Source organism: Trichomycterus rosablanca, chromosome 4 (assembly GCF_030014385.1).
Source record: "Trichomycterus rosablanca isolate fTriRos1 chromosome 4, fTriRos1.hap1, whole genome shotgun sequence".
NCBI lineage: Eukaryota > Metazoa > Chordata > Actinopteri > Siluriformes > Trichomycteridae > Trichomycterus > Trichomycterus rosablanca.
In genome coordinates this window covers 42,404,460-42,476,548 of record NC_085991.1, presented here as the reverse complement: position 1 = coordinate 42,476,548, position 72,089 = coordinate 42,404,460, and the positions used below count along the sequence as shown (strand labels likewise).

The 72,089-nt window shown below is 38.7% G+C and overlaps 2 protein-coding genes across 2 annotated transcripts in view; one reads left to right on the top strand and one right to left on the bottom strand.

Moving 5' to 3' along the window:
- The window catches only part of lrp10 (low density lipoprotein receptor-related protein 10), a 12,188-nt gene extending 5,872 nt beyond the window's left edge, over positions 1-6,316 (bottom strand). The window contains exons 1-5 of the mRNA XM_062993345.1: positions 6,253-6,316; positions 5,313-5,345; positions 4,684-4,819; positions 3,190-3,380; positions 2,575-3,056 (exon numbers count right to left, since the gene is read on the bottom strand). Coding sequence (XP_062849415.1) covers positions 2,575-3,056; positions 3,190-3,380; positions 4,684-4,819; positions 5,313-5,345; positions 6,253-6,301 — 891 coding nt within the window. The 5' untranslated portion in view covers positions 6,302-6,316. The remainder of the gene's footprint in view (positions 1-2,574; positions 3,057-3,189; positions 3,381-4,683; positions 4,820-5,312; positions 5,346-6,252) is intronic.
- Positions 6,317-24,364: 18,048 nt separating this feature from the next.
- Positions 24,365-63,431, top strand: mmp14a (matrix metallopeptidase 14a (membrane-inserted)). Its single transcript, XM_062993344.1, has 10 exons — positions 24,365-24,736; positions 48,087-48,235; positions 51,197-51,319; positions 53,004-53,311; positions 53,400-53,561; positions 55,833-55,972; positions 59,651-59,789; positions 60,747-60,897; positions 61,089-61,204; positions 61,745-63,431. The coding sequence occupies exons 1-10, from the start codon at positions 24,659-24,661 to the stop codon at positions 62,074-62,076; spliced, it is 1,698 nt and encodes a 565-aa protein (XP_062849414.1). The 5' UTR covers positions 24,365-24,658; the 3' UTR covers positions 62,077-63,431.
- Positions 63,432-72,089: the final 8,658 nt, after the last annotated feature.

Genomic DNA, 72,089 nt, shown 5'->3' with positions numbered 1-72,089 from the left:
GTAACGATAAACTCTACCCACGATACGATACGATACGATACGCGATACTGGGTTCACAATACGATTTTTTCCGATTTTTTTAAACAAAATTAAATTGAAGACAAGTTATGACAAAGTTTCCTTTTATTACTTCTATTTAAAATAAAATACTGGATTTGTGCTTATATTTAATTTATCTACATAATGATGTCATTTTTTGCTGAGGTAGGTACAAACTATGCATAATGATGCACAGTTCCCTTTTTGTGTAAAAAAAATATAGCGCCAGCGCCCTCTGCTGTTTAAAGTGAATATCGATTCATCTTAAATGAATAACCGATTCAAATCGTGGTACATGTGCACCGATTTTTAACTGTCTTCCGGTGCATCGTTACATCCCCAACATCTAAACCTAAAAGTAAACTCCAAAAGCTAAAAGTAAACTCCAAAAGCTAAAAGTAAACTTTAAATGTAAAACTAGCCTCTAAAACAGGGGTCCTCAAACTTTTTAACTTAAGGGCCGGATTACTGTTCTTCAGTGTTTCGGGGGGCCGGACCGCAGATGCAATAGTAAACACACCCCAAAAAAAGCTATTTACTATGTATACTGGATGTATTGTCTGCTGTGTATAACTGTAGTATAATTTTACTTCATAATGATAATGCAGACATTTTATTTATTTTAATCGTTTCCATTATCCCAACTCCTACAGTGTTTCCCCAAAAATCAGTGTGAACTGTGAGTCTGCTTTTGCCTGACGAGACAGTCAGCATCAGGTTACATATTTGTTACTGCCAGTCATAATAGGTAATAAGTGTTGATGAGTGAGTCTGAATCTAGTTGGAGATTTAAGGTGTTTAAACGTTCCAGGTCCTTGGATTCATACCAAACAGGACGTATACCAAACAAATTTTTCCCATTAGAAATAAAGGGAAAATGATTAATCCGTTCCCATGAAAAAAATCCTATTGTTATTGGCATATTACACGTTGATGGGGTTGTATAAAATAATGTATAAAACGGATAGTTCCGGTCCCAAAATCTGATCGGCTGAGCCGCGTTCGAAGCCGTTGTAAAATCACCGATATAAGCGCACCTGTCACCACCTCACATCATTCCATATTAATAAGCCACTGAAAAGAACAAGTACAAACTTGGTTGAACACTATTTTAAGTCATGTACTATACATGGAAATGTCCAGATTAATATAAACAGTAATCTTGATCATTAAGCGGGTGTTTCGTCCAAGAAATAGTGTATTAGTTTGCGAATGTTATGTTCGCCCTCATGTTGCTTAGCATTACAGCACACCGTTAACGCTCATGGCTTTGTCTCGCGAGAGGTAAACAAGGGTCGCGCGCGGTGTCGTGACTCATTTTGACCCGTACAAGTTCTAGCACGCAAGTCGTATTCCAAACAAAGGTCGTATACCAAGTAAAATTGTTCGCGTCCAAACAGGACAATAATTCCTGAATCTGCATGTAGTTAAGAGCATTAGTTTTAATGAAATCAACACAGGACACAACGATTTTCATAATGAAATTCCATTTAACTGCTGTGCAACACAGTGCAGGGGCTGCGGTCAGTCATCTCTCTATTGATACGCACAATCACTCCTCTCGCCGAACCCACCATGCTTGGAGCGCCACCCGTTGGATCGCTGCCGTATAATCTACGCAGACTACAGGTGGCCAATTTTTGTTTTTTCTGGGGGGTTTTTCCCCGCTATAATACTGTGAGTTTAAAGATGAACAGGGGCCAGACAACATGTATTGCTGCTGTGGTTAAAGGGGCCGGTCAGATGAAAGCATCGGGCCGTAGTTTGATGACCCCTGCTCTAAAACTATGCACGTCACATACACTATATGGCCAAAAGTCTTTGGACACTGTTAGATAAGCTAAGCAAATAACGCTAACCACAGAGCCATTATGATCTGGCTCTGTTCCTGTTTTTAACATCCTTTCCTATCTCACTTCCTCTAACTAAACGTTAAGTCTGTTCTAGAGATATCTGTATCTATATAAGCTCTTGTAATACTCAGAATGAATGAAGGCATCTCAAGCTCTGATTTTGTCTCCTGAATTTAGGCTGCACCTAACAGACACCTCACTATGAGCTTGTTTGACATCCCAATAAAATAAATTAATGGTATTAAAATAGAGTGACCTCTATGTCATCTGCTCAGCTATAACAATAGCCACTCCTCTGAGGAGGCTTCTTACAAGACTTTGAAGTATGTCTGTGGGAATGTGTGCCCGTTCTGTTAAAGTAGTATTAGCATGGCTGGGAACTGTTGGTCCATAAAGCCTGAATTAATGTTTCAGTTCATTCCAAAGCTGTTCAGTAGGGCTGAGGTCAGGGCTCTGAGCAGGCTACTGAGGTTTCTTTAAACCAAGCTTTTCTTCATATCTTTATAGAACCTGCCTTGTGCACAAAGACAATGTCATGCTGGAACAGGAAAGGTCCTTCCCTAAACTGTTGCTGCAAAGTCTGAAGCATTTATTTTTCTTTATATAGCTAATGTTAGCAATTGTTGTGGCTGAAGCACATTAATTCAATTAATTAACTATTTCCACCTCTGTGTCCACTTACAGTTTTAATGACTTTCCCAGCCCCAGTAGTCTGATCAGTGATGATTAAGGTGTCTCCAGATCCAATTTCCAACTGCTGCAGCTCTAGTTTAAGTGGCCGGGAGTCCTGTGGGTCGACCGTCCAAACACACTCCACTGGGGGTCCTGTCAGCACTGGGGGAACAAAAGTGCCATAAAAGGCCCGCAGATATCCTCCGCAGGGTCCTCCCTGGGAAACAATGGGTAACTCAGACTCCCTGTGAGGTGGACGGTCCGTCTGCCTGTCAAAAACTTCAGGTGTGCCGGCTGTGATTTCAATTGGGAAGGCTGAGGACCCCACATTGTTCAATTGAGGTTGAAGGCCGACGAAGTCACAGTCGTCCTCATCTGAGCCAAGTTCATCGCCATCCCCAAGACATTCCACTTGGCCATTACAGCGCCAGGAGTCAGGAAGACAGCGCTCACTGTAGCATTCAAACTCCCCTGGATAGCAGGGACCAGAGTCTGCACAAACAGACACAATGAGGCTTTAATGTTGCTGCATAACTGCATGTGCAAATTAGATTATTTCATTATAATATGGTTGAAAAAAGAATGCTGTTTGTAAAACACTATAATGGACTAATGTCTTCTCTACCTTTAATGTAGGACAGACTGAATCCTCCCACTGAATAGAAGTGTGGGACAAAATGGTGCGTCACTGTAATGTTTCCTCCATATAGCTCCATCGGTTTAGGCAGCTGGGATCCACAAAGTGACACAGGTCTGCCTGAGAGCGTTGCCACACTTACCCAGTTTCGACCACATCTAACAGAAAACTGAGAGAAACTATAAAAAAAAAAAGGACAGCAAAAAGAACAAAAGATTAAGGCTTAGAATAAACTTTACATACTCATTTCATGCAAACAGGGAGAATTCACCATATTTTCAAGGAACAGCAGTGCCTGAGTTTGCATCAGAAGGCACATGGCGTTACATGAACCTAGCTATTAGAGGAACATATATCAATACACCCTAATGTCGCTCCCAAGCCTGGATAAATAAAAGTGTCAGAAAGGGCATCAGGAATAAAAACTGTGCCAAGTCATTATGTTGGCAAACAATCCACTGTGGCGACCCCTAACTGGACTAGCCGAAAGGAATCACACGAAAGGTAAAGTTGAAGCAAACTAAGACACTAAGACTTTCATTCCTAGGTCCACAGGTTTTAATGGGGTTTAGTTTAAGAGATTGAAATGGCCATGGTAAAAGTTTGGCTCTGTGATCATCAAACCATTTCTGTGTGGATTTCAACATGTGTTTAAATTGTCTTGCAGGAAAATCTGACAATTCAGTTTATACTTGGGCTCATGGTCATAGCAGTACAAAAAGCCCACAGGCATCACAGATCTGCAACAGTGAGGGTAAGGTTATTTTCTGTTTAATCAATTTTCTCTTTAAACTAAGGCAACATTGAGTGTTTGTTGCACAAAGCTTTATTTTTGACTTCCGGAAGCATCTAGTAAGTTCCAGGTGCTTATGTGACCCCAATATATTACCATGGGGGTAATACACTTGTTTTGTGTAGCTTTTCCTTTTAAGCCGTAGCATTAATTATGAAGTTATATGTTATTTGTGTTGCATTCTCAAACTGTCTGTGTTAAGGAAGAAAACTAAAGAAAGTTTGGCCAATTAACCTCAAATGTATAACCCAGTGCAACAGGAAGACATGGACAATCAAGAGAACTATATAGAGTAAAATATACACTGAAACATACTTACAGTTACATTTTGTTCATATAAATTTTAACATATGTGGTTTAGTTACAAACAATATTTATCTGTTTTATCTGTTTTACTTCTTGAAATGAATTGACATCAATTTATGGTTGGTTATTTAACCACAAAAACATTCTTACATAACATTTAACCCATTCTTACCAAAAAAATACAAATACAAATCTAAAAACAATTTGAAACAATGATTTTCCAAAGTTCTTGCATCACATTACCTAAAACAAGTTAAGCTGTTAGTACTACTTTCCATTTTCATTATTTCTTCTTTAATATAATTCTGAAGACTGAATGTGCTGACACAACAACCTTTGGATATAAATCAATATACATGTATGAGCAAGTAAGAAGACTGTACCTGAGAATAACACGTTCCCCCACTGAGGACGTTATTATCCAGCTGCAGTTTAAAGGACCTGGAGGCCCATGGCGGGTGGAACTATGAATATTTCCTTGCCTTTCCTGAAGTATTTTTGGCGATTTGTAACAATTACCTGCATAACAGAACATAAGGGTATATTGTTTAACAACATAATAAAATGTTATAGCACACATGCCTTAACAACAACACAACCAAAACTTAACAGACTTACTATTCAAGATGCAGTACATGTTCAAAAGTATGTAGACACCTAATCACAACATAAGGTCCATAAAAAACATGGCTTGATGAGTTTGGTGTGGAAGATCTGACCTTAACCCCACTATAGAGCACTAACTCATAATCAGGTGTCCACATACGTTTGATCATATAGTGTACATAGCCGAAAAGGAAACATGCTGATGAAAGTTTCATACTAATTACTATGAAGTTAACAAGACAAGAATCAGTTAAATTATTAATTACAATTATATAGTCAGCTGAATACTCAGTCTTAACAGGCCTAAATGCACAGTTTATATACCACTATACTGCCCAACTCTACCAAGAACTGTATGCAATGTGTTCACTAAATAAAATTATGAAGATGAAATTAGGTCACTTACCAAAATTGGAAGCCAGCTCCACGCTGCAGTGAACTAGTAGTAAATAAAAATAACATCAACAAGTGTTAGAGCATATTTAAACATGTAATTTCAAAAATGTAAGTTAATCAAAAGGAAAAAATCAAAGTGCATGGGTGTCATAGCAGTCTATTAGTAGCCCATCGTTACTGAGACCAGGGTTCAAGTCTTAGTGGTGCTACCTGTCTGGTGGGCACTCTACAAACACAAATGGCCATGTCTGGTTACAACTCAAAAAACTCAAAGCTGGGACAGTATGGAAAATGCAATTTACAGTATAATACAGTAAATACAGTGTCACAGGCTAGTAGTGCCACACAGGCCATGGTGACTTGGTTCAATCCTTGGCTCCTCCAAGAGGCGCTTATTATGTTCTTTCTGTCTCTGAGTTTTGAACGCTCTAATTTTGATCCAGGTTAGGGAATGGTACTAAGAGCACACTGACAAGTGCATCTCTTAATAGCTAGGCTGTTTTAGGCATCCCTCCCCAGCCTCAGGCATTAGCCAATTATGTCTGTGCAGACGCCCAACTGTTCAATAGCACAACTGAGATTTAAGCCTCAACAGTAGTGGGCTAGCATACTTTACTGCTGCACAACCCGAGTTCCTAGTTAACACATACTGCAAGCAAATAAATGTGGCGTGCAAAATTTGCATACTGCACATGAAACATTTGTTGTACTTTCTCCTAATACATAGAACTGTGCACCAAAATGTGTAAACTAATGTCATGTTTAAGTATGCATCGTCTAAAGTGATGTGAATGTGATAACTTAAAATCAACAAAACAAGAAATTTAGCCGGGGGTTCCAGACTTGGAACTAAATTCTAGAGTGACAGATCTCAAAGCAGTGTTGTGGAGCTATACAGAAGTAAACACAATTTTTATTCATACGTATTTCGGAAAACTTTCAATTCTCACCTGTTAAAAACAAAAGAGTAAAGAGGTAAAAACGGTAGGAAGTACGCATGATGTTTTTTGTTTCCTTAGTTGTTTTTGTCCACAAAGATCTACAATGTTATTGTCTTGAGCAAATAAAACTCATCTCCATGGTAAAAACAATTTGTCAATAATATCCATTAGAACTCCAAAGCTGGTGTCCAAGTCATTGAAACTTTATTTGATTGTCCGATGAGCTTATCTGTAAAACAGAAACACAAAAATGTTGTCAAACCAGATTATCTGGTGTTAGCTAACATGTCTAACTAATTTTAACAGGAAATCAAACTTTAAATTTAACAACACAACAGAGAGATTAGGACAGTTTTATGACACTATATTAATTTACAATATTTAGTATTCACAAAGCAGAAACAAAACCATAAACTATGGCTACACAATAAATCCCATTATAACTGTGCTCACCCTAATTGACCCTTTGACCCTAATTGATTCAACAACCACCATCATACTGGTGAGCTAATCTATAGTAATCTAATTTTCTATAAATTATTAATGTGAATGATTCTGGTGCATTAAATCACAGGCTCTATTTATCTGAATTAACTGTCTACCTGTTTGCATAATGCAGCAGAATATTTATTTAAAAGTAATTGTTTAAATGTATCTGTGACTGTGTTTGACATTGAACTTGATCTGATGAATTATGTGTCATGAATGTAACCCAAGTGTGAAATTCTAAGAACTACATTAATATTTTTATAACTCTAACTATACTTTTATAGACGGTTTTTGGTGGGGATGTCTGATTTCAACTCAATATATCATTTAAGCTATTATCATGCACCCATCATGCTGTTTTTTTTTTTATTTCAAGTAGTTTAAGTGGCACTATAAAAAAGTACAAATACGTTAATAAATACATTATGTTTTATCTTTATTGTACACCCTGTAGTGACATCATTTGCACACTGTCATATTTCCCAGCCTTAAAAAACTGTATGGTGAAAAAAACATTAGGCCTGTCTATAATGTCAATAATGATTACATATTTGTTATTATATTATTTATTTATATTGCATTGTTTTTTAGATTGACACATACTACATAATCCATTTATCAGAGAATAAGTATAAAGAACGTGTTACTGAAATACACAGAGGTTACAAGTTAAACAGATTGGAACTCGGCAAATATTTTGGTGCATGATCAAAAACACAACACTGACATGTTGCACATGTATTACTGATAGAATTGCCCAAATGTTTTTCAATTTCATGACATAAATAAAAACACAAATGTGACAAGGCTATAAAGTGGGTGCCACATGGGTCATGGTGACTTTGGTCCAGAAGGTGGACTAGATGCTCTAAATTTATCCAGTTGTAAATAAGTCACTGTGCAAGTGTGTGTTGCCCTGTGAAAGACTGGTATCCCGGACAGGGTGCAATTAATTTGGAACTGGACCCACCGCACTGAACACGTTAATGAAAATGAAAGTAATATGCAGGCAAGTGACTGCATATTATGAGTCATGAATGTAACCCAAGTGTAAAATTCTAAGAAATAAATTAATATTGTTTATAACTCTATAGTTTTTGGTTGGGAGGTCTGATTTCAACTGTATTTATCATTTAAGCTATTATCATAAACCCATCATAATGCTGTTTTTTATCTAAGTAGTTTTTTAGTGGCACTGTTAAAAAAGTATAAATAAATGAATAAATACATTATGTTTTATCTTTATTGTACACCCTGTGCATGAAGTAGTGACATCAAATGCATACTGTCATATTTCCCAGCCTCAAAATCTGTATGGTGAAAAAAACATTAGGCCTGTCACAATTACAATATTTCTATAATGATTACATATTTGTTATTATATTATTTATTTATATTACATTGTTTTTAGATTGACACATACTACATAATCCATTTATCAGAGAATAAGTATGTATTACTGATAGAATTGCCCAAATCATCCCTGTGTATCAATTTCATGACATAAATAAAAACACAAATGTGACAAGGCTATAAAGTGGGTGCCACATGGGTCATTGTGACTTGGTGTATCCAGTTGTAAATAAGTCACAGTGTAAGTGTGTGTTGCCCTGTGATAGATTGGTAGCCCAGACAGGGTGTATTTAATTTGGAACTGGACCCACCGCACTGGACAGGAACGCAGTTGATGAAAATGAAAGTAATATGCAGGCAAGTGACTTTCATTAAAGAATGTTTTTGTAACAACCCAAACCAGCTTAAAAGGTTAACGTTGTAAAAAGCACTGAAAATGTGTTAGCCCAAATAAAAAGATCATCCAAAACTTTATCTGAAAATGCTTATTAATATTGATTGGTGCACATCTAGTGTTTAGGAAAAAACATATAGGTTGACAACAATGAAATAAAATATAAATGTGCATTACGTTGATTTAATCCATCAATAAACTGTTAATGGAGCTGAATTTTACACCTAAGTGTTTAGGATTTTGGGGGATTTGAAGATTTAAAAAAAGTCGCTTGTTCAAGCCCCACCACTGCCAAGTTGCTACTGTTGGGCCCTTGAGCAAGGCTCTTAACCCTCAATTGCTTAGACTGTATACTGTCACAGTACTGTAAGTTGCTTTGGATAAAAGTGTCTGCTAAAATGTAAATGATTGGCTGTGGTTAATCTCAAACCATCACAAATAGGGCAGTTGTAGCCAAGCGGTTAAGGTACTCGACTACTAATCGAAAGGACGTTGTTTCAAGCCCCACCACTGCCAGGTTGCTACTGTTGGGCCCTTGAGCAAGGCCCTTAACCCTTGATTGCCTACACAATACAGTCACAGTACTGTAAGTTGCTTTGGATTTTTTTTTAAAGCGTCTGCTAAATGCCTAAAATGTAAATGCAGCTTAAATAATTGTGACTGTGTTGAAATTTTAACAGAAATAATAAATAGAAGGCAGTAAAGCTAATAAAACCAGAAGTTTAAAGATTCCTGAACATATTCAGTCTCGTTTCCTTTCCCAGTCAGGGCGTCACTCCTGAGCTTCGTGTTTGGTTTCACTGAAAACATTAAAAGGACGGAAGTCCTCGACTTTTACATTTTGACTAATGTGAAATATTCTTATTTAATAAAAGTATCGCTACATATTATCTACAGCTGGAATTGTTTATTTGCCTGTATAAATGTTTCCGGTTTGGTGTAACACGGAGGAAGAGCAGCTGCTACAGGACTCGCCTGAGTTTTGTTAGTCAGAAAAGCTAATGCTAACAGACAAACGCTGACTTTTTCTTCAGTTTGAACTCCATTCTTTCTTTCTTTATCTGCCAATAAACCAACACTCGTGTATATTTCTTTTAGAAACATTGTTGACTGAAAGGTTTCATGTACGCTGTGTCATTTTCATACCTTTATTCGTCTTTTTGTTGACATTCGCTCTTCGTTACTTCCGTACAGAACCGAGAAACTATACAGTGTCCACCCACGACTCGGTGACGCAATCACGTTAATGACGCTCTGCGTTGGGAGTATGTAAAGTCAACCATTCACCAGGCGAGGCCGCTATTGTTCTGTCCTGCAGGAGCGCAGTTAGGCTGCTGAGGAGTACACTGATCAGCCATAACATTAAAACCACCTCCTTGTTTCTACACTCACTATTCATTTTATCAGCTCCACTTACCATATAGAAGCACTTTGTAGTTCTACAATTACTGACTGTAGTCCATCTGTTTCTCTGCATGCTTTGTTAACCCACTTTCATGCTTTTCTTCAATGGTCAGGACCCCCACAGGACCACTACACAGCAGGTATTATTTGGGTGGTGAATCATTCTCAGGTGAATCATTGTGCTGGTAGGAGTGGATAAGACACAGCACCGCTGCTGGAGTTTTTTAAACACCTCACTGTCCCTGTGGGCAGCGTCCTGTGACCACTGATGAAGGTCTAGAAGATGACCAACTCAAACAGCAGCAACAGATCGATAGAGCGATCGTCTCTGACTTTACATCTACAAGGTGGACCAACTAAGTAGGAGTGTCTAACAGAGTGGACAGTGAGTGTACACGATATTTAAAAACTCCAGCAGCACTGCTGTGTCTAATCCAATCATACCAGCACAACACACACTAACACACCACCACCATGTCAGTGTCACTGCAGTGCTGAGAATCATCCACCACCTAAATAATACCTGCTCTGTGGTGGTCCTGGGAGAGTCCTGACAATTGAAGAACAGGGTGAAAGAATGTTAAAAAGATATGTAGAGAAACAGATGGGCTACATTCAGTAATTGTTCAACTACAAAGTGCTTCTATATGGTAAGTGAAGCTGATAAAATGAACAGTGAGTGTAGAAACAAGGAGACCTTTTCCACATAAACGTCCAAATGAATCATTTAAAAAACACTGGGCTAAACAACGTTCCTCCTCAAAATACCTGGGTATTTTCTATGAAACTACAATGCAAGTCACACGGTCAAGATTGCCACTTCCATGCTTGACCATGAGGATCGTAAGCCTCGCCTTCCTGCACCAGACAAACCGCTGATCCACATGGCCAAACAGTTTTGATTTATCACTTCATAGAACTGTGTCCCAGAACTCTATCTATCCAGATTTCTTCTGGTGTATTCCACTCGACCCTTCCTGTTTTTGGTGGTGAAGAGTGTGTGCGTCATGAAGTCCGGCCATAATGTCATTGGTTGTTAAGTGATCATCTTGTGGTTGACTGAAAGTCAGAATGTCACAGTAACACAGTTTTTTTTTTCTTTCTTGTCCTGATGTTTGTTTTGTTTGTTTTATTAGGATTAAATCACTGAATTTCATGTTGTAACCCAACTTTAGGTCATACAGACTAGCAGTACATTTAAAGATCAGCAGTATGATGTAGGGCTTGAATAATTGTGAAAAGGTGTTATTAACCAAACCTCCTGCTACTCTAAAATACATCATTCATTTTCTTTGTTTATCTGCTGTTTTATTGAACTAATCAAGACTTAATTTAGACTTAGGTTAGAGTTTTAAACTCTTATTTTCTTTGGGGGTTAAATATTTCTGATTGCATCTGTATATTAATATATGCTGTCAAGTCACTTGCAACTTATAATGACAATATGGATAGTGTTTGTTCAGAACATCCTGTCTTTTGTTTGGGTCTTCAGGTTTCCTAATGGCTCATTTCTCTAAATGTTTCCATCCATCCTGTGGCTGGCCATACTCTCCAAATTCTCCAATTTCATTCCAACTGAGTTTAAAATCGAAACAAGATTTGTGATGAAACCACTATGAAACCATGGTTAAAACACACTAATATTTTAAATAGTGTATCCATACTTTAAAAGAGATTCTTGAATTTCTATAAAGCCCTTTGGTGTACCACTTTGGGTACATTTAATTCACGAACTTTACCTTTGGTCACAATCGCTGATTTCTTCAACTCAGTTGAGTGTCAGAGTGTTAAGTCTGCAATTACCCAAGTTTTTTAATTTTCATGAAAGATGATACCTTTGTGTTTTTTACAAACTTACAGTTGGTAAACTTACATTTAATATTTACAAATTAGTGTTTTTTTGTTTGTTTGTTTGTTTGTTTTTTGTTTTTTAATAAAAGGACTAAAGATTAATTGCCACACCACTATACAAATGTGTTGGGAGGCCATATTAGTTTTGAACAAGACACTTACCCTGTTATGTCCTTAACCTCCTTGTTCATGCCAACACGCTGAATCTTCGGAGTTGAGTTCTTCCCCACAGGCAGACACAATGATGTCATTGATCTGAAAATTTAAATACAACAAGACAAAGCAAGGCTGCTTCCTAACCAAGCCAGCTTATAGGACATTCAAGATTGCAGGTACACCTTCTGGGTGAGCAAAAATACTTCAAGTGCACATTCATACTATGAATCTTCTGTTTTCTATTTTTAAAGGTGTTCTATTGGATTTAGATCTGGTGACTGTTAAGGCCGTTAAAGTACACTGAACTTCTGTCATACTTTCAACCACATAGAGCAGCAGCCCCAACCTTTTTTTGCACCACGGACCGGTTTCATATAAGATATCATTTCACGGACCGGCAGGGGTGCGGGGATTTAAAATAGAATAACAATACTATTCACAAATGAACTTTTTTCGCTGCAAAAAGACACTGCTCCCACCTAGGGGTGATTGGAGACAATAACACCTGTGAAAAAAAGTAGTGTTTTCATTGCTGATGTAGCGATCTCTAATTATTTATTCTTTCTGTGCTCCCGGTAATAAATGACTCACGGACCGATCCGGTACCAGTCCGCGGCACAGTGGTTGGGGACCACTGATATAGAGTATATCTGAATAGAGAAAGGAGAGGCATTAAAACTTAAAGAAATCTGAAAGGTGTTATAATAATTTATAAAGAAGCATAAAGGCAATACTAAGGCCAAGGTGGGTGTACAGGTTTTTAGAAAAATTTTATATCACAGTGAGAATTTTTATTTGCTTTTATTATCGTAACATACACTGAAGAAGCATTTTTATTCTTTGTGACAATGTCAAAAGATGATTAAAATTTAAGATTCAGATAAAATTCAGATTATTAAAGTTTGTTTTAGTTAGTATGGCAACTTTTGTCTATACAAATTGTTTGTTATAGTCATTGTCTGTGAACAGCTGGTTCCTGTGAGAGATTACCCAACTATGTTTTTCAGAGAAAGGGGGAAACTTTAACCCCCTCTTTTTCCGCACGTGAGAAAGAAACAAGCAGCCTAGTCAGGAGTGACTCTTTTTTTAAACGAGTCTTATAAAGCTTCAAACGAATCGATTCTTAATCAGAAATGAATCGAATCTAAACTAAATCTATTTGCTTTTTGTCAGATGCAAAATACGTTTTCTACAATAGAAATAAAAAAGTATCAATTATTTCCTATGCAATAAAGTCAAATAAATAACTAAATAAGACATTAAAACATTTCACAGTGGTGTTCTAGCTAAGGTGGATCCAGCTCAGCTTTATGGCTACTGAAGACCTATCTTTTACTCATACTCAAGTTTTGCAGTTGCTCACTGTGTCAGTGTGGTTTTCTCAAGGTACAGTACACCCTTGAGTTACAAACGGTTTACCATACGAACATTTCGGATTACAAACCGAAATTCGCGGCACACAAACAAGTTGACTCCGAGCTTCTCAGACTCAGACTCAGACTCAGACTCAGCTTTATTGTCATTCAACCACGTACATGATAGAACGAAATACAGTTTCCCAGGTCTCTCTCTATATATGTACAGTGAGCGAACATTCGGACAGCGGACGGTGTTTTTTCTGTATTTTCTTTATATTTCGTAAAATTCTTTATTAAAATGGCCAAAAAGAAGCTGCAGAGAAAGCGTTGTTGTGTTGTATAATTACTCCTGCCAGTAGGTGTCACTGTGTATCAGACAGAGGGGACAGTGAGTGAGGGATAAGAAGGAACTCGGAGTAAAGTAGTCTTTCGTGCAATTACACCTACAAAATACAACACTATTAAAATAAAGAAGGAAATAATAGAGAAATATGAGAGTTATGGTTGTTTCTGGTAGATACATTTTATAAAAAAAGAAGGAAATGTATTATGGTGTATGGTACAGCACACGTACTGAAATGTGATGTGTGTTGTTTATGTACAGTACAGTACTACTGTGTATTGTTGTTTATTGTTGTTTATTACAGGAATGTCTATTCTATAATTTAAAAATTAAGGGAAAATATACTTGTATTTACATTATTTTGACTTAAGAACAACCCTTCAGAACCAATTAAATTCGTAAGTCAAGGGTCTACTGTATTCCAGTTACCTACCACCTCACAAAACACACAGAAGTTTGCTTGACTACTGTGAATGAGTAAATGACTAAATATGTGGTGCCCTGCAAATGACTGGCCCTCAGTCCAGTGTGCATTTACACATACACACAATCTCTCTGGTTGGTACCAAAGATAAGATGAAAAACAAACTGGCCTAAATAAATTCATTTGCATGCAATTTGAGCTTGACAAGTTTTTTTTGGCATGTAGTGTGCTGTGCTTTTTGACATTAGAAAGGTTTTTGTCACTATTGTCTGTCATACATGGTGACTGGACAATGTTCCTTTCAGAGGTTTGATCAGTGGTGCACATCAATGCTGGTGACATGCACATGAGTGTTATAGACTGCAGTAAATTTAGTTTTATATTTTTGATTGTAGTTTGTTTCCGGTTTGCTGCAGAGTGTGGTTTTTTTTATTTTTGGTTGTTGACCAAGAATGACAAGAAAGAAACTTGAATATCAGGTGAATGTCCAATATAAAACTCAACAGCACCTCGAAAAAATCTTCAGGAACTTTTTTCTGAATTAAGATTGTATGTTCTTTACCTGTTCCTTGGGTTTTTGTAATAGCTTAACTACTGTATAGTGCTCTGCGGTGTCAGTCTCCTTTAGCTGGGAGATGCCACATGCATGTGAAAGTGCCAACGTTCTGACTCAGCATTATCCTGATTCTTATCCAAGTTCAAAATGAGAAAAACCTCAGAGTTCTCATGGACAACAGATTCATTTGGATTATACCAACACATTCCACTTGAGGATCCTATGATTACCCACATAAAAAAGTATTGAACTGAGATTTCTAGATATAAACAACCTTTTCAGAAAAGTTGGGACATTCTGTACAATACAATGCAAGAAGAATCTGATTTGTTAATTTGTTAAAAGAAATTAAATAATTTAATATTTTAAACCTTTACTTACCTGACGAAAGTACAAAGAAATTACTTTTAATATTTGGCTGACCAACTATGTTGTAAACATAAATTTTTTTTTAGATGTCTGCTTCGTAAGTTTGTATTGGGAAAAATGAAACTGGAAAGTTTATAGAATATTTAAATCACACAATATGAGCAGGTGAATTGGTAACCGTTGAGGATATATTGATTAGGAATAAGAGGAGGAAGCACCAAACAGTAGGTCATGCTTACCACTTTGTGGTAAACTTTTCCAAGTATAAGAATTGCCAAAATGCAAGATAAATTAGGTATTTTGCCATATACTGCACTTAATGTTGTGAAAAAAACAGGGAATCCAAAGAAATCTCTGTCCATGTAGAAAAGGTTGAAAACCACTGTTGAGGGCACTCAGGTGGCGCAGCGGTAAGTCTCGCTCTCCTCAATCAGGGCGGGGATCGGCATCAGTAGAGGGGAAGCATAATGCAACTGGGTAATTGGATACGCAAAAAGTCGGGAGAAAAACTGGAAAAAATGCATAAACAACAAAAAAACAATGTTAAATGTGTGTGACCCTTAATTTGTCCTCATTTGGCATTAAATGAGAAACCATCATGCTACTGTGTAAAATATAAACATGATCTTGGGAATCCTTTGGAAAATCACTGTAATTTAACACTGTCCACCACTATATAAAGAAATGCAGCCTGAAACATCATGATTTTTTAAATAAACCACGCAAATGGAAAGGTAATGGTTAGTATGTTTGTTTGTTTGTTTATTAGGATATTAACGTCAGGTTTTACACTTCGGTTACATGACAGGAACAGTAGTTACTCATTACACAAGGTTCATCAGTTCACAAGGTTATATCAAACACAGTCATGGACAATTTAGTATCTCCAATTCACCTCACTTGCATGTCTTTGGGCTGTGGGAGGAAACCAGAGCACCTGGAGGAAAACCACGTGGACACAAGGAACCCAGGACCTTCTTGCTGTGAGTCAACAGTGCTACCCACTTAGCCACCATGCCACCCAGTTAGTATGTAGTTTAAGCTTTTTGTGGTGTTTAGATTGTAGGAAGATTCAAGGAAGATATGCTCAATCAATAAACACATTTGTGTTTCCATTCACAGGTCAGGTGATCATATTTAGGTTACAAATTTAGGGTTTATCTTTAAAAATGTTTAGTATTATGGATATGAATACAAAAGAAAAAATGTTTGGTTTTGGATGCAGCTGCACAGCAGTTCTGAGGACTTCTGATCAACCTTCACCTTAGCTCACTATCTTTGAGGGTCTTTGCCTGTTCTTCAATGCGTGGACTTTTTCCAATTGTTCTCAGGGCCGAAATCACAATACACATTGGGATAGACACGTCCCCCCAATATTCAGATATGCTCCACCACCCCCTGCCCCCCCAAATATGCTGATGTAAAAATAATAATAAAAAAAAACAGCTTTGCGTAATGTTAGTATCCGTCAGTGTACCCATTAGATAACAATCAGACTCAAAAAAGTATTGCACAAAAAACTGCTAAATGTTGTCTAAAGTGCATAATTGCTAAAAGTGTAGTAGCAAAACTAAGCAGCAACAAATCACAAGATGGTTAAAGTGACAGTGTGCCAGTTGTGTTCAGTATGGCAGTGTGTGTAGTGTCAAAGTCAAAGTGAACTTTATTGTCATTCAGACTATACAACTAGGAGTGCACAGCTGAACAAGATTGCGTTTCTCAAAAAGAGAGCATATAAAAGACAAAATACACATTAAGTTTATAAAAATATACGTTAAGTAAAAAAAAAATACTGCACAGACATTGTAGACAGATATATATATACATATACTGTATATATACTGTATATATATATATATATATATATATATATATATATATATATATATATATATATAATATATATATATATATATATATACAGTGTATCACAAAAGTGAGTACACCCCTCACATTTCTGCAAATATTTCATTATATCTTTTCATGGGACAACACTATAGACATGAAACTTGGATATAATTTAGAGTAGTCAGTGTACAACTTGTATAGCAGTGTAGATTTACTGTCTTCTGAAAATAACTCAACACACAGCCATTAATGTCTAAATAGCTGGCAACATAAGTGAGTACACCCCACAGTGAACATGTCCAAATTGTGCCCAAATGTGTCGTTGTCCCTCCCTGGTGTCATGTGTCAAGGTCCCAGGTGTAAATGGGGAGCAGGGCTGTTAAATTTGGTGTTTTGGGTACAATTCTCTCATACTGGCCACTGGATATTCAACATGGCACCTCATGGCAAAGAACTCTCTGAGGATGTGAGAAATAGAATTGTTGCTCTCCACAAAGATGGCCTGGGCTATAAGAAGATTGCTAACACCCTGAAACTGAGCTACAGCATGGTGGCCAAGGTCATACAGCGGTTTTCCAGGACAGGTTCCACTCGGAACAGGCTTCGCCAGGGTCGACCAAAGAAGTTGAGTCCACGTGTTCGGCGTCATATCCAGAGGTTGGCTTTAAAAAATAGACACATGAGTGCTGCCAGCATTGCTGCAGAGGTTGAAGACGTGGGAGGTCAGCCTGTCAGTGCTCAGACCATACGCCGCACACTGCATCAACTCGGTCTGCATGGTCGTCATCCCAGAAGGAAGCTGACGCACAAGAAAGCCCGCAAATAGTTTGCTGAAAACAAGCAGTCCAAGAACATGGATTACTGGAATGCCCTGTGGTCTGACGAGACCAAGATAAACTTGTTTGGCTCAGATGGTGTCCAGCATGTGTGGCGGCGCCCTGGTGAGAAGTACCAAGACAACTGTATCTTGCCTACAGTCAAGCATGGTGGTGGTAGCATCATGGTCTTGGGCTGCATGAGTGTTGCTGGCACTGGGGAGCTGCAGTTCATTGAGGGAAACATGAATTCCAACATGTACTGTGACATTCTGAAACAGAGCATGATCCCCTCCCTTCGAAAACTGGGCCTCACAGCAGTTTTCCAACAGGATAACGACCCCAAACACAACCTCCAAGATGACAACTGCCTTGCTGAGGAAGCTGAAGGTAAAGGTGATGGACTAAACCCAATTGAGCACCTGTGGCGCATCCTCAAGTGGAAGGTGGAGGAGTTCAAGGTGTCTAACATCCACCAGCTCCGTGATGTCATCATGGAGGAGTGGAAGAGGATTCCAGTAGCAACCTGTGCAGCTCTGGTGAATTCCATGCCCAGGAGGGTTAAGGCAGTGCTGGATAATAATGGTGGTCACACAAAATATTGACACTTTGGGCACAATTTGGACATGTTCACTGTGGGGTGTACTCACTTATGTTGCCAGCCATTTAGACATTAATGGCTGTGTGTTGAGTTATTTTCAGAAGACAGTAAATCTACACTGACTACTCTAAGTTATATCCAAGTTTTATTTCTATAGTGTTGTCCCATGAAAAGATATAATAAAATATTTGCAGAAATGTGAGGGGTGTACTCACTTTTGTGATACACTGTATATATACAGTGTATCACAAAAGTGAGTACACCCCTCACATTTCTGCAAATATTTCATTATATCTTTTCATGGGACAACACTATAGACATGAAACTTGGATATAACTTAGAGTAGTCAGTGTACAACTTGTATAGCAGTGTAGATTTACTGTCTTCTGAAAATAACTCAACACACAGCCATTAATGTCTAAATAGCTGGCAACATAAGTGAGTACACCCCACAGTGAACATGTCCAAATTGTGCCCAAATGTGTCGTTGTCCCTCCCTGGTGTCATGTGTCACGGTCCCAGGTGTAAATGGGGAGCAGGGCTGTTAAATTTGGTGTTTTGGGTACAATTCTCTCATACTGGCCACTGGATATTCAACATGGCACCTCATGGCAAAGAACTCTCTGAGGATGTGAGAAATAGAATTGTTGCTCTCCACAAAGATGGCCTGGGCTATAAGAAGATTGCTAACACCCTGAAACTGAGCTACAGCATGGTGGCCAAGGTCATACAGCGGTTTTCCAGGACAGGTTCCACTCGGAACAGGCTTCGCCAGGGTCGACCAAAGAAGTTGAGTCCACGTGTTCGGCGTCATATTCAGAGGTTGGCTTTAAAAAATAGACACATGAGTGCTGCCAGCATTGCTGCAGAGGTTGAAGACGTGGGAGGTCAGCCTGTCAGTGCTCAGACCATACACCGCACACTGCATCAACTCGGTCTGCATGGTCATCATCCCAGAAGGAAGCTGACGCACAAGAAAGCCCGCAAACAGTTTGCTGAAGACAAGCAGTCCAAGAACATGGATTACGGGAATGCCCTGTGGTCTGACGAGACCAAGATAAACTTGTTTGGCTCAGATGGTGTCCAGCATGTGAGCCGGCGCCCTGGTGAGAAGTACCAAGACAACTGTATCTTGCCTACAGTCAAGCATGGTGGTGGTAGCATCATGGTCTTGGGCTGCATGAGTGTTGCTGGCACTGGGGAGCTGCAGTTCACTGAGGGAAACATGAATTCCAACATGTACTGTGACATTCTGAAACAGAGCATGATCCCCTCCCTTCGAAAACTGGGCCTCATGGCAGTTTTCCAACAGGATAACGACCCCAAACACCACCTCCAAGATGACAACTGCCTTGCTGAGGAAGCTGAAGGTAAAGGTGATGGACTAAACCCAATTGAGCACCTGTGGCGCATCCTCAAGTGGAAGGTGGAGGAGTTCAAGGTGTCTAACATCCACCAGCTCCGTGATGTCATCATGGAGGAGTGGAAGAGGATTCCAGTAGCAACCTGTGCAGCTCTGGTGAATTCCATGCCCAGGAGGGTTAAGGCAGTGCTGGATAATAATGGTGGTCACACAAAATATTGACACTTTGGGCACAATTTGGACATGTTCACTGTGGGGTGTACTCACTTATGTTGCCAGCTATTTAGACATTAATGGCTGTGTGTTGAGTTATTTTCAGAAGACAGTAAATCTACACTGCTATACAAGCTGTACACTGACTACTCTAAGTTATATCCAAGTTTCATGTCTATAGTGTTGTCCCATGAAAAGATATAATGAAATATTTGCAGAAATGTGAGGGGTGTACTCACTTTTGTGATACACTGTATATGAAGTAATAAATAGAATAAGATAAAATAAAGCAATAAGCCACGAGAGGCCGCGCGTTACTGTGATTTTAGCACGGGGATGACGTTTTTGGCACGACGCAAAGCGGAGCTCCTAAAAGGTTGTTAGGACAAATCGGTTGCATCCATGGCTGGATTACTGACCGGGCCAGTGGGGCCAGCGCCCAGGGGCCTTTGAGGTCAGGGGGCCCCGGGGGGGCCCTGGCCCAAAACATTTTGCGATGCCTATCAACATTTATGATACAATATATTTTTATTTCCGAGGGCCCTCCATTTTAAGGATCCTCTGACTATTAGGGACTTTGACCCCAGGGCCTCTTGGGGGCCCTAGCCATGCTTTTGGGCCCTAGCCATGCTTTTGGGGGCCCTAGCCATGCTTTTGGGCTTTAGCCATGCTTTTGGGCCCCTTATGAAAATGGATGAGGCGTTGTGGCACTGCTCTGACTTCGACTTCTGGCTATTAGGGGTCCTAGGAAAGAGGGGGGTATATTTTTAGAGGGCCCTGGTTATGAGAGCCCCTACCAGGGGGCCCTAGAGAAGAGCAGGGCATACCATTAGAGGGCCCTTGATCACGAGGGCCCCTGCTATGGGGCCCTTGACTTCCATAGAAGTCGTTTACCATGGCTCCTTGACTTTCTAGGGACCTACAAATTGCCAGGCAAGCTACCATATTTCATAACAGACGTTTTGTTGCAAATATGGCCCTTACTTAATGTTTCTGAATTTGTATTGTTTCAAAATTATTATGTTCAATTTCTCTTAAGCGCAGAGACACAAATTAATTTAGCAATTTTGCAATTATTTAAATTTAAGACAAGCAATTTGTCTGATGAATGCTATCTTTGACACCGATTAAATTGAGTTAATTTGGCCAAGGGTGTGATTTCACTTATGTGAAAACAACAAGCCATTTGACTAGTTTCATGTTTCCCCTTTAATAAACAACAGTAAAGAGACCAGTGGTCACTCTAGCTCTAAAGGAATGCATGAAAGGAAAAGTGCCTTTTCATACAACAGAACTGCAAGCTAATTTTACTGAGTAGCACAATTTTGGTTTGGTGACAGATGATGAAACAGCAAGTGGTTTTGTTGTAGTAGCTGTGGCTGTGTATGCGTGTAACCCTGATATTTTGTTTGAGGATTATTTATTGGAAAACATATTTTATTCAGCTTGTTATTCAATGACTATTCAATGACAGTTTGACATGACTTGACATGTTTCAAGGCAGTGTGAAGGGGTCTTGACAATAATTAAACTTGATTTAATATCATTAACACAGCATTTTTAATATACTCTAAACCTTCCCCCTGTCTCCCTCTCCATGCCTCTCTCTCTCTTACACACACACACACACACAAAACAGCATTTTTGTAGTAGATAGTGGCTGCCCCTCCCCCACTCTCTCACTCAGTGGTGAAAAATTGTTACATTGCCCTAAATTCCCACGGGGGCTGAGCCAATCAGGTGTTGCAAGAACTTCCAAGTGAATATGCAAGATCTATATAAAACCCCCTGCCAGTATAAAAACTCCTCACATTCAGACAGTTCAGCTTGCGAACTTGCTCTGTGCTTTTACTACAACTTTTACCTTGCTATTACCAGATCAGCAACCAACAGCCTTTTTAAAGGCTCATTGCCCTTTATACTGCATTATATTATTTTATACAGTATATAAATATTTTTATATTATATTATACTATACTATATTGCATATATTCTGTTACATTCTTTTCATAGTCTTTTCAAAGGCTTATATATTATATTATATTATATTATATTACATGATATAATATTATATTACTATATATAATATATTAAACTGAAAGGTTCACAGCCTTTTTCAAGGCTAGTGTAACGTTGCTAACTAGCAACTCACAGCTTTTTTAAAAGCTTATTGTTATTTGCATATTACATTATTGATAATAGTAGAAGTGTAAGCTTTATAATATTAGTACATACATACAATACATTTACAATAACAACAATTTATAGCTAAATAGTTATAGGTCAGCCTTTTTTGTATCTGGTTCTACAATTTTGTGATTGTATTTTTTTCCTGATTATACAACATAGAAACAACATAGTAAGTATTGGATGGGAATAGGAATTTGCAAGACAAGCTTCTATATTTGCATCTTAAGAAACACTTGCCATTAATAACATGGATCCCAAACAAAAAAGTGGTGCCTCAAAAAGAAAAGCAAAAAAGATTAAGGAAGCAAATCAGGCAGATTTCCTGAAAAGCGTTCCTTTGATCTCAAACTTCTTTGAGAAACCGCTGGATATGAGTGAGACAAGTATTGCTAATGTTAGCAGTGATCAGAGTTCTAGCAATGAAGATGTGATCACCACTGGCTTAGTGTCACCTGTCAGTGACTATGTACCTTTGCAGACCCAGTCAGGTGCAGAGCAGGAATGCCAGCCCTGCCAGGCTACCACAGACCAGCAGCAGAAAGACCATGAAAGGAAAGTTGCAGGTGTATCAGACCCACAATCAGACCAGCCAGCTGCATCGTGTGAGTGTCGTTTTTCAAATGAGCAGGGCAAGGACCCCAACTCCTGGTGTGAAACGGTCAACGACCCTGCTTTATGGCCCAGTACCATTACCGACCAAGCCAAGTCGATTCTTGTTAGTAGAGGAGAAGCTGCATTTCAAAACAGAAGTGCTAAGTACCCAGCCTCAGTCAGGGATAGAGGCATTGGGGGTACCAGTAGGAGCTTTACAAATGCTCTACTCAGTTGCTCTCTACCCAACGGGCAAACTGTGACTAGGCAGTGGCTACTTTACTCTCCTTCAACTGGCTGTGTGTATTGTTTTGCTTGCAAACTGTTTTCCAGTAAGCACAATACTTTTGTTCATGGATTTTCTGACTGGAAACATTCAGAGCGGATTGGTGAGGGGAGTGTGGAGCATAGGGCTTGCATGCTAGCATTATACTGTATAATCGCTCCAGAGGCACAGCAACAATTGATTCTGATATTGTCAAACAAATTGATGCAGAAAGACAATACTGGCGGGAAGTTTTGAAAAGAGTTGTTGCAGTCATCCAGTTTTTGGGGGAGAGGGGACTTGCTTTCATGGGAGATGATGAGCTATTAGGATCAGCCCACAATGGTAATTTTTTGGGCATCATAGAACTCTTAGCCAAATTTGACCCATTCCTAGCTGAGCACCTCCAAAGGTTTGGAGGTAAGGGAAAAGGTTCTGTGTCCTACTTATCATCGACAGTGTGTGAAGAATTTATCCATTTGATTGGACAGAGAACAAAGCAGGCAATTGTTAATGAGATCAAAGAATCAAAATACTTCTCTGTTATAGTTGACTCCACTCCAGACCTTGCTCATGTGGACCAACTTACTTTTATTTTCAGGTTTGTTAATAATGACGGACATGTAGTTGAGCGTTTTCTAGCTTTTGAGCCTATTGAAAACCATAGTGGGGACAGTTTGGCATAGTTTGTCGTTGCTATAGTGGAGAATCTGGGCCTAGACTTATCCAACTGTAGGGGCCAGTCATATGATAATGCAAGTAACATGTCGGGAAAGTACAATGGAGTCCAAGCTCATCTTAAACAAAGAAACCCTTTGATTTGTTATGTCCCCTGTGCAGCACATTCACTGAATTTAGTTGGTGTCAATGCTGTTGACAGTAGCCCAGAAGCTGGACGTTTTTTTGACTTTGTACAGGCAATGTACACATTTTGTGCATCATCTACACACAGGTGGGGAAAGGTTTTCCGTGATATTGATATCAAACTCACACTGAAATCACTGTCAGGTACTCGATGGAGCGCACGAGCTGAGTCAACTAAGGCTCTTTGGAAATATTATGCACAACTGAGAGAGGCATTGAATGATATGTCTAAAGATATGGAGGAGAAATGTGTAACTCGAAGTGAAGCCTCTGCACTCTGTGACAAATTGGACACGTTGGAGATGGCCTTCATGGCATACTTCTGGGACACAATACTACAGAGGTTCCAAGCCACAAGCCTGCAGCTGCAGAAGCATGATATTGACATCTGTACAGCTACACAACTTCTCACAACTCTTTGCCCAGGGGCCCAGACTATCCTTAATCCGTCTTTGGTTGCATCGAAATTTCCATCACTATCCAACTGGTAAGTTAGATGAATCAGATCTTAGAGTTGATTCACAGCAACTTTTACTGTATTTGGAAAGAATCGGCTCACTAGTGAATCAGAATCACTTTGGCATCACCGGAGTGAACCACGTCTGCAGTCTCTCACACATAAAGCGATCAGATAAGCAGCCGGCCAGACTGAAAACCTACAGACAAGATGAGACACGATCACTTTTAGGGACCAGCTTAACATGTTTCTGCACATCGCTTTGTCTGATTAACGTTGTTTTGTATCCAACTTTAAAGTAGAAAAAGTTTTTTTTACGCCAGCGTGTTTCACTTACAGCTTTAGGACAGTTTTTTCCCTTAAATTCTTCTTTTTAACAAACAAGGACGATTCTCATCTTTTTAAAATAGGTTTTGGAATAATTTGACTCAGGAAAGGCGAACAGAAGTGGAAGCTGATTTGGTGCTTTGTGTTAGTTTTAGTGTAGTTCTTGTAGTTCTTTCTGGGAGGAATGGCCACTTGGTCAGTACTTTGGATGGTCCTGGCGGCTCTGGGTGTGAGCAGCGAGAAACAAGAAATCAGACCTGAGGTGAGTCTTATCTAATCTAACACTTTTACTCATAAACACTACTGTATTCAACACATTTAGCACCCCTGTGTGTGTGTGTGTGTGTGTGTGTGTGTGTGTGTGTGTGTGTGTGTGTGTGTGTGTGTGTGTGTGTGTGTGTGTGTGTGTGTGTGTGTACACAACCCCAAATAAGAACAAGGGACAGTATGCAAAAATTAATAAATAAAAATAAAATTATAATAAAACACTGCACTGTTTCTTACATTTACTTTGACTTGTCAAACTTGTCAAATTAATTGCAGTCAACATAAACCCAAGATATTTAACGTTTTGTCTGGTCAACTTCATTACATTTGTTAATAAACATTCATTCCTGCATTCCAGGCCTGCAACAAATTCCAATAAAAGCTGAGGGCCAGTGATAGCTCAGTGGTTAAGGTACTGGACTAGTAAACAGAAGGTTGCCGGTTCAAGCCTCGCCACCACCAAGTTGCCACTGTTGGGTCCCTGAGCAAGGCCCTTAACCCTCAATTGCTCATTGTGTAAGTCGCTTTGGATAAAAGCGTCTGCTAAATGCTGAAAATGTAAATGAGACGGTAAAGCATTGACCACTTTTAGAGGGATGGATGGATGGATGGATGGATGGATAGTTAGATATCAAAGGGAAAGTCAAGTATTACAACAGCTCAAGGTACATCAGAAATAGTTAGTAAAGGCTCAAGGTACATTAGAAAAAACAATTAAGCAAGTAAAAGACTCAGTTAAGTCTTTTAAGTACGGCTCAAGGTGCATAATAAGTATTACAGTACAATGCTGGTAGGTAATAAATTCTTACAACACCTAAAAGGTGTTTTGGCACTGAGGATACCAATCAATGAAGTGTTTCAGGTGTTATTTTGTCCCATTCTTCCAAACATGTCTAAAGGTGTGCAGCAGTACAGGGTTGTGCACAACCCTGTACCATGACAGACCCTGCCTTTTGGACTTGTTGCAGATAACAGCCTGGATAGTCCTTTTTGTCTTCCATTATTTTCAAAAAAAGATTTGAATTATTGTCTGACCAAAGTATACATTTCCATTGTGAGGTGGGCCATCACAGATGCCTCCACGCCTAGAGAACTCAACAACTCTTTTGGACATTGTTAACATAAGGCTTCTTTTTTGCACAGTAAAGTTTTAAGTGGCATTTATGCATGTAACTCTGTATTGTAGTGCTTGACAAGTAATCCCTTGCCTATGTTGTTATATGAGCTATTGATGAATGACGGTTCTTGACGCAGTGATCTGAGGGATCAGAGATCAAGGGTGTTCAGCCTAGACTTACATTTAATGCACTGAAATGATATTCATTGTAAAGTGCATTGTTCAGTGCATTGTTTTCAAAGATTTCAGTCATTTTGTCACACATTTGTTGACAAACTGGAGATCCTCTGCCCATCTTTGTTCAGCCTTTTGTTTATTCTACTTTTGAGCCAAATCATGATTACAATTACTTGTTGATATCACCTGTTTAAAATACACATAAACATAATAATTTAGTTAGTGTCCAGTCAACTTTTTGGAATGTGTTGCAGGCCTGAAATGCAGGAATGGATGTATGTTAACAAATAAAATGAATTTGACCAGACAGAACATGAAATGTCTTGGGTTCATACTGTCTACAGTGAAATAAAAGTCAAAGTAAATGTAAGAAACACTGCAGGGGTTTTACATTAACATTTTCCATACTGTCCCAAATTTGATTTGCCCTACCAAAAACACCTTAATTATTCATATCAGGATAAATGATTTAGCAATCAACAAGTTTATGGAAACAACCAGTAATCATACTGCACCAAAGTGCACCATGCATGTTTTCATTTATCAAATATAGAATTTCACAACTTGTTCACAGACTAATAACAAGGAAGCAATAGGAACAACAGTTACACAGAGAACAATAGCAATAAACTGCACTGCAGTCCAACAATACAATGCATGCAAAAGTAAATAATTAACTCAGAGATGCACATCTAAAATTTGCAGACACAAATTAGAGTACTTTTAAAACAATTTACTTTGGTTAGATGACACAAAAACTGAACTTTTTGGCAATAATTTGGCTTAACATGTTTGGAGAAAGAAGAGTTGCATGTGTAATCCAGAGAACACCATACCCACAGTGAAGTATGGAGGTAAAGCATCATAATGGTGTGCTTGAGACTGGGATGATGGCTCTGATTCTTTGCATGGCGAGGAAAACATAAAAGGAGTGATATGCCAAAACTTACTAGAGAAGAGTTTACCAGCCAAGAAAATAAATCTGAAGAGAATGTGGATGTCGTAATATCTCGCAAACTCGCAGCCAAAATAACAACGGTTACTACAAAATAAATTAAATCTCAATAACTTATTAGAGACTTTCAAATAAAGATCCATTTAAGAAAGCCATAAAACTTTGGGTAATTGAAAGGGGCTTGCCCAGGTGAATGGATCAAATGAACCTAAAATACAGAAAAATATGTTGACTTCTGACTGTAAACTGTGTTCTGAAAGCTCTAATTGCTACTAGCTGTTGTTAGTTGCTATTGCAACTAATTATAATTTGTGAATGAAAACCCTTTTAATTCACCAGTTCCATTTTCTCAACACATATATGTTTATGCTTAGAAAGATCTTTTTATTGTCTTCTCTAAAAAAACAAAAATAGAAGTTACTCAGTGGTTTAACAGACAAAACATACGATTAGACAATTCTGTTTTAGCTGAAAGGTAATTGGACTGGTCACTGCTCACACACATTAATTCACATTTTAGAAAAATCTTAACCACTCATGCCGTACAGAGGTAAAAAATGCCATTGAGTTCATTCTGTTAAGTTTTTTTTTTTTTTTAACTTAAATCACTTAAAGAGTGATTGCTTGCAGTTACATATTTCTGCCAAAGATGTCTCCATTTAACCAAATTTGCAAAAGTTGTACACTGTAGCTTTAAGTAGACTCTTGAAACGTACGTATTTGTTTGTTTATTAGAATTTAACGTCATGTTTTACACTTTGGTTACATTCATGACAGACACGGTAGTCTCTCATTATACAAGATTCATCAGTTCACAAGGTTACATCGAACACAGTCATGGACAGTTTAGTATCTCCAATTCACCTTACTTGCATGTCTTTGGACTGTGGGAGGAAACCGGAGCACCCGGAGGAAACCCATGCAGACAAGGGGAGAACATGCAAACTCCACACAGAAAGGACCTGGGCCGCCCCACCTGGGGATCGAACCCAGGACCTTCTTGCTGTGAGGTGAGAGTACTACCCACTTAGCCACCGTGCCGCCCATAATGTACCTATATATTAATCCCTGCAGAGTGGTGTCTTAACTGAAAATAAGCTGTTGACCATTAAATATTCATGGTAAACTACAAAACAGTTCAACAGTTCTTTAGTGCCTTTAATAATTATGATTTAATTACTATGCAAGTGATTTGGTTATATTAATAAAGTTAATAATCAATTTTTATAATTGTATCAAATATACAATTGATAAGCCTTGTGTTTGCCATCGCATGGAAAGTAAGGATTATAAAAGCAGACAATCAATTTTGTTAAAGTAATTTTGTTGAAGTATTTTGTCCTTATAGTTAAAGTTATAATAACCATTATTTTGCAGTTCATTTGGGTTATGATTTCTGCAAATTGTACATACCTTTGTATGTAAAATATGGTTAATGTTAAATTATAGCAACAATAAAACATTGTTAGGTAAATCATGAGCATGGGATATTAGACAAGGATCTGTCAAAAAAGCCTAACAGTGGCCCTCTGGCAGTCTCAGATTTAAACTCGCTTGTTTTTGGTAACTATCAGAAAACCCTTAACTTCTGAATCACCACTGCTAGCAAATTATGCAGACTTTGTGATTCACAAGATCCTTTTAGTCCAAGTCTAGTCAGTACTTGAGAAATCACAGGGAGGAAAAGATGTCTCGAGCTGACCTAATCTGCTAAAGGGTTACAAGCCTTGCTAACGTCTGCTGTAGAGATGACAACAGAGGCTGAAGAAAGAGGAATAAATTGAAAGTAAACAGATTAAAAAAGATGGCAATTGTCTAGTTTTGCAATTAAAGACTCAAACATTAATCAGAGTAAAACAAACTCCCAAAAATCAAGATGACTACATAAGGATCTGAATCTTTCAGCATCCAGGTATATACCTACTGTTGCAGCATGGCTAGCAGTGGAAAATTAAGCTTCATTGGATGAACAAAGCTTCCAAGTTTCTTCAGACGATAACAGTCTGGAGTCACACGGGAGTCATGTGAGCCGAGTGTAAGGTCGCGACTGAGGTTAAATTCCAGATGATAAACTACATCTGCACATTTTTCTGGTTAGAATTCTTTATAGGATAAAAGGAACGTGCTGAACATGTGTTGGCTGCAGTACAAATTCTGCAAACAGTCGTTTTGGTAATGACTACCAGATATTTAGTGAATACTTTGGTGTAATGCACTGTGAATCTAGCTGGTATAATTGTGCACAGTCGGCCAGTTCTTCATTTTCACAACGTAAATAAAACCACTTCAAACAACAAAAATGCTGATACGCTGCAATATAAAGTGCAACAGACCAGACCTATTACTGTTGTTTCAGGTGCTGTTGTTATGCTACATAAGGAGAAAAAGCCATAGCCTTGAAAAACAGCTGGATGATTCTCTTTCTTTCTCAATTTTGCTCTCTCTCCCTCCCACAGAAAAATGATTTATTCAAAGTACTATTACAGATGTTGTAACTGAATTGGATCACTCACCAGCAAATTTTCCAGCCTTGTGTGCAATGAAGGGGCTGCATTAGTCTGTAACATTTCATTGCGATGCCCAAACATTGGCATCTTTTATTCCATTATTTCAAAGATGGAAATAACTAACATGCACACTTTTATCCAACCACTGGGGTTTAGTTAACTTTTTTAACCTTTGCATTTTACACTCAAAATTTGAAAATGTCAGGTTACCTTTACTGAAAATGACAGTTTGTTGTTATTCACATGCAGTTTCACATGGCAGTTTTCCAGACAGCACTTTTTCATTAAACTAAATTTGCTGTACATCATTCCCAAATACAATGGATATGGTGAAAAACGATTTAAAAAGCTAACAGTTGTTCATTAGCTGTGTTTTGTTTTTGTGATATCAAATATATTTATGACCTCTAATGTTATGGTCAGCCATTAAAAGTCATTTTTTATACATTTGTCAGTTAAATAAAGACCAAATTACAGATTCTTGTTTTTTAAGCTTACTGGAAACAGGGTTTGTATGATCAGCTATAGCCTGGTGCAGTGTGTTAATAATTTCATACTTTTTCCATTAACATTGTACAAATACAAAGCAGTTGTTTGTTATCTGTCTGATCCAACATATTTAGCTTCCTGTCTATTTGTGAAAGTTGCTGTGTTTTATTAAACAATTTTAGGGATGACAAATTTATTTATGTGAGGATACTTTCTTTATTTGTATTATTCATTTATTTATTTATTGTGGGTTTTGTTTTAAAATTTCATTTCAGTTTTTTTTTTACACAAAAAGGGAAATGTGCAGCATTGTTTTGCATACTTTGTACCTACCTCAGAAATAAAAGGGCATTCATTATTTAGATAAATAAAAGATAAGCACAAATACACTATTTTAAAGAGAAATAATAAAAGGAAACTTTGTCATAATTTGTCTTCAATTTCATTTTGTTAAAAAAAAATTGAACCCAGTATTGTGAATCGCATCGTGGGTAGAGTGTGTCATTACATCCTTAATTTCTAGTCATGTTAGGTTATTTTGATGCAACAACTGTATGTATTACTGTGAAGCCCCATCCCTTCAGATAACATACAGCAATTTTTACTGTGTGATACATGAATCAAAGTTGACCAAATTGTCTCTATTTCTCTGGCGAATTTTATTTGGCATTGCAAAGCTTTTAACATTGCTTATTATCAGAAATCACATTTTTATACCTGGTATGCAGAGCTTTGATGCTAAATTATGCATCACCGCCATTAGGTACATCTCTTTAAGGAAACTACTAACACAATGATGCATTTAAATGACCAGGAATTTATGATGCTTCAGTACAGCACTGCTAATGAAACCACATACAGTGATAAAAAACATTTTCTTAATGTAAAATAACTATTTGTATTATAATATTATTAAGATTCTTAGTCCTATTTCCCAATATAAAGGTAGAACACTGCTGACCATGCAATATTAACAAATGTAGTCTAAATGCTTACAAAATACCGGCCACATCTCATTGATTACTTCATGATTTCAGAATGCTGACCTGCTTTAGTGCTACTGTTTTTGTTCATTTTACTTCACAGTAATTCATTTTCCAACTATATAAAGCCTAATTGACATCAAACTTAAGAGTTGTGTTTGATATTTAAATTGGTCTCCGTAACACCGTCTGTTAACGAATAACTGTTCATTTCTAAATCCAGCTGTCATGATATGCTAAACTTTGTTTCCACTGAAGTGGGTTAAGATAAACTTAATAGTTTGTAGAGCAGGTATGTGCCATGTTAGTATGTTTTGACCATTAGCGTAGAATAGAGTATGTGTAAAGACTTTATTTAAGCAAATTAAAGCAAAATATTAAATAAAAAGGTGAGGATGCACCCAAATAGGTCAGTGATCTAAACCACTGCTTGGCTGTTCAGATGCCAAGGCGCTGTCAGGCGCTGATGACCACAATTCTCAGTTTTTTCCGTTGGCAGAAATCTGAGGGGAACAACTGAGTCGGTCTGTCTCTTTCCAAGTAAACTGAACTAAACTTCTCCTCCTGCTCCTTCCCTTCTCCATTTCTTTCTAGTTCTCCTACATCCACCCCACATAAACATCTATTAGGCTTCTATTAACTTTTTACTCTTTGTTTTTTATCACCTCTCTCTGTTTTAAATTTAAATAGCTTACGATGTTTAGCTCTGACAGCCACTTATGTTAAATTTATTAAAAGATGATCCATCAGCATTTAGACTTTATTAAACAAGATGTTTGAATGGCTTATGTTCATTTCTTTATCTTAGAAGTATGATTTTCCAAGATGTTGCCAGACTGTAAAATTCTTCTAAAAAACTAACTTCACAAAAAGTGCATTGCTTTGTTTCTTAGGAAGAGACTGATTCATCCTAGGGCAAAGGAAGTTTAATTTTACCTGGTTAAATTTACCACATTAAATCAGCAGTTACAGAGTTGCTTAACATAGGAGGTCTAGATGTCACTTCAGGCTTACAGGAAGGCATAGTCTTACTGCTCTGGCATGTCTGTAGGTGAGGTCACAGCATATGGTCTCACTTTGCGTCAGAGGTGGTATTTACAGTAATTATGGCCCTTTAATTAAAAACAGCTCTTGTCCTAGTTTTAAGTTTACAAAACAATTAAACCAACAATTGAAATATGGAATAAGGAGTTGAAAAATATGAACAAGAAGATACAACACTTTAAATAGCTTTACAATTTAATGTAAAATAATTAAACTCAAAATAAAAACTCATGACAAAAACAGAGGTTGTATAAGGCTCTTCTAAAATTGTCCGGTGATGGTACACCACACACAGCTGGCTTGTCATTAATGCTTTATTGCAAAAGTGCCATGAATAATGTTCCCTAATAACCACATATACCCAACAGGGCCAAATAATACACTTATTAATATTCCATATTTACTTAGAGCAAAGGACATAGACAGCAACTCAGATTTAAGGCATAAAAATATAATTTTAGATAAACACAGACAAAAGAAATTACGAATTCTTCTGCATCTCTCTAAACTTTTTTTATAAATACACTTTTAAATTCCTGTGCATACAGTTAAGCAAAATCATGGCTATGTTACCTATACATGCTTACTTCTATAGTTTAAAAGTGCACAGCAAAAAGTCCAGTGTTTAATTAACTCCCACAGAGTTGATTTTAACACTTTTTCAGGGTTTATATAGCTCCACACTCTGCAGAGTTAAATCAACACTTTCAAAATAGTTAAATGTTTAACACCGTGTCAGAGTTCCTATTTAACTCATAAAACAGAGTTAAAGTAACACTAAGGGTACAAAATTTGGACAAAATTGGACCATGGTAGCCTAGTGGGTAGAGCTTTGGGCTATCAACTGGAAGATTGGCGGTTCAAATCCAGGCTCTGTTATGCAGCCACTGTTGGGTCTTATCTAAACATAACACTGCTTTAAGTTTACTATTTCAGTAGTGTTTATTTAACTCCCTACATTATTCTTCTAATAATTAGAAGAATTAATTCCAATACACCAAATAATTTTCAAAAATAACATTTATTTTTCCTGGTGGTGGCAGGTGAAAATGCAAAAGCAAAAACATGGAGGCCATTTGTTGGTCATAGGCTGAAGACAAAGTCACAATCAAATAATGGAAAATTTATCAAATTTAATACTTTTACAGAGAGGTGTTGAGTTTTGAAATGTCTATCTATTGGTCATATTTTCCCCCAAATCAGATCAACTTAGAAACAGAGAATAAACAAACTAGATCTTAAACTCTAAAATAATGAATGCTTAAATTAATGCAAAAAAGACTGCAATTATTAGGTTAGATTCAACTTTGTCATTGTGCAGAGTACAAGTACAGAGCCAACGAAATGCAGTAGCCGCTAACCAGAAGTGCAAGATAGAGATTATTGACATAAAATACAGTTAAAGTGCAGTAGTGTCCAGATAAGTAAAAATGAAGAGACATATTAAGAACAGTAAACAGACAGTGATTGTCCAGTGTATAAACTAGTCTATAATTACAAAGTTATGAAAGGTGAAAATAATAGCAAATGCATTAAAAACACACAAAACACACGTCGACTCAAGATCACTTCCTGGTGAACTTTCTGCTGACTGCAACACGTGACACAGCTCTGGTGTTGAAGTGAGCCTCTTGACCTCTTTCATGATATTTGGCTTGTAGAACGCATACCATTTCTGAAGCATCCTGGAGGATGTCTCGTCATCAAACAGGAGAGTGAAGTCTTGATCAACCTTTAATAAAGAATTAATTTTAAACTACTAGTTGTACTACTACATTAAATGCTTAATTTCAACCCAGTAAAAACATCATTCCAAACTTACCAATCCTTTTGTATCCAGAAATCTTGGGAAGGTGGAAAGGATATCAGCACTTCTGCCTGGATCATTAACAAGTTTCTGGCGGCGCTGAAAAATCTCCCTCATCATCCTCTCAGATTCGCATTTAATCTGAAAAGAGATTAAATATCTAATTTATACTAAACATAAAATAACCCAAAATAAACTTCCATCACACATCCACACATATATCATGCTGCTAAACAGAACAAAGAGCTCTTGCATTAGGTTAAATAAGGACAAAATCAAGGGAATAGGTGGGACCAGGTGATATCAATTAAGCAAGTGAACAGAAAACAATCAATTCAGTGAAAAGGTAAACCATTAAATAACTTTTTTTTTAAGTTAAGTTTTTTTAACCATTTTACCATCAGATATGTTAACCATTTGTCCAGAATAATCATTGAAAAAAAGAACACAAAACAACTACAGTACACAGTTCCCTAGTGATGGGTCGTACTGTGCCGAGGCTTCGGAGCGTGTGTCGAGAAATCTAGGAAGTCTTTCGTGAAGCGCGTATCGAGGCTTGCTTCTTTAAGAACAAGTGACGTCACGGATGACGTGTGAAGCCTCGCCGGTTCAGGAAGTGGTTTGAGTACTGGCGCGATTTATGTGAAAGGGTTTTTTCAAAAGCTGGAGAGGTCCTATCAAAAAAAAGAAACCGCCTGAGTCCAAGCACAGTGGAAAAAATACTGTTTCTAAATAAAAATGAATAAAGTCCATCTCACCAGTATTCACAAACACAATCCTAACTAAACACAACTAAAATTTAAACATGAATAGACCTATATTACTTTTTCCCACTTAACAAAAATCATATATGAAATCATGAATGAATGGATGGATGGATGGATGAATTAACCACACAAAATCATATTAAGATGTTTTTATTTCTATTCTTGGCAGTGATTATTCCCATGTTAACACTTGCGTGGGAGGCAGGGGTCATCACATCAGTTGAAATGACAATAATAGTTTTGACCAGCAGGGGGGTTTGTGTGCAAATGAAGCCTCGAGAAATGAACCTTTTCTCGAACCAATTTGATGGAAAGCGTCAAGGCTTCACGAGGCTTCATCAGCCCATCACTACAGTTCCCCAGCAGGCAGGAAGAAAAGTCATTTAGCTTGCTAACCTAGCAGACTAGACGGCTAAACATGCAAACAAAAACAAAAAAATCACACAGGACCAAAAGCAGTTGATTGAACTTAAGTGGCAGCAATCAGCTGCAGTCAACAGAAACGTTCTCTCTCACTCTCACACACACATCCTTCAGTACACCTGTGTTTTATACTGACAATATCATCATCAATGTATACTTTCATTAAGATTGAATTAATTACACTTACCGCGTAAACTTGAGAAGAGGAAAATGGAAAGGAGTCGTCTCCAACTGAAGAAGTAAAATGCATGGGCGGAGTTTAATTAAACCTAAATGCATGGGCGGAGTTTAATTAAATCTCTGTGGAGTTAGGTTAACACCTGTATAATCAACTCTGCCAAATAACTCCAACACTGAACACATTTTAAATCCGAATGTGTTAAAATGACACTTTGAGAGTGAAAATCAACTCTGAGATGTTTAACTCTGAAATTTCAACTCTCCAGTTTTTGCTGTGTGGCGAGAGCAACCAGGTGCTGCACCAGACTCATAAAGATCAACTTCAGGTTTACCACAGTTTGATAAAGGATTGGATCATTAACCAGAGTCAAAAATACAAAACCGGAAAACCCCACATCAACAACAGGAAACATATACAGGAAATCTAGGAGGTTGTTTTGTGGTTAACAGTTCTAGGTATGACCAGCTGAACTAATTATGGACATTTTAAAAACAAAAGACTTTAACAGCAAAGGAAGCAGTAACAAAACCAGACATAAATAACATGATTGGACATAGTCAGATTATTCAAAAGGTAAAACTTTGAAGAAGTAGGTTCCCATTGTTCTTGGATTGCAAACATATGTGAATTGTGGTCTTTCCACATATATTGATACTCAAGTAAATTTAAAATTTACTTGCCCCAAAGTCACTTTTGTGTTGTTTTGGTTGTATGCTTCAGTTCATGTGTATAAAAGGATGTTCAGGTATTTGGCTGGAGAGATGGCTGTGACCTTTGAATTCTTTCTTACTTACCTAACCAAGGCCTTTCTTGCACAGATGCTTAATTTGATTGGATGTTTAGGAATTTAGGAATTTAATAATGGCTTTAGGAATGTTTAAGGTTGTGCCTAGCTTTTTCCATTTAAACTTATTTAGGGCACTGTGGTCCTGAGGACACTCAAAGCCTAAGATATTGTTTTATATCCTTGCCCTATTCTGTGGCTTGACTCGGTATAATCTTTGATCATCGCAAACAGTTCATTGGACTTTATGGCTTGGACTTTTTTGTCCTGTCAGTGCAGTGTAAATTGGGGGTGTTTATAGACCCAGGTGTGTGCTTTTATGTCCAAAGAGTTCAAATAGTAACAAGTGGACTCCAGTTGAGTTCTAGAAACATCTTAAGGAGAAATCAGACACAATTTGGAGTGCCACAGCAAAGGGTCTGAATGCTTTTGTAAATAAATTGGTTTAACATTAAAAAAATAATAATTAACTTGTTTTTACTTTATCATTATGGGTGACTAAGCGTGGATTTATGGGTTAAATGGCAATAATAAGCATGCAAAATCAAACACCACAATAAGGTGTGCAAAAGTCAATGATTTTAAATAATTTCTGAATTTACAGTATATACACCGATCAGGCATAACATTATGACCACCTTCCTAATATTGTGTTGGTTCCCCAACAGTAGCTCATCTGTTGGATCAGACTACAAGGGCCAGCCTTCGCTCCCCACGTGCATCAATGAGCCTTGGCCAGTTTACCACTGTTCCTTCCTTGGACCACTTTTAATAGTTACTGACCACTGCAGACCGGGAACACCCCACAAGAGCTGCAGTTTTGGAGATGCTCTGACCCAGTTGTCTAGCCATCAAGCTGGCCCTTGTCAAACTCGCTCAAATCCTTACGCTTGTGCATTTTTCCTGCATCTATCACATCAACTATGAGGATAAAATGTTCATTTGCTGCCTAATATATCCCACCCACTAACCCACCCAGTAGTCATAATGTTATGCTTAGTCGGTGTATGTATTCTAACATTTCACTATGAGCACTTCTTAAAGTAAAACAAGCATTTTTTGGATTAACTTAGCATGATTTGGATGTGGTCGTGCCCTTTTCTTAAACTGTTTTAAACTCCAAACACAAAAAGCAGATTGATGCTATTGTAAAAAGCATCTACAAAGCAAAACCAATAACTGAATCTTAAATATTTATCCACACTTGAAATAAACACTATGACGACAGCAGTTTTATACTATGTTTTGCACTGGTGGTGTCATGGTGCCTATTTTATAAGGCCTGCCTATAATACAGTTTATGAGTTACAGTGATTACAGACTCTGATGTTTAAACTGTGCAGCTGCAGTGTGTGCATCTTTATACCTCTAGTAGCTAGTAGTCTAAATGTAAGTTTTTTAGTCAAGAAGCTAACCGTATTGGTAGACTGTAACTAAGACAGGTGCCACTTGTCTCCTAATGTTGTGTCTGGCAAATGTATAGTTACTAAAATAACATGATTGGTGTTTTACATTATCTGAGAGACAAGGTAAAATATTGTAATCAGGTTTGTTAAGACATTACAATGTATTCTCAAGAGCAGGAATTAACACCCAGCTACTAATGTACTGGCATTGTGCCACATGCATGAATGCAACAGGAGTCTTCTATTCTAATAGTCAAGATTAGGGATGTAACGATACTCTACCCACAATGCGATACGATTCACGATACGATTTTTCCCGATTTTTTTTTTTAAACAAAATGAAATTGAAGACAAATTATGACAAAGTTTCCTTTTATTATTTCTCTTTAAATAAAATAAAATACTGCATTTGTTCTTATCTTTTATTTATCTAAATAATGAATGCCCTTTTATTTCTGAGGTAGGTACAAACTATGCCGAATAATGCTTATTGTGTAAAAAAAATTAAAATTAAATTTTAAAATGAATCCAACATTATATAAATAAATGAATAGTACAAATAAAGAAAGTATCCTCACATAAATACATTTGGCTGGAAAATCCCCTACCTGGCAACTTTGTGAAGTGCCGTCAACCAGGCGAGGTGAATAGCGCCAGTTCCCTTTGCTGTTTAAAGTGAATATCGATTCATCTTAAATGAATAACCGATTCGAATCGTGGCACGTGCACCGATTTTTAACTGTCTTGTGGTGCATCAATACATCCCTAGTCAAGAATGAGGCACAATGCTAGCTTTGTCTGTTTTGTACTAATGTCATATCCATGCTAGGTATCTATTCTGCTTTTTACTTAAATATTAACCGTTAACAGTTGATAAAGAAACTTATTTGACCATTTTAAACTGAAATATTGATTCAACAACTATTTATTTGCCAGTTATCGGTCATTCTGTTTTGTTATTGTTATCAAGCAGTGATATTCTTGAAAACGTATCTAGATGAAAGCATATGTTAAATCAATATGTATAACATATCCCTATACCACGACAGACACTGGCTTTTGACACCTTTGCTATGGTTGTTATGGTCATTTCTCTTTCTGCTTAGAGAAAACAACATCTGTTATTTCTAAAAGCAGTTTATAAGGTTGTCTTATCAGGACACAGCACACTTTTACATACACAATCATAACAGCATCAGCATTACACAGCTATTTGAAGTCTTAATTTACCCTGTCCCAACTTTTTTGGAATGTGTTGCAAGCATAAAATTAGGAATTATTATATGTTCACAAAAGTCAATTAATCAACTTAGACATTAAATATTTCTTCTTTTTGTTGTTTCAAATAAACTACCTTCAAAAGACAACAGGCAAATGTTGCTGTTGCTGATTGTTAACACTTGCCCTTCCCAAAAAGCTGATCTAGAATCGGTCTGGAAGTAGTAATCTATATAAAGTAATCTATATGAACTGCAAAACCTTTATGTTTAAACATTGCTCTTAGTCAGACATGAGTACAGCCTGAGTAATAAATACAAGTGCGCCAGGCTGACTGTGGCTCGGCAGACTCAATAAAGGTTACCTGTCTGTGCGTAGTAGTCAGAGGAGTCGGCAGAGGTTTCTAAATAGAACCTTTGACGCTTGTTAGTGGGTGTTCCACAGGGCTGGTGCATGCAGGGATTGTTGGAAGCGGTAGGAGGAAACCTGAGGCCTCGGTGGACATGAGGTCTTCTGTGTGAGAGCTAGACAAAGAAATATAAGATACATTAGAGGAAAAGCAGTTTCAGTAAAGAAGGAGACAAATGCAAGGAGAAAAGAATAGAGAAAATAAACATAAAGGTAGGTCATAGAAGATATAGAAATGGAAAGGGGGAAGCATTTTGATTGCTTTAAGATTGGACATACACAAAGAGAGTAAGAAAGAAAAAATGAAGCATGATGACCAGATTAAAAGTACAGCATAGAGCACTCTGGTCTTGTCATGTAAATAGTTCAGTAAATACACATTGTAAATCATATTTGCAATAAGAGACATTTACCTCCAAAGAAAAAAAGGATTTATAAAGCTTTTTTATAAACCTTAGGATTTATAAACTTTTCTGTAGAGCTAGATTTTGCTTTAAATGAAGTCTTTATCAGTTGAATAATACAGCAAATGAACAAAGAAAATAAATAATAAAGTACAGTATATTAGAGTAGCAGGAGGTTTGTCATGTCAGTTATTCAACCCCTACATAATATTGCTGACCTTAAAACCTACTGCTAGTCTGTATGACCTAAAGCTGGGTTGCAACATGATTAAACACTGGGACTTAATAACTTTTCATTTGGTTTAGCTGTGATTTTATGAACACCACCCAGAGAATTAATTGTTCAAGGAGCTGTCACAAAAGATGAGAGAGGCAATGGGTATAAGAACATTTCAGAGACCTTAAACATTTCTATAGACACCATCGGGAGTATTGTCTTGAAGTTCCAAACCTATGGCAAAGCAACAAACTTGCTTGGTCGTGGGAAAAAGCTGCAAATTTTGGTCGGAGCAATGTTTTACTTAAAGAATGACCTGATAAAGGCTTAGACAATTATGTCAATGGCAACTATAAAAATATCAATTAACAACACCACTAAGGTGTACACCACTCTTGACCAAAGAGCACAGGAATGGTCGTAATAAGCCAGAAGGAATTTGGATAGGCCTGCAGAGTTCTGGGACACAATAGAACTGTTTGACCGTATAGGATTAGTGGTTTGTCTGGTGCAAGAAAAGGCGAAGATTATGATCAAGAGAATACATCCCCACAGTCAAAAGGTGGGTCAGAGATGATGTGGGGATGTTTTTCCTGCTGCAGATGTTTTTCTTAACCGCATAACTGTCACGGATTCACAATAATACCAAGGCATTCTGACAAAAAGTGTACTACGTTGAACCTTGGTGATAAATGAACTAGCCAACAAGACCATGATCCCAAGCACACATCCACATCAACCAAAGCTTGGTTAAGGAATCAGTCCTTAAACATCCTGAAATGTCCTTCTCTTCAGATTTACATCCCACAGAAATTTTTGGTGGGATTTAAAGAAAGCAGTTGCAGCATGAAAGCCATCAAACTTCAATGAGCTGGAAACTTTTGCATGAGAAGACTAGGCAAAGATTCCACAAAAGCGTTAGAAGCTTGTTAGCACTTACCAAAACCTTTTATTAGAGGCCATTAAGTACTGAGAGTGGGGGTGGAATATTACACATGAACATTTGTCAGGAGAACTTGATGTTTTTCATTTCAACTCAAAAGTATGTGAATTTATGTTCTCAAAATTACTTGTATGTATTAATAACTATTCCTTCTTGCAGTTCTTACACATCACCATAATTCCATTTACGGTGATGGGGGTTGAATATTTCCCATTGCACCTGTACATAGTTTTAGGATGAATATAAGCACCCTTCTTACTAAATTTTAGTGAAGTGGTGGATTGCCACAAGAACCTTGATTGTTCTGTAAAACAAGTCTTGGATTGAGAAGCTTTGTTTACTATTTAATGCTGGTTTATAATTTAATTAGCACTTTATTAAAACTGCCAATTATCATTAGAGAAACACAGCAAAAATAAAATGTATAATAATCCTACAAAATGCTAAGAAACTATTAATTTTTACACTGATGAGGCATAACATTAAAACCACCTCCTTGTTTCTACACACACTGTCCATTTTATCAGCTCCACTTACCATATAGAAGCACTTTGTAGTTCTACAATTACTGACTGTAGTCCATCTGTTTCTCTGCATAATTTTTTAGCCTGCTTTCACCTTGTTCTTCAATGGTCAGGACCACTACAGAGCAGGTATTATTTGGGTGGTGGATGATTTTCAGCACTGCAGTGACACTGACATGGTGGTGGTGTGTTAGTGTGTGTTGTGCTGGTATGAGTGGATCAGACACAGCAGTGCTGCTGGAGTTTTGAAATACAGTGTCCACTCACTGTCCACTCTATTAGACACTCCTACCTAGTTGGTCCACCTTGTAAATGTAAAGTCAGAGACGATCGCTCATCTGTTGCTGCTGTTTGAGTTGGTCATCTTCTAGACCTTCATCAGTGGTCACAGGACGCTGCCTATGGGGCACTGTTGGCTGGATATTTTTGTTTGGTGGACTATTCTCAGTCCAGCAGTGACACTGCTGTGTCTTATCCACTCACACCAGCACAACACACACTAACACACCACCATATCAGTGTCACTGCAGTGCTGAGAATGATCCACCACCTAAATAATGCCTGCTCTGTAGTGGTCCTGGGGGGTCCTGATCATTGAAGAACAGCATGAAAGGGGGCTAACAAAGTATGTAGAGAAACAGATGGACTACCGTCAGTAATTGTAGAACTAAAAAGTGCTTCTATATGGTAAGTGGAGCTGATAAAATGAACAGTGAGTGTAGAAACAAGGAGGTGGTTTTAATGTTATGGCTGCTCAGTGTATAACCTCTAGCTTGGAGAGTTTAACGTTGCTGTACTGCAGGTTTCTTGATTGAACTTCAGTAGTTTTTTCTGTGTAAGGACCTGTAGTGAAGATATTTACTGTCTAGTAGAGTGTTAATACTGGTTTTTAATACTAGTCATTTTCACTTTTAATTCCTTTGAATTTCAGTTTCATTATATATTAGAGATTGTGGCTCTTGAAGCATGTTACTATAATTTTGAAAAATTTAAATGGCTCAGTTATTTGTATGTTTAATTACATTACATATTAGTAGTTAGTGATGATAGAGCAACACACAGCCAATTGGAAATAATTTGGTTTTAAGATCATTATATAACAGTTTTAAATCAAACCATAATTGTATTTAAACATGTGGATCTCATTTTATTAATCCCACCAGTTACTAATTAATGTGTATTTGTAAGTAATCTACCTATTTAATGTCAAATCATATTACAAGCACACGTCAGGAAACCCACTCTGCATAATTCATGCAGTCTTTCAGTAGCCTCTCTGTATGTAATGAAACTGTTGATTCATTACACATTTTAATAGTGTAACAGTAAAACCAACACTGTTTATATAAATATTAGTAGATATTTCCTTATTTCAAGTGCTTGAGTGGTGCAGTGTCTTAAATCATAGTCAGTATAGTAACAACAGTTTGTATAGAGTATAAATATGTACTGTAGACTTTCTAGTGCATGCTAATAACTTTATAGAACTTTGTTAGAATGAAGCATGATTTGGGCTGTCCGTGTTAATCAGGTTACTCAGAACCTGGTCTGATTTATTGTATTAGTGTCCATGTAAACCTACTTATTAAATACTGAGTCATACAAATGACCTTTAAATTGTTTTGCTGAAGCATCAAACTGATATACTGAAGGAATGTATTCCAAGAAGAACTTCACTCAGTCCCTAGGATCATTCTGCAATCAGGCAATTTATTAATTTTTATTGATCTTATTTCATAGAAGTATTTTATTGTACTGTCAAATAAAAAAATCCTGCAAACATTTAAAGTAGAACAACACAGTGGTACAGTGGGTAGCACTGTCATCTCACAGCAAGAAGGACCTGGCTTGAAAACCCTAGCTGGGCACCCAGGGTCCTGTGTAGAGTTTGCATGTTCTCCCTGTGTCTGTGTGTCAGTTTCCAAAGCCATTCAGTCAGGCCAATTAGAGCTAGTAAAAATTGCCCTATGTGTAAGTGTGTGTGTCTGCGCTGAGAAAGACTGGCGTTCTGTCTGGAGTGTTTCCTGTCTTTCGACCAATGAATTTGACCGACTGTGACCCTGACTAGGATGAAACAGTGGTAAAACAGATAATGAATGAATAGTAAATACTTCAAATATCTGCAAAAGAATTTAGAAGGATACATTTTATTAGTAGTAAAAAACATCAGGAAATAGGTTGTATATTAAAACAAAATTATATAATAATTATATTATATAAATAATATTATTATTTACATAAATAAAAAAACAAAGAATCAATAAACATACATATTAAAGCTATAAGGCAAGAGCACTTTGAGGAACTGTGACCGAGGTTGACAAGTCAGCTACTCAGTCCTCCAATGTGCAGACACGCAAACATAGATTCTTTTCTCGAGAGACCTGGCTATCAAATGATGAAAAGGAGTGGCCGATCTCTCATCCTATTAGGATTTTTTATATTAGGATTAACTTTAAGATTAAGAGAGCTTTTTGTAAAGACTGTACAGGAGAACAAAGCAAAGACTCAGCACTGTGCTGATTAAAGATTGGGATGTTTTAGTGCACGGTAGCCCCTGAGATGTTGAATTGAATGCCTTTATTTGTTATATATACATATACAGATGTACAGTACAACTAAATTATTTCTTCGCGTATCCCAGCTTATTTGGAAGCTGGGGTCAGAGCGCAGGGTCAGCCATTGTACGGTGCCCCTGGAGCAAAGAGGGTTAAGGGCCTTGCTCAACGGCCCAACAGTGGCTGCATGGCAGAGCTGGGATTCGAACTCTTAACCTTTTAGTTGATAGCCCAAAGTCCTACCAACTAGGCTACCACTGTACCACTGTAGTCTATTAACAATTACTATGCTCAGTCTGCGCTTACTACTTATGGTAAAAGCAGTGAAAAGGGACAATTTATCTGTACTTGTCCTTATCTGGACTGTCTCCTGCAAATCTCAACTCCCCTCCTACCTTAGTATACCTCAGATTTGGGTTAGGTTGGGTTGGGTTGGGTATTTTTTTTCCTGGAAAGTCGTACACCCTAGGACAAAGAGAAAAGTTATCCACATGTATCCCCACCGACTCCTAATAGTTTTCGAAAGATCTTAAAAACAGGGCGAAGATTAAGAAACAACTAAAGAAATCAAGAGCAGCTTAGAGGTTTGGGGGTTTAAAGTATTTAGGAGAATTCTTTGTCATGTCTCTGATTGAGCTTGTGGTCTGAGTGGTGGAGACAGAGGCAAAAGACGAAGCCTCCACTCATGCAGCCGAACTAGCAGTCACACTTCCCTCTGCCACCTCATGGAAATTTAATGGCAGGGAATTTGTTTTCGGTAATCTTTGCCTCCCTCCACTTCATACTTGTGGATCTCAGTCCCACAGACTTTCAGACTGGTGGTATTTCCTAACGTAAACAGGGACATTTTGCTGTTAGTTAGTTTTGTCAATGGCAAAACAAGTTGATTTTTAATAGGTACATTAAAATAAAGTCATTATCTTATTATTTTAATATTTTTTTTTGGCATGATTGAATCTAATCATATAGAAATTGCTTAAGACCACAGCAAGAGCTTTATCCACAAATGGAGAAGATGCACATCTAAAGAAGTGCAGTCAATGTATGTGGTTCCACAACAGAAGAAAGGCAAAAATGGCATCCATGGGAGAGTTGCAGAGTGTAAACTGTTGTTGACCAAAAAGAAAGCGATGGGTCTCGTTACATACATCTAGCACTGGCCGCTCAGGTGGCGCAGCGGTAAAACACGCTAGCACACCAGAGCTGGGATTTCAAATACATCATATCGACTCTCAGCTCTGCCATCCGGCTGGGCTGGGCGGCTATATGAACAAGGTTTGGCTGTTGTTCATACAGGGTAGGGAGCCGGATAGGAACCTCATAACTGATGCAACTACGACCTCTGCTGGCCGATTGATGGCATCTGCACTGAGTAGAGGAATAATGCGATCAGGGTGTGGCTCTCCGTGCACAAGGCTGATTTGCATATGAACTCGGCTCGTGCAGGTGAAAAAAAAGGCAGTCGGCTACTGCTCATGTGTCGGAGGGGATGTGTGTCAGTTTGCTCTCTTCAATCGTGGGCGGGGGTCAGCACCAGTAGAGAGGAAGCATGACGCAATTGGGTAAAAATTGGATGCGCAAAAAATCGGGATAAAATGCATTAAAAAAAATACAGTGCTGGGAAAAACTCAATTTCTTCTATTTTTGCATATTTGTCACAAATATATGTTTCAAATAATTACATTACTGTACTTCTAATGATAGACAACCCAGATAACCAGTTACAAAATCAACCAGTTAACCAGATTCCATTGACAGTTGGGTTCAATTTCACAAGCCACACCCAGGAATGATTGAATCTAAACATCTAGAAATTGCTAAAGCCCTGGGACTCCAACAAACCACAGCGAAAGCTTTATCCACAAATGGAGAAAAGTTGGAGTTTGCAAACGATCAGGCGTCACTTGCCTTAGTTAGGGTCAATTTACATGGTTTCACTGGGCAAAAATGGCATACGTAGGAGAGTTGCAAAGAGCAAACCGTTGTTAACCAAAAAGGAAGCGATGGGTCTCGTTACATAAATCTAACACCGCTATATGCCATAAGAACATGATACCAACAGTCAAACATGGTGGTGGAGGTGTGATGAACACTGATCCTTTCACAGTTCTAGAACAATGGTGTAAATAGTTTTTGTTTTTTTAGAGAAACTTCTAGTTCTAGTTTGGTGTAATCGGTTTCATGGAGTTTGAAGGTTGACTCATCAGACCACAGCAAGCATTTCCTCTAGGTTTGTACATGGCCAGATGAGGAGACTGCAATGTACAAACCTAGAGGAAATGTCTGCTGTGGTCTGATGAGTCAATCTTTAAATTTGTTTATAAAATATAATGAATGTTGTTCTGGCCATTAAGGAAAAGGACCAAGGCAAAATTCAAAAGCCAACGTCTGTCATGGTATGGGGGTGTGTAAGCGCCAGTGGCATGGGTAGCTGTGTTAAGGCACTATTAATGCAGAGGAGTATTTATGCATTTTGGGTGAACATAAGCTGCCATGAAGATGTCTTTTATTTATCTAAACATCCATGCTTGTTTCAGCAAGGCAATGCCAAGTCATAATCTTTGTTGGACGAGAGTGCAGGCACTAGACTGGCTTGCCTGCAGTCCTGACCTGTCTCCATTTAAAAACATGTCAAGCATAATAAAGGACAATATACAACAACAGAGATACCAGACTGTTGGGCAGCTGAAGTGTTCCATTAAGCAAGCAAGCAATTTTAACAATTGGTGTCCTCAGTTGCTAAACAGTTAGAGAATGTTGTTAAAAGGAAAGCTGTAGTAACAAAGTGATAAACAAGTTACAGCCATCAAATTTAGAATAAGCATGTAATAAAAACTACAGTTACACTTGATAAGATAAAACATGATTTAAATTTTTTGACGGTTGCAACTTTTTTGACATTGAAGTTGTACATTAATCAGCCATAACATTAAAACCACCTCCTTGTTTCAACACTCACTGTCCATTTTATCAGCTCCACTTACCATATAGAAGCACTTTGTAGTTCTCCATGCTTTGTTATCCCCCTTTCATGCTGTTCTTCAATGGTCAGGACTCTCCCAGTATCACTACAGAGCAGGTATTATTTAGGTGGTGGATCATTCTCAGCACTGCAGTGACACTGACATGGTGGTGGTGTGTTAGTGTGTGTTGTGCTGGTATGAGTGGATCAGACACAGCAATGCTGCTGGAATTTATAAACACCTCACTATCACTGCTGGACTGAGAATAGTCCACCAACCAAAAATATTCAGCCAACAGTGTCCTGTGAGCAGCGTCCTGTGACCACTGATGAAGGTCTAGAAGATGACCAACTCAAACAGCAGCAATAGATGAGCGATCGTCTCTGACTTTATATCTACAAGGTGGACCAACTAGGTAGGAGTGTCTAACAGAGTGGACAGTGAGTGGACACGGTATTTAAAAACTCCAGCAGCACTGCTGTGTCTGATCCACTCATACCAGCACAACACACACTAACACACCACCACCATGTCATTGTCACTGCAGTTCTGAGAATGATCCACCACCTAAATAATACCTGCTCTGTAGTGGTCCTGTGGGGGTCCTGACCATTGAACAACAGGGTGAAAGCAGGCTAAAAAAGTATGTAGAGAAATAGATGGACTACAGTCAGTAATTGTACGTAGAACTACAAAGTGCTTCTATATGGTAAGTGGAGCTGATAAAATGGACAGTGAGTGTAAAAACAAGGAGGTGGTTTTAATGTTATGGCTGATTGGTGTATTATAGAAGAAATATGCATTGGTCCAGTGGGTTTAACAGAAATTGTGTATTTAAGTTAAGAGAGGTGTTTAGCTTCTTTTCTTTATATGTTTCAGTCTCATTTCACACAAAAAAGGAAGAGATGTTTATGAGGATGTACCATGGTCACTTTGAAGCTCCTCTAGCAGACTCAATAGGCACAAAGTTCAATCAAAGCTAGTAATTACATTTTATGTGCTTTATTCTTTTGGTTTTCTTTGTTCTTTTCCCCCTTTCTCCCTCTCCTGAATGTTTATTTTTGTAAGGAAAGTTTTTGCTAACACAGGCAGTTTCTGGTACATCTGGTAGTTTCGGTTAAGTCAGCTTGGCATCGTTCGGTATAAACTCAGTGCTCCTACACACTTTTAAACTCAATGAAGCCCACACACACTCAACTTCCTCTAAATTAATAAAAGGCACATCTTTTGTTTACTTTCTATTGACGTCTTCATGGTATATGTGGCTCTTTGTGGATTTTTGAACATTTATTTTAAGAGTTGCATAAGGTTGTGGTGTTGATGTAATTAGATGAGTGTTAAAAAGGCTGGAGGTGGAGAAAGACAGGTTATAAGCTTATTATATTTGAGGTCTATAATTATATGAAGTCATCTTTGGTCTTTTCTCTCTTTGTGTGTCTGACACCTTTGGTCTCTCTCTCTCTCTTTTAGGTGTGGTTACAACAGTATGGCTACCTTCCTCCTGGGGATGTCCGGGCGCAGGCGATCCGGTCCCCCAAATCCATAGCCTCTGCTGTCTCCGCCATGCAAAAGTTCTATGGTCTTACAGTCACAGGAACCCTGGACCCGGAAACGCTCAAGTGAGTCGAAACTGAGCCTATGGTATTGTAGGACAGGATAATGCTGGGTAAAGATAGATAATTGGCTGGCACCCAGGTGGCGCAGCGGGATATTCCGCTGGCACACCAGCACAGAGTTTCTGAACTCCTCGGTTGGAAACTCAGTGTTGCCTCAGATCGGCTGGGCGCCATCTAGCGGGCATAATTGGCAGTGCCTGCAGCAGATACTAATTGGCCACCGTATCTGCAGGGTGGGGTTTGGACTATGTGTGGGTGGGTGGGTCTTCATACGCTGTGTAAGCACCCTGATTGGTGGAAGAGACGCCTGTGCAGAATGTGGGCTGTGCACGTGTCGGAAGAGGCGTGTACAGCGACGTGCTCTCCTCAGATGCAATCTGGTACAGTGTATCACAAAAGTGAGTACACCCCTCACATTTCTGCAGATATTTAAGTATATCTTTTCATGGGACAACACTGACAAAATGACACTTTGACACAATAAAAAGTAGTCTGTGTGCAGCTTATATAACAGTGCAAATTTATTCTTCCCTCAAAATAACTCAATATACAGCCATTAATGTCTAAACCACCGGCAACAAAAGTGAGTACACCCCTAAGAGACTACACCCCTAAATGTCCAAATTGAGCACTGCTTGTCATTTTCCCTCCAAAATGTCATGTGACTTGTTAGTGTTACTAGGTCCCAGGTGTGCATAGGGAGCAGGTGTGTTCAATTTAGTAGTACAGCTCTCACACTCTCTCATACTGGTCACTGAAAGTTCCAACATGGCACCTCATGGCAAAGAACTCTCTGTGGATCTTAAAAGATGAATTGTTGCGCTACATGAAGATGGCCAAGGCTACAAGAAGATTGCCAACACCCTGAAACTGAGCTGCAGCACAGTGGCCAAGATCATCCAGCGTTTTAAAAGAGCAGGGTCCACTCAGAACAGACCTCGCGTTGGTCGTCCAAAGAAGCTGAGTGCTCGTGCTCAGCGTCACATCCAACTGCTGTCTTTGAAAGATAGGCGCAGGAGTGCTGTCAGCATTGCTGCAGAGATTGAAAAGGTGGGGGGTCAGCCTGTCAGTGCTCAGACCATACGCCGCACACTACATCAAATTGGTCTGCATGGCTGTCACCCCAGAAGGAAGCTTCTTCTGAAGTCTCTACACAAGAAAGCCCTCAAACAGTTTGCTGAAGACATGTCTACAAAGGACATGGATTACTGGAACCATGTCCTATGGTCTGATGAGACCAAGATTAATTTGTTTGGTTCAGATGGTCTCAAGCATGTGTGGCGGCAATCAGGTGAGGAGTACAAAGATAAGTGTGTCATGCCTACAGTCAAGCATGGTGGTGGGAATGCCATGGTCTGGGGCTGCATGAGTGCAGCAGGTGTTGGGGAGTTACATTTCATTGAGGGACACATGAACTCCAATATGTACTGTGAAATACTGAGGCAGAGCATGATCCCCTCCCTCCGGAAACTGGGTCGCAGGGCAGTGTTCCAGCATGATAATGACCCCAAACACACCTCTAAGACGACCACTGCTTTATTGAAGAGGCTGAGGGTAAAGGTAATGGACTGGCCAAGCATGTCTCCAGACCTAAACCCAATAGAACATCTTTGGGGCATCCTCAAGCGGAAGGTGGAGGAGCGCAAAGTCTCGAATATCCGCCAGCTCCGTGATGTCGTCATGGACGAGTGGAAAAGCATTCCAGTGGCAACCTGTGAAGCTCTGGTAAACTCCATGCCCAGGAGAGTTAAGGCAGTTCTGGGAAATAATGGTGGCCACACAAAATATTGACACTTCAGGAACTTTCACTAAGGGGTGTACTCACTTTTGTTGCCGGTGGTTTAGACATTAATGGCTGTATATTGAGTTATTTTGAGGGAAGAATAAATTTACACTGTTATATAAGCTGCACACAGACTACTTTTCATTGTGTCAAAGTGTCATTTTGTCAGTGTTGTCCCATGAAAAGATATACTTAAATATCTGCAGAAATGTGAGGGGTGTACTCACTTTTGTGATACACTGTATCTCTCAGCAGCGCAAGACAAAATTGAGTGCGCTAAATCGGGAGGAAAATACCGAATAAATGCCAAATAATTGGCTAATCAACATTCATTCATTGTCTGTTTTAACACTGCTTTATCCTGGTCTGGGTCGCAGTGGGTGTAATTCATTGGGAGAAAGGCCTGAACAGGTTGCTGGGCAAACGCACACACACACACATATGTTTTACATGTACATTTTTGCCATTTAGCAGACGCTTTTATCCAAAGCGACTTACAGTTGTGACAGTATACAGTCTAAGCAATTGAGGGTTAAGGGCCTTGCTCCAGGGCCCAACAGTGGCAACCTGGCAGTGATGGGTCTTGAACCTGCAACCTTTTGATTCCTAGTCCAGTACCTTAACCACTAGGCTACTACTGCCTATACATTAACGCTTAGGGCAATTTTTAGAAGCTCCAGTTGGCTGTCAGACAGCGTGTCTTTAGATCATCTGAAGGAAAATCAAGCAGACACAAAGACAACACGCAAACTTCACATAGATAGGACCATGGCCACCCGTCCAGAGAATTGAACCCAGGCCCTTCTTTCTGTAAGGTGACAGCACAACCTACTGTGCCATAGTTATATGCAACTGTTAAATCAACATATAGGTTATAAGTTACGGAAGCCATGACCAACACAAAGGCCCTGTTCCAAACCATCCACAGTAGAAACAAGCACTGGTAAACAAGGGTGTGAGGGTGGAAAATATTATTATTAAATATTAAACACAGAGGGGCTAGGAGTTATGTCTTATGCAAGAGGGGTCACTGCTTTCATTTTGTGCTTACACATAAGCCATGGACTTGTGTGCTCATGTTTCTTCTGAATGTATTGTTTGAATATGTGTTGTCAGACAAAATGTTTAATGACAGTACAGTGTATTATTGCATCCCTAATACATTTATGGTTACCTTCCAGTGCAATGCAGCGGCCACGCTGTGGAGTTGCAGATAAGTTTGGCACAGAGCTGAAGAGCAACCTACGGAAAAGGCGCTACGTCATTCAGGGGCTAAGATGGGATCAAAGAGAGGTTACCTTCAGGTGGGACACTATCAGAAGCACAGAGAATATAAACAACATAAAAATAATTGGAATTAGAGTACTGACTAGACAGTGTTATCAAATAAATTAAACACATCGATTAGATGTTCACAATGAAGGATTTTAAAAGTATATGAACTTGTATTTAATGATTGGCAAAACCTCTTGTAGCTGCAGTAATGTTTCGTGTAGCTGCCAATTAGACAACGACAAGAAATTTCATACAGTTTGTGGTTTATGTTATGAAGAGATCTTCAGGTCATGCCACAGCATCTGGAATCTCTCTTTTGAACCCGTTTTTTAATTATGTTCTGTGCACTGTGTTTTTGTTCTGTTGCATTTTTTAACCTCTGTAAAGATTTGTAATGTAGTACTACCCCAACATCTTCCAGTAAAACTTCTTGATCCAATTTTAAATAAATTGTTTAAATAATGATTGCAAGCTGTCCATGTCCTGAAGCAGCAAAGCAGCCCAACCACAATGCATCACATATATACAAACCCAAACCTGTGGAAAACTTGTTAACCCAGAGGTTTACATATCTTTCTGATGCCTGGACTGTGAATTATTCCAGATAAATCCAGGTCATTGAAAAGGGGTTTGCAACCAATACATTACATTTACATTTACATTTTCTGCATTTAGCAGATGCTCTTATCCAGAGCGACTTACAGAAGTGCTTCCATAGTAAACATTTAATTTCTCAAGTTTTTTTTTTTTTTTGGAAATGGAAAAAATTTTTTAGTAAATAAGTACAAGTCAGTTTAAGTGCTTAGTAAAAAGGTGGGTTTTTAATCGTTTTTTAAAGACTCAGATGTTCGGACAGACATTAATCAAGTTAGTTAAGTGCAAATTGGCATTAATTAAAATACAATATTACAAAATAGAAATATGTATGTTTATACACCAGAGAAGATTAATAAAAAATTAATAAAATGTATTTCCTTACAAATTATATAATTAGCATAATAGTTTTTTTTTAAACTGACCATGTAAATTTATTTTGTGCAAAACCTCAGATGATCTAAGGCTTGTTTGAAGCACATGCTCAGACATTTATTTAATTAATATATTTGCATGTACATATTGCAATTTAGAATAGAATAGAATCTTTATTGTCACTATACACAGGTACAATGAAAGGTACAATGAAGGTACAACATGTACATACACCGATCAGCCATAACATTAAAACCACCTCCTTGCATCTACACTCACTGTCCATTTTATCAGCTCTACTTACCATATAGAAGCACTTTGTAGTTCTAATATTACTGACTGTAGTCCATCTGTTTCTCTACATGCTTTGTTAGCCCCCTTTCTATTATTCTTAGTCCAGCAGTAACAGTGAGGTGTTTAAAAACTCCATCAGCTTTGCTGTGTCTCATTCATTCATACCAGCACAACACACACTAACACACCACCACCATGTCAGTACACTGCTCAGAATGACCCTGTAGTGGTCCTGGGAGAGTCCTGACCATTGAAGAACAGCATGAAAGGGGGCTAACAAAGCATGCAGAGAAACAGATGGACTACAGTCAGTAATTGTAGAATTACAAAGTGCTTCTATATGGTAAGTGGAGCTGATAAAATGGACAGTGAGTGTAGAAACAAGGAGGTGGTTTTAATGTTATGGCTGAACAGTGTATACTGATGTTCTGGCTTGCCTTTGTTTTTCAGTATCCAGAACTACACTCCGAAAATAGGTGAGCGTGCCACTCAAGAGGCCATCCGGAAAGCCTTCAAAGTCTGGGAGTCAGTCACACCACTGAAGTTTCGAGAAATTCCGTACAGCCAGATCAGAGACAAGCCCCGGATGTTTGCTGACATCATGTTATATTTTGCTGAGGGTTATCATGGTGACAGCACACCGTTCGATGGTGAGGGAGGTTTTCTGGCCCATGCTTACTTTCCTGGTCAAGGAATTGGTGGTGACACACACTTCGACGCTGCAGAGCCTTGGACGGCTGGCAACGTTGATCAAGGAGGTAAAACCTGAAAGATAAAAAGAGGTTAATGATGATGATTAGTTAGGCACCTTTTATTTTCATGTTCTCACTTATTTCCTGTTTTCAGGTAATGATGTGTTTCTGGTTGCCGTGCATGAGCTGGGTCACGCCCTGGGTTTGGAGCACTCAGGGGATCCTTCAGCCATTATGGCCCCATTTTACCAGTGGATGGACACTGAGAACTTTGTGCTTCCTGATGATGACAGACGTGGAATACAGGAAATTTACGGTTAGTGTGATTTTATTAAGGTCCTGGAATGTTATACTCATAGTAGAGTCATGCGCTACTAGAGTACTGATGTGTGGGGTCATAGAGTGGTCAGTAAAACTTTTAAAATAAACTCTTAAAAATAAAACTCACATTATAGGTCTATGAAACAGCACAGACATGAAACAGCATGAACAAGTGCAGAGGTTTGTTTTCATTATTTTCAAAAATCAGCAGACCATAACCATGGGTGTCCAAACTTTGGCAAAAGACTGTTTAGTCTGGTCAGTGTAGGGCTTCCAAGACACACAACAATGAAGTATCAAGTTTAATCTCAGACTATGCTCTGGCCATCTATAGCTGGGAATCTAAGGAAGCACAATAAGACCAGTAAGACAGGTTGCAATGGTAGCCGAGTAGTTAAAGTACTGGCCTAGTAATTAGATGGTTGTTTGTTTAAGCCCAACATCTTCTAGCAAAGCTGTTAACTAGGGCTGCAACTATCGATTATTTTTGTAATCGAGTATTCTATTGATTATTCCAGCGATTAATCGAGTAATCGGATAAGAAATACTTTTGTTTATATATATATATATATATAGGTATTTACATCTGGATCTGATACACAGTTCAGAAGATAGCACCTTTTGTCTAAACCCACCCATTTTTCTTGTGAGCATAGACAATCAGCGCTATTTATTGTTTAAATAATCAGTGTAACAGGACACACCTGGGCAACAAAACACACCTGACAGTCACCTGTTCCAATACTTTTGCTCACAAGAAAAATGGGTGGGTTCAGACAAAAGGTGCTATCTTCTGAACTGTGTATCAGATCCAGATGTAAATACCTGGAAATAAAAGAATGAATAACATGAAATGTTGATCTTTTGTCTCATATTCATCTTTTAATGTCAAACCCAAATGTTTTCAGTCTACAGCAAAAATAAAGGGATTGGCCTCACTGTTCCAATACTTTTGGAGGGGACTGTATATATATATATATACACACACACACACACACACACACACACACATACAGTATATATATATATATATATATATATATATATATATATATATAATAAACAATAATACATAAACATTGCCTCTAATTTGTGCAACTGATCTCAAACTTTCAGTCGTTTTCTCTGTTCCTCTCTGCTCATCCCGCTATACTCTCTCTCTCTCTCTCTCTCTCTCTCTCTCCCCCCATTTTACAGTCCGTGCTTTCAAATCTCGGCTCCGTTTCAAATCGCTACTACATACTGAACAGTACGAGTGTGTACAAACAGGTGAAAAGTACCCGGATTAAGTCCTGTTAGGTACTGTTTAATTGAGAGATTTTGGACGCAGCCCTGGGGCTTCCTCGCGTCACCTGAACACAGCGTAAACTTGTGTCCCGTGCGGAACACCGTGAGCTAGGTATCGGTGTATGGAATAAACGATTCCTCGATGCGAAAAATTTGAATCGATCATTTTTAGTAATCGAATTACTCGAGTTACTCGAGGAATCGTTTCAGCCCTACTGTTAACCCTTAATTGCTTGGATTGTATTTGAACACAATTGTATACTGTAATTGGATAAGAGTGTCCCGTATATAAGATTTTTTTGTGGATGGGAGTGACCACATTTTTGTTAACTGATTAAAGCAGCTCTGGCCAGTCAAGGTGGTCTCTTACGCTTCAAGTGCAATGATCTAACATGTGATGTTTCATGAGCTGCGTTTTGTAAAGACGCTGTGACTGGATTCACATTTATATATTTATAAGAACGTTCTCTCTCAATGTGGTCATCCTTATAACTTTTTAACAAAGAAATTATCTGTTCACTGTCCTGAAACATTAAAAAAATATTTACTATTCCGCTATCACACCAGCACAGAGATTCTGAACTCCTTGGTTTGAAACTCGGTGTTGCCACCGGTCGACTGGGCGCCATCTAGCGGGCATAATTGGCAGTGCCTGCAGCAGAAACTAATTGGCCACCATATCTGCAGGGTGGGGGCCGGACTATGTGTTGGGTCTTCATACGCTGTGTAAGGACCCTGATTGGCGGAAGAGACGCCTGTGCAGAATGCATGGGCGAGAAGAGGAGGGCTGTGCACGCGTCGGAAGAGGCGGGCGTGTACAGCGACGCGCTCTACTCGGATGCAATCTGGTATCTCAGCAGCGGAAGACAAGATTGAGTGCGATAAATTGGGAGGACAATGGGGAAAAATTTACATGTAACTATTTACAGATGTTTTTAAAATATAAAATATATTCACTGACTTTTTTACTGGTTTGTAGGTGCTAGATCAGGAGAAGTGCCCAAGCCCCCTGCTCCACGTCCCACAAGCAAACCTGATCGACCATCATTTGGGCCCGATATCTGTGAAGGCCACTTTGATGCCATTGCCATGCTGCGGGGAGAGATGTTTGTCTTTAAGGTAACTAGAGATTCTGTTATTTTCTAAATTCTAGCTGTCACATTACACAACTACTAATTAACTCATTTTCCAACAATGACATCAGTCTGGGGTAATTGTGAATGTTTAGCTGAATAAAATACAGATTGTAATTACAATTGCTGTGGGATTCTGATTGCGTCATAGTGCAGGGGGTGAAAAAACACTCGCCCAGACAGATAGGCCAAACAAGTTTTGTTTTTGTCACAAGGCGGCTGTCCATATGACCATCATCAGTATTTCTTTTTAATTTCTGTCATTCAAGAAGATGAACAAATACCCGGCTCCATATTGTTTTTATATTTGTTAAACAAATATATTGTATATGTTTTGGTATACACCGATCAGCCATTACATCCACATAACAATCACCTCCTTGTTTCTACACTCACTGTCCATTTTATCAGCTTCATTTACCATATGGAAGCACTTTGTAGTTCTACAATTACTGACTGTAGTCCATCTGTTTCTCTTCATGCTTTGTTATCCCCCTTTAATGCTGTTCTTCAATGGTCAGGACTCTCCCAGAACCACCACAGAGTAGGTTTTATTTGGGTGGTGGATCATTCTCAGCACTGCGGTGACACTAACATGGTGGTGTGCTGGTATGAGTGTATAAGACACAGACAGTCCACCAAATTAAAATATATCCAGCCAACAGCGCCCGTGACCAACTCAAACAGCACCAAAAGATTAGCGATGGTCTCTGACTTTACATCTACAAGGTGGACCAACTAGGTAGGAGTGTCTAATAGAGTGGACACGGTATTTAAAAACTGTCTGATCCACTCATACCAGCACAACACATACTAACACACCACCACCATGTCATTGTCACTGCAGTACTGAGAATGATCCACCACCTAAATAATACCTACTCAGTAGTGGTCCTGTGGTGGACCTGACCATTGAAGAACAGGGTGAAAGCAGGCTAAAAAGGTATGTAGAGAAATAGATGGACTACAGTCAGTAATTGTAAAACTACAAAGTGCTTCTATATGGTAAGTGGAGCTGATAACATGGACAGTGAGTGTAGAAACAAGGAGGTGGTTTTAATGTTATGGCTGATCAGTGTATATTTTTTAGTTACTATATTGTAACGTGGCTCAGCTGCTAAGTTCAGCAGTAAGATGTGTTGGAGTCATGTTCTTCTGTGTTGCCATTTTTGGCCAACAGAAGGGGAACCGAGTTGCTGATGATTGATGTGTCATTTCCTTTTGATTGCCTCATTAGTGTAAATTTGCTTCAGGTGGGAGTTTTTCTGTTCATCACAGTTTCTCCCTCTCACACTTGTCAGCTCCTCTGTTGGCAAATCTGCTATTTTTCTAAAGCTGTGATACTTGTGATATGTTTTCTGCTAGTGTGCAATGCCAGCACACTTATCTCTTTTTGGGAACGTACTCCATGTTGCCTTATGACAGAATCACCCAGGAAGAGTGAATTTCCCCCAGAGGTGGCGCCTATAAGAATTTCTAGACCGCGGTTAGAGTTTAGATCTCGCAATGACTGCAGAACTGTCTTAAGTGCTTTTAAACCCTTGTGCTCCAAAGCACAGAGCACTATATAGTACATCTTGATTACCTATAGTGTGCCTACACTGATAAAGAGAGATCACTTCAAATTACACCATTTGGGCACCAGCCATAACATTAAAACCACCTCCTTGTTTCTACACTCACTGTCCATTTTATCAGCTCCACTTACTATGTAGAAGAACTTTGTAGTTCTACAATTACTGACTGTAGTCCATCTGTTTCTCTACATACCTTTTTAGCCTGCTTTCACCCTGTTCTTCAATGGTCAGGACCCCCACAGGACCACGACAGAGCAGGTATTATTTAGGTGGTGGATCATTCTCAGCACTGCAATGACATGGTGGTGGTGTGTTAGTGTATGTTGTGCTGGTATGAGTGGATCAGACACAGCAGCGCTGCTGGAATTTATAAATACCTTGTCCACTCTATTAGACACTCCTACCTAGTTGGTTCACCTTGTAGATGTAAAGTCAGAGACGATCGCTCATCTATTGCTGCGGTTTGAGTTGGTTATCGTCTAGACCTTCATCAGTGGTCACAGGGCGCTGTTGGCTAGATGTTTTTGGTTGGTAGACTCTTCTCAGTCCAGCAGTGACAGTGAGGTGTTTAGAAACCTCATCAGCGCTGCTGTGTCTTATCCACTTATACCAGCACAACACACACTAACACACCACCATCATGTCAGTGTCACTGCAGTGCTGAGAAGGATCCACCACCCAAATAATACCTACTCTGTGGTGGTCCTGTGGGGGTCCTGACCATTGAAGAACAGGGTGAAAGCAGGTTAAAAAGATATGTAGAGAAACAGATGGACTACAGTCAGTAATTGTAGAACTACAAAATGCTTCTATATGGTAAGTGGAGCTGATAAAATGGACAGTGAGTGTAGAAACAAGGAGGTGGTTTTAATGTTATGGCTGATCGGTGTATTTAGACTACAGGGCATCTGTATGCACAACAAAGGCTAAAATCCCAACTCATTGCAATCACTGATTGAGGAAAATTTTTCTAAACTCTTTTGAATTATTCACTGACATTTTTTGGCAAACTGATGAGCTTCGACCCGCCCTTTGTTGTAAAGGTCTAGGCCCTTTTTGAAAGACTTTTAGACGTAAACATGGTTTCACAATCTGTTCCAAGATGTTTTTTTCTTTGTTAACGTCGTCCAGTCTTAAATTGCTTTTGTCCCAACTTTTTTAAACATGTTGTAGTCATCAGTATTAGATTAAGTATAAACAACGACAGTAATAAGATAAATGCTATGTAATTAGATACAAACTTGTCTTTGTATTGTTTTTGTTTAAATTCAGTTGTTTTTAATTTTAATTTTTTGCATACTGTTCAAACTTTTCTAGAATTAAGGAAAATGAGTCAAATTAAACACAATTTTTATAAGTTTTTTTTGTTGGTTAATTGGTTGATTATTCACCTCACGCACTGAATAACCACTGACTGGGCTAATATCTCAATGGGTTTATTTATTACATTTATTTTTTAAATCTGGTTACATCCTTACCGCAGCTTAAGATATTGCAATATGATGTTCACATGAGCACTTTTATAACCCAATAAATGCCAAAATCATATAATAAATAGATTGTTAGCCGCTCAGGTGGCGCAGCGGTAAAACACGCTAGCACACCAGAGCTGGGATTTCGAATACATCGTATCGAATCTCAGCTCTGCCATCCGGCTGGGCTGGGAGGCTGCATGAACAATGATTGGCTGTTGTTCACAGGGTAGGATGAGCCGGACCGGGTTTCTCATAACTGAGCTAATTACGACCTCTGCTGGCTGATTGATGGCGTCTGCAGAGTCAAGGAATAATGCTGTTTAGGGTGTGGCTCTCCGTGCACAGAGCTGATCGGCATATGAACTCGCCTCGTGCAGGTGAAAAAATGCAGTCGGTACTGCACATGTGTCGGAGGGGGTGTGTGAGTCTCGCTCTCCTCAATCGGGGCGGGGGTCAGCTCCAGTAGAGAGAATGCATTTTAAATAATAATAAATAAATAGATTATAAGTAACAAAGTAAACATTCTTAGTGACGTGTATAAACCAAGTTGGGTTTTTTTGTTTGTATGTTTTTTTTAATCATAACTCATCTCGTTATTTGCTCTCTTTACAGGAGAAGTGGTTCTGGCGGATGCGGGATGGTAAGCCTCTGCAGGGATACCCCATGCCCATTGGACACTTCTGGAAGGGCCTGCAACCCTCCATCAATGCTGCCTACGAGCGTGCTGATGGGAAATTTGTCTTCTTCAAAGGTACTGTAGTTATACATACACCGATCAGCCATAACATTAAAACCACCTCCTTGTTTCTACACTCACTGTCCATTTTATCAGCTCCACTTACCATATAGAAGCACTTTGTAGTTCTACAATTACTGACTGTAGTCCATCTGTTTCTCTGCATGCTTTGTTAGCCTCCTTTCATGTTGTTCTTCAATGGTCAGGACTCTCCCAGGACCCCTACAGAGTAGGTATTATTTGGGTGGTGGGTCATTCTCAGCACTGCAGTGACACGGTGGTGGTGTGTTAGTGTGTGTTGTGCTGGTATGAGTGGATCAGACACAGCAATGCTGATGGAGTTTTTAAACACCTCACTGTCCCTGCTGAACTGAGAATAGTCCACCAACCAAAAATATCCAGCCAACAGTGCCCCTTGGGCAGCGTCCTGTGATCACTGATGAAGGTCTAGAAGATGACCAACTCAAACAGCAGCAATAGATGAGCGATCGTCTCTGACTTTACATCTACAAGGTGGACCAACTAGGTAGGAGTGTCTAATAGAGTGGACAGTGAGTGGACACGGTATTTAAAAACTCCAGCAGCGCTGCTGTGTCTGATCCACTCATACCCGCACAACACACACTAACACACCACCATCATGTCAGTGTCACTGCAGTGCTGAGAATCATCCACCACCTAAATATTACCTGCTCTGTAGTGGTCCTAGGAGAGTCCTGACCATTGAAGAACAGGGTGAAAGCAGGCTAAAAAGGTATGTAGAGAAACAGATGGACTACAGTCAGTAATTGTAGAACTACAAAGTGCTTCTATATGGTATGTGGAGCTAATAAAATGGACAGTGAGTGTAGAAACAAGGAGGTGGTTTTAATGTTATGGCTGATCAGTGTACATACACAGTTTAGTAGGTTATTGTTAAGTTTATGATGGCATTGATGGGTCCACCTCTTTTGTTTTTTTCTCGCTCTGTAGGTGATAAGTACTGGGTATTTAATGAGGCCACTATGGAAGCTGGATATCCTAAAACATTTAGGGAGTTGGGCACAGGACTTCCTCGGGACAGAATAGATGCTGCCCTTCTCTACACAGCTACTGGAAATACTTACTTTTTCAGAGGAACCAAGTAAGTGGCATTACAAAAGTCTAAAAATAAGCAGGACTAAAAGGACTAAAAATAAGCTGCTTTTAATGTCTGGTCAGATGTTTTGTCATTTCTCAGTTATGTTTGTTTCTTCTCTTATTTTGTTCTTTTTTTTTTTATTCTGTTTTTAGTTTTTCCACTAGCTGATACATCTTCTATGCTTGTGATTTCAGATATTACCGCTTCAATGAAGACACACACTCTGTGGATTCAGAATACCCCAAACCCATCAGTGTCTGGCAGGGTGTGCCTGATAATGTCAAAGGAGCCATTATGGGTGAAGATAGAGGTAAATAAACGTTTGTGGGTGTGCGCAGAGAGGGTGGAAACACAGCAGGCCTAGAGGAACTCGCTTTGTGCTCTGTATTTTTTCATCACTCGTGTCTTGACCAGAAAGTAGGATTCATGGTTGCATCAGCAGTGAGGCGAATCCCCATTCATCCCTCACACCCTCAGTCTGTTGTGTCTGTTGAGTGCTGACCAGGCTGGTGACACCATTGAGAGTCAAACTCAAATCTTTGTTGTGGTGGGGCACCAGAGCCCTCCTACTGGACCAGTGCTTACTTAAAGTGATTACTAGCTTTTTTTGTGTTCTAGCTTGTAGTAGAACTGGTAAGCTTACCACACTTGCTAGGAAGCTAATAAGCAAATCGTTATTTCGATATTGTAACAAAATATGCCCTTATCCCTTAACCCTCAATTGCTTACCTTGCTTAGACAGTATACTGTCACATTACTGTAAGTCGCTTGGATAAAAGCAGGTGATAAATGCTGAAAATGTAAATATACATTGATCATCTCATATCTGATGGTTGTATTCTTTCTCTAGCCTACACCTACTTCTACAAAGCCAACAAATACTGGAAGTTCAACAATAAGCAGATGAAGGTGGATTCAGGCTACCCAAAATCGGTCCTGACTGACTGGATGGGATGTGAGCGTGACGAGCCAACAAAGACTGGAAAGACCGAAGAGGAAGTAATCATTATCGAGGTGGACGAGTCCAACAGCGGCATCGTTGGAGGGGTGGCGGTCATAGTGATCCCCCTTTTCCTATTGGCTTGTGTAATTATCACTCTGGGAGCACTGCTGTTTTTTAGACGCTATGGAACTCCACGACGCCTCCTCTACTGCCACCGCTCTCTACTGGACAAAGTTTAGAGATGGATGAATGAGAAGAGAACAGAAAGGGTTGGAGGAGTAATAAGAAGGTTAGAAAGAAAAGTGGGGAGGAGAAGGTGATGGGAAGCTTTTTGAATGGAGATAATAAGGACTTGAGATTGTTTACAGTAAACAAGGAGGAAGTGAAAGGTGGAAAGGAGGAAGATGTTTGAACAATGCATATTGTTTTGGTAGTTACTTGTGCATCACGCAAATATTAAAATAAACAACAAAGACAAGAGGAATACGGTGAAGAAGCAGGAGTCTGATAAAATGAACTCAGTCATTTTAATTACATTTGTTAAATAAAAATAAAGCACTTTTAATTTCAACATCTTCCTCTTTCTCTGCTGAAATATCTTTCTGCAATAAAATGACACAAGCCACAGGGCTGTACGATTAATGTTTGTCTTTCTGCTTTACTCCTGGTTTTAACTTTTAATACAAATTTGTGCAACAAAAATAAACTGGTTTTGTAAAACACACACCCCCTTTTTACCAGTGACATGATTTATGAGGACCAAATTTGTTTACTTTACACTGATCAGCCATTACATTAAAAGGTCTAAAAGATGACCAAATCAAACAGCAGCAATAGATAAGCGATCATCTCTGACTTTACATCTACAAGGTGGACCAACTAGGTAGGAGTGTCTAACAGAGTGGACAGTGAGTGGGCACGGTATTTAAAAACTCCTGCAGTGCTGCTGTGTCTGATTCACTCATACCAGCACAACACACACTAACACACCACCACCATCTCAGTGTCACTGCAGTGCTGAGAATCATCCACCACCTAAACAATACCTACTCTGTGGGGGTCCTGACCATTGAAGAACAGCATGAAAGGGGGCTAACAAAGCATGCAGAGAAACTGATGGACTACAGTCAGTAACTGTAGAACTACAAAGTGCTTCTATATGAAAGGTGGAGCTGATAAAATGGACAGTGAGTGTAAAAACAAGGAGGTGGTTTTAATGTTATGGTTGATCAGTGTATCTCATTTTAGATAGACCTGCATGTATTTGGATATAAAGAAATCCCCTTTACACAAAGTCTTTAAACCATACAGTATATCTTACTTGTGGAGACTGCAGGAGACTGAAGTAGAGTTAAAAATTCCAAAGACCAGAAAGGTGTTATGGCTCAACCCCGTGGGGGGGGCCAATATATATTTACGCCAACAAAGAACGGCTATCCAACACGTACATCTCCAGTTAGTAATTTTATAAAGTGTTTGTTACCATCTATTCTTAATGTTATAATATTTGATATTGTTATTATGAAAATGGTTATTGTTATTATTGTTCTCTATATGTAGTCCTTTTTTTATTTTAAAGTCATTTCAAATTCTGCAGGACAGAGGCAAAATGTGACTGATATTAAAATGACTCCCAATATATTGTAAAGATAAAACGTCAGGTTATTCCATGTAATCAAAAGAATTTAGATTTAAATATTTAAAATCTTATTAAAACTATTGTAACTGAAGATAAATTTTTATTTAGACAAAAATGATCACCAACCCTGTTGACAGGTCAAACTTGCTGCTTGCTGTATGTAACTTTTAAAGCAGCAATGTTTATGTGCATATATATACAGTGTATCACAAAAGTGAGTACACCCCTCACATTTCTGCAAATATTTCATTATATCTTTTCATGGGACAACACTATAGACATGAAACTTGGATATAACTTAGAGTAGTCAGTGTACAGCTTGTATAGCAGTGTAGATTTACTGTCTTCTGAAAATAACTCAACACACAGCCATTAATGTCTAAATAGCTGGCAACATAAGTGAGTACACCCCACAGTGAACATGTCCAAATTGTGCCCAAATGTGTCGTTGTCCCTCCCTGGTGTCATGTGTCAAGGTCCCAGGTGTAAATGGGGAGCAGGGCTGTTAAATTTGGTGTTTTGGGTACAATTCTCTCATACTGGCCACTGGATATTCAACATGGCACCTCATGGCAAAGAACTCTCTGAGGATGTGAGAAATAGAATTGTTGCTCTCCACAAAGATGGCCTGGGCTATAAGAAGATTGCTAACACCCTGAAACTGAGCTACAGCATGGTGGCCAAGGTCATACAGCGGTTTTCCAGGACAGGTTCCACTCGGAACAGGCTTCGCCAGGGTCGACCAAAGAAGTTGAGTCCACGTGTTCGGCGTCATATCCAGAGGTTGGCTTTAAAAAATAGACACATGAGTGCTGCCAGCATTGCTGCAGAGGTTGAAGACGTGGGAGGTCAGCCTGTCAGTGCTCAGACCATACGCCGCACACTGCATCAACTTGGTCTGCATGGTCGTCATCCCAGAAGGAAGCTGACGCACAAGAAAGCCCACAAACAGTTTGCTGAAGACAAGCAGTCCAAGAACATGGATTACTGGAATGCCCTGTGGTCTGACGAGACCAAGATAAACTTGTTTGGCTCAGATGGTGTCCAGCATGTGTGGCGGCGCCCTGGTGAGAAGTACCAAGACAACTGTATCTTGCCTACAGTCAAGCATGGTGGTGGTAGCATCATGGTCTTGGGCTGCATGAGTGTTGCTGGCACTGGGGAGCTGCGGTTCATTGAGGGAAACATGAATTCCAACATGTACTGTGACATTCTGAAACAGAGCATGATCCCCTCCCTTCGAAAACTGGGCCTCATGGCAGTTTTCCAACAGGATAACGACCCCAAACACAACCTCCAAGATGACAACTGCCTTGCTGAGGAAGCTGAAGGTAAAGGTGATGGACTAAACCCAATTGAGCACCTGTGGCGCATCCTCAAGTGGAAGGTGGAGGAGTTCAAGGTGTCTAACATCCACCAGCTCCGTGATGTCATCATGGAGGAGTGGAAGAGGATTCCAGTAGCAACCTGTGCAGCTCTGGTGAATTCCATGCCCAGGAGGGTTAAGGCAGTGCTGGATAATAATGGTGGTCACACAAAATATTGACACTTTGGGCACAATTTGGACATGTTCACTGTGGGGTGTACTCACTTATGTTGCCAGCTATTTAGACATTAATGGCTGTGTGTTGAGTTATTTTCAGAAGACAGTAAATCTACACTGCTATACAAGTTGTACACTGACTACTCTAAGTTATATCCAAGTTTCATGTCTATAGTGTTGTCCCATGAAAAGATATAATGAAATATTTGCAGAAATGTGAGGGGTGTACTCACTTTTGTGATACACTGTATACACACAGCATGGCTCTTTTGAATTGAGCATTTTTTACTGAATGGAATAAACCTGATTACAAAACTAAATGGTGCTATGTATTTTCTTGAATACACACACACACACACACACCCACATTGAAATTAATAGCAATGTAGCAGTGAATTCTAACAATGATAATAATAATAATGATATAATAATAATATTGTTAATGTAAGGGATTGTGATTCTTGCTTGTTTAATACTTTTTTGTATTATGAGAATCAATAGAGAAATAAAAGTATTTTGTGGAATGTTATTTTGTGGAATGTTTTTTTGTCTTTCCTGTTCTTTTTTTTTTTGATCTGCTTTTTACAAAAAAGGACTTTGGTGAAAACAGGATTTAAAAATAAAAAGACTTTATTATTATTATTAAGTATGAGATTCAGCATTGTTATAACTGAATTACCCATGTTTACAAAGGGTAGACGCTTAGATTTTAAGTTTGTGGTTGTGACATTCAATACTAAATATTAAATGTCATAACCTCAAACTTTTAAAGCTTTAAATAGTTACATCACTCGTTTACAATAAAATGTGGCCTCTTTAAAATGATTTTTACAGAAGTCACTTCAGAGCTTATCAATTTGACTAAAAGTATAAATTTTTCTAATAGACCAGACCTGGGCATTGTACGGCCCGCGGGCCACATCGGCCCTTTGGCTGTCCCCAACCAGCCCGCGCAATTAAAAATCAGACATAAACAAATGTATATCACACATTTAGTTATTTATTTTGATGGGACCGCTATTTCTTTAAATTTACGTAAGTTTCGATTTACGTGTGTGTGTGAGCGTATCCAGCATCGCCATTATGCATTGGCAAACAGGACAGAGTGCGATTGATAGAGACGGTACAGTTTTAACAAGACATGAAGTATTTATTTACTGAAGTCAGATGTAAAGCTGTTTAAGGATCACAGTTTAAATCAGGGGTGCACAACTTCTTTTTACCAAGGGCCGATTTCACATAAACACCTAAACCAGAGGGCCACAAATTTCATTTTTACAGACCTGTCCATGTGAATTTGTAATACAGTTCAGGCTGGGTGATATTGGAAAAAAAAAAAAAAAATCTCGATTATTTTCAAATGTATTATCGATTCACGATTTGAATTTTTTTTTTTTTTTTTGTATGATGCAATTGAAAAAATTTTATTTAAAAGACTGCAGAAGTGCAAAAATAGTAACAGCACCACCTATAATTATCCTTTCAAGGAACTCAAACTTTATAACAATAGCAATATAATAATAATTAACAATAATTTAACTTAATTAGCTATATTCTTTATATAAAAAACTCACAAACAACTCACTTTAAATAATGTGCAGCATAAGAAAAGTGCAAAACCACAAAAAGGAACTCAAGCCTGTTTACTGTTTCCACCATATAAATGAGTCTGTATCAGTATCTACACTGGGGGACATTGAGTAAGCAGTCAGCTCAGCTTTGATTTTGTCCTCTTGTGACTGGGGGGGTGGATGGAGGGGGCACGGTCTGCTTCTAACCATATGGACTACAACTCCCATGCGCCCCCGGACGCTCACGTGACTATCACATGTCCCCGGTCAGCCAATCCTGATCGCGCTCACCGTCTCCGGAGTTTTGATTCAGTTCAGCTGTGTTCAGCTGTGCAGCGTCTTTCTGACGCCAACTGATTAATGTGGTCGCAAGCACAGCAGACATGAGAGAACGCCATGGCCCGTTTAATAACAAAAAATACTTGTATGTCCATTCAGGGTTAAATTTTATATGCTCGAGATCCACTTTTCTTTGTACTTGGTTTGGACAAACACATGGTACAGCTGAAGTAACTTGTATTTACATTATTTACTTTTCAGTCGCAGTTTCATGGAATTACCCGGTGAATTTAAAGTGACAGCATCATTTATTTAAAAATGCATCAGCACTTCATTTGGCGGGCCAGATCGAGAGTTTTGCCGGGCCGTATGTTGTGCACCCCTGGTTTAAATCATTACGGTACTAAACACAGAAATACAAGAACTTGAACGATGCACAACGGTCACATCTGAAGCTTCGCTAACTAAACTGCAAAAGCACCAAGGACTTTTTATTATGTTTAACACATCCAGAACTGAAGCAATGAAGACCAGCTTTGTGATTCCCAAAAAGAATATCCAACAATAACAAAGGACTCTGCCTGCTTCTCATTTTTTGATTGTAACATCTACTCTTAATAGTAACAGATTATCAGAACTGTACAATTTACTGCTTTTTATAAAAAGATACAACTAGTATTGAGCAGAATTAAGTTCACCCTATTGGTCTGGCCCTCCACAACAATCCCAGTTTCTTATGTCGCCCCTTGGAAAATTTAATTGCCCACCCCTGTAATAGACACTCCTTTTCAGTATTTTTATTAAGGAAAGAAAGTTGTATATGCAGAGAAAAAAATGATTTTGAAACTTTATCCCATCAATTTACTACCAGATCTGGAAAAAGTAGAAGGGCCATCTACCTTCCCAATCTGGCAGTGGTGGAGCTTGAACCGGTGACCTTTCAATTACTAGTCCAATTCCTTAACCACTAGGCTACTACTACCCATCACCACCACCCTGTGTTGACACAAAGCAGGTTGAGTCCATGGATTACAGCTGTTTATGCCAAATTCTGACCCTACTCTGTGCATGTCACAGCAAAAATCAAGCTTAAACAAATGGGCTACTTTTTCCAGTCTTCTGTTGGTTTTGGTGAGCATGTGCCCCCCTATCCATGCAGTTGCCAACAACTGACAATTAACAACAACTTAGCAACCAAACATTAATGTCATTAATATGTGGTGTCTTAATCATTTTACTCGTTTATTTAACATATATTTGCTTATGATGATAAAATATTTGTCAAAATGCATTATGTGTGGAAACTTGAAGTGGTTTATAATTTAAATAGTGGATATATTTTGCTAAATCCCACTCACGTCTGCGTGACAAATGAAAGTCACTTTAGAGCTTATTATGTGCTTATTATGCTAAAGTTGCTGTGTATTTGTGTTGTTCTTTTTTACCATATTTCAACACAAAACAAATGAGTAGTCTGGTTTGTCAGGGATGGGAAGCGTTTCTCATAATCTTGCGAATAAAACTGCTCATGTGAGTATGTTTTTGGTTTTCAGACTGATGAAATAGATGTAGTTATGATGATCCGTTCTTAAAAACAAAACAGTGGGAATGTGCTGTAGGTTCCCCTGCCCCCAAGATTCTCTGAACTGCTCCTACAAACTGTTTTGCCATTTCCTGTCTGGCTTCTCTCCCTGCCTTCTCTCTCGCTCTCTCTCTCTCTCTCTCTCTCTCTCTGACTCTAGCTGCAAAACTGTTCTCATTTATGAGGCTTTTAACTAAAACCAGTCCTCCTCCAACCACAAATATCTTTCTATCTGTTTTTCCTCTCGTTCTCCTTCCTGCCTATGCTTAAAGATCCCTTTCTGTCACTCACACACACACACACACATCTGTTCATTTACTCTAGCCTCTTTCTTTTCACAGTACCTAGTATTAATCCCCAACCCTACTTTCACAAGACTGTCACAACTTATGATTTGTATCAATTTGACTAAAAGTATTGATTTTTCTAATAGATGCTCCTTTTCTGTATTTTTTATTAAAGAAAGAAAGTTGTATATGCAGAGAAAAAAAAACATTTTAAAACTTGATCCCATCAATTTACTACCAGATGCTGGAAAACATGCTGGGCAGTTGTAGCCTAGTGGTTAAAGTACTGGACTAGTAACCAAAAGGTTGCTGGTTAAAGCCCCACCACTGGCAGGTTGTCACTGTTGAGCAATTAACAATTAACCCTCAATTGCTTAGACAATATACTGTCACAATACTCTAAGTCGCTTTGGATAAAGGCATCTGCTAAATACCGTAAATGTAAAGCAACATTTAAAAATAAGTCAGAGCTTTTTAAGTGCTCACTGACTAAACTGAAATACACACACCAATAGACCAAAGATAGAAAGTAGGACATCACATCAATATTATTTCACAGTTTTTTTCAGATTCTTAGTAAGAACATTACTGGTTGGTTAATTGTTGCCTCACAGCAACAAAGGCCTGGGTTTGATTTTCTGGCCAGGTGGTCAGGGTTCTTTCTGTGTTTGTGTGAGTTTCCTCCAGATGCTCCGGTTTCCTTCCACAGGTCCAAACACATTAAGTCATACCAATAAAAGCTTCTAAAAATTGTCCTAGGTGTGTGTGTGTGTGTCTGCTCTGTGATGGACTGGCAACCTGTCCAGGGTGTTTCCTTCCTTTTGCCTTAGGAATCAGACCCCTAAACAGGATAAAGTGGTTTGTTAAACAGATAAAGAATTAATGACTGGCATGAATGTTACAACGTTCAGTTAACATTACAGTGAATGTTAACATTATTGCATTACGTAATCTATGCAAATCTTTCAACTGCACATTTTTCCAAAGCTTCTGTTCAAACACATTCTAAAGGTCAACCGGATTCAGAGCTGCCAAATGGGGATGCCACTAAAGTACAGGGATGTTAAAGAAACAAGTTTGAAAGAGTCCGTGTGGAAGCAGCTATTACCAAAAGGTACATTATGGCTAGGAATAAACATGGTCAGCAACAATACCCATATAGTTAGTGACATTTAAACAATTCTTAACTGGTATTATAGGGCCAATGTGTCCCAAAAAACATTGTTTACACTATTACCACACCACTTCAACCATCACATTTAATTAAAAATTCCTAGCATTTAGCAGACGCTTTTATCCAAAGCGACGTACAGCACTGAGACAGTATATTGTCCAAGCAATTGAAGGTTAAGAGCCTTGCTTAAGGGCCCAACAGTGGCAACCTGGCAGTGACCTTTCAATTACTAGTCCAGTTCCTTAACCACTAGGCTACTACTGCCCATCACCACCACCCTGTGTTGACACGAGGTAGGTTGAGTCCATGGATTACAGCTGTTTATGCCAAATTCTGACCCTACTCTGTGCATGTCACAGCAAAAATCAAGCTTAACCAAATAGGCCTGTGCCCCCCTATCCAAGCAGTTGCAAACAACTGACAATTAACAACAACTTAGCAACTAAACATTAATGTTATTAATTTGTGGTGTCTTAATTTGTACTAATTTATTTAACATATCTTTGCTTATGATAAAATAAGCAAAGATGATATCAATAAGATGATATTACAGTTGTAGCCTACCGATTGAGGTACTGGACTAGCAATCAAAAGGTCGGTGGTTCAAGCCCCACCACTGCCAGGTTGCCACTGTTGGGCCCTTGAGCAAGGCCCTTAACCTTGAATTGCTTAGACAATACATAGTGTCACAGTACTGTAAACTGCAACACAGTTTAGCAACATCTAGCCTGTTGTCTCCAAACATTGTCTATATAATATCTTTATTATATTGATGTATTTTGCGTTGTTATACAGTAAATGATGATGTAAATTAAGACAAACACTAAAATCCCACTTACGTGATAAATAAAAGCTGTTGTAGTTTGCTTGCAATTACATTTGAGGCTAATTCTAAATTGCAGATTTGTACATTTTTATAGATTCTGTATTTGTAAAAGGAATAAATATGAAGATATGTTTAAACACACACACACATTTTACTAAATCAAGAATAGCCCTAGTGGATTGTCATGCCATCTTCCATCTGCTTTTCATTATGTTTTAACATGAGTAAGCAGTAAACTAAACATGAAAAAAGACTATTCCCTTACAGTCAGAACATGGGCAGAATTTTATAAATGGGTGTGGGACCTCAACTCGAAATTGTGTGCCCACTAACTTGTGTTGATTGGCGCACACACACATGGCAGGAAGGACTGTGCTGAATCAGAACCTCTAACCCAAAACATGACACCATAACCTTAGCTGAGTCATATCCTCTAGTAACTTGGTAAATGGATACCAACCTGGGGGCGTCACAAGCCGCCAGGTTAACTAAATATGTGAAATGCCACATCAAAGACACAGGTTTTTCTATCTCATGCTCGCACACAAAGTTTTATACAAAACTTCACTGCTTTTACTCCATTTCGTATTCCTCCTGTTTCCTGTCTGTTTCCCCCTTGCATGTGTGTGCTAATGTAATAACAACCCCCCTTCCCCCAACATACACACACTTCTGCACAATAAGCAACATCTGGCTCTCATTGTGAACAGACCAAAACAACAGGAGGGCAAAAGAAGGGGAGGGGGGCTAGAAAGACCAAAAAGGTTCAGTTCAAGGAAACACAAAGAGGACAAATACAAATTTAGACCCAGAACTACAAAGTCTGGTGGAGTGTTAAGTCAGGGTCACAAACCAACCATATATGGTGCTAAAAAAAAGGGAAGTTTTAAAATACATTTACATATTTACATGTAGGTGTTCTTTGAATTAAGGATGTGTCGACCTTTGGGGGATTTCTTTTATTTAAAAAGCAAACAGTTTTATGTATTGCTGACACAACATGGTAAAGCCTAATCCTGAGTCCAGTAAAACAGACTGAAGTAAAAAAAAAAAAAAATATTCAGCGATTCAGCGACCAAAGCTATAATTATAGAGAAAGGCTGCTGAAATCAGCACAGAAGACGTAGGAGATTGTGTGTGTGTGTGTGTGTGTGTGTGTGTGTGTGTGTGTGTGTGTCTGTGTGTCTGTGTGCATTTCAGTATGCAAGGCAGACAGAAAGAAGTAGTCTAAATAATCAAAGACAAAACTGTATGTCTAAGAAGTTTGCTTATTGTGCATTCGGGGTAGAAGATGAAAGTATAGGCATCTTAAGACACAAATCCAAAAACTACAAGAACTATTAAGTCCATA

Bases quoted from the DNA above. Each gene is read 5' to 3' on its own strand.
- mmp14a (XM_062993344.1), top strand. From the start codon at position 24,659: ATGGCCACTTGGTCAGTACTTTGGATGGTCCTGGCGGCTCTGGGTGTG. The intron at 24,737-48,086 runs GTGAGTCTTATC...TCTCTCTTTTAG, and splicing joins AACAAGAAATCAGACCTGAG to GTGTGGTTACAACAGTATGG. The intron at 53,312-53,399 runs GTAAAACCTGAA...TCCTGTTTTCAG, and splicing joins TGGCAACGTTGATCAAGGAG to GTAATGATGTGTTTCTGGTT.